The 72,089-nt window shown below is 45.2% G+C and overlaps 2 protein-coding genes across 2 annotated transcripts; both read left to right on the top strand.

Annotated features, from left to right (window-relative positions):
- Positions 1 to 1,091: 1,091 nt before the first annotated feature.
- On the top strand, positions 1,092 to 15,723 carry RPL24 (ribosomal protein L24). Its single transcript, XM_073586234.1, has 6 exons — positions 1,092 to 1,244; positions 1,390 to 1,465; positions 2,576 to 2,686; positions 5,884 to 6,020; positions 8,540 to 8,597; positions 15,595 to 15,723. The coding sequence occupies exons 1-6, from the start codon at positions 1,240 to 1,242 to the stop codon at positions 15,673 to 15,675; spliced, it is 468 nt and encodes a 155-aa protein (XP_073442335.1). The 5' UTR covers positions 1,092 to 1,239; the 3' UTR covers positions 15,676 to 15,723.
- An 11,686-nt stretch (positions 15,724 to 27,409) lies between these two features.
- Positions 27,410 to 54,415, top strand: NXPE3 (neurexophilin and PC-esterase domain family member 3). The gene is made up of 6 exons (XM_073586235.1): positions 27,410 to 27,634; positions 33,341 to 33,541; positions 37,699 to 38,450; positions 41,421 to 41,494; positions 48,685 to 48,882; positions 52,010 to 54,415. Exons 2-6 carry the CDS (start codon positions 33,449 to 33,451, stop codon positions 52,552 to 52,554), a joined length of 1,662 nt encoding a protein of 553 aa, XP_073442336.1. The 5' UTR covers positions 27,410 to 27,634; positions 33,341 to 33,448; the 3' UTR covers positions 52,555 to 54,415.
- The last annotated feature ends 17,674 nt before the right edge of the window (positions 54,416 to 72,089 follow it).

The following is a 72,089-nucleotide window of genomic DNA, read 5'->3' on the forward strand; positions in this document are numbered from 1 at the left end:
AGGGGCAGTAAGGGCAGCACTGGTACTGTTGGGGCACAATAGTGGGGTTATCACTACAAGGGGCAGTAAGGGCAGCACTGGTACTGTTGGGGCACAATGGTGGTCTTATCACTACAAGGGGCAATAAGGGCAGCACTGGTACTGTTGGGGCACAATGGTGGGCTTATCACTACAAGGGGCAGTAAGGGCGGCACTGGTACTGTTGGGGCACAATGGTGGGCTTATCACTACAAGGGGCAGTAAGGGCAGCACTGGTACTGTTGGGGCACAATGGTGGTCTTATCACTACAAGGGGCAATAAGGGCAGCACTGGTACTGTTGGGGCACAATGGTGGGCTTATCACTACAAGGGGCAGTAAGGGCGGCACTGGTACTGTTGGGGCACAATGGTGGGCTTATCACTACAAGGGGCAGTAAGGGCGGCACTGGTACTGTTGGGGCACAATGGTGGGCTTATCACTACAAGGGGCAGTAAGGGCGGCACTGGTACTGTTGGGGCACAATAGTGGGGTTATCACTACAAGGGGCAGTAAGGGCGGCACTGGTACTATTGGGGCACAATAGTGGGGTTATCACTACAAGGGGCAGTAAGGGCGGGACTGGTACTATTGGGGCACAATAGTGGGGTTATCACTACAAGGGGCAGGAAGGGCGGCACTGGTACTATTGGGGCACAATGGTGGGCTTATCACTACAAGGGGCAGGAAGGGCGGCACTGGTACTGTTGGGGCACAATGGTGGGGTTATGACTACAAGGGGCAGTAAGGGCGGCACTGGTACTGTTGGGGCACACTTTGGATCCCTCCTGGTTAGTGACAGTATCTCTGTGGGTATAGTGATGGCACACTGTGCAGCGCAGCCCGTCACCATGCCTCACTGCATCCCCACCACTGCCGAGCACAGATCGCTCTCTGCCCGTGTCCCGGACGCCCGTGCACCCGCCGGATGAGGCCGGTGTTCCCGCCGGATGTGGCCGGGTACACGCTGCGGTAAATGCTAGCTGTATGGGCTCCTTCCAGGTGTGATCTCAGTTCCGGGGGCGTGTCATACAGTCTAGGCTCAACCATACGCTGCTGCTCTTCTCTTCCTGCTTTCCAACTTCCTCCCTTCGCGTTCTCACAATGTTTGGTGACCTGAAGCGGCAGTGAACGTGTTACCGCAGAGCCCCGCCCCTCAGCATCACTTCATATAACCATTACCCAGAATTCTCTCTTTCTCTTCGCCATCTTAGCCGGCGCCATGAAGTAAGTCCGAACTCCATCCTGTGATATGTGCCGAGTGAATCTGCCGCCATCCTGCCCGCTGGTCCCGGCCGTGTTCTCTGCAGGGCGGGCAGGTGGCGGCGCCGGCTCCTCCGGTCTCTGACCGCTCGTCATTTTGTGTTTGCAGGGTTGAGCTGTGCAGCTTCAGCGGCTACAAGATCTACCCGGGGCACGGGCGGCGGTACGCCAGGACTGACGGCAAGGTACGGCTGCTGATAGTGGCAGGGCTGCCGGGCGCCTCCTCACACGTGTCTGTACGGAGGGAAGGTGTACAGAGCCGTGCAATGGCGTGGCGTGGGGTGCTCTGGGGGAGGAGGGCAGTGTTCCTGGACTGGCAGTAGCGTTGTGAGTGGTGGGGGTGCCCCTGGTCTGGCAGTGGCTCTGGGGGTGCCCCTGGTCTGGCAGTGGCTCTGGGGGTGCCCCTGGATTGGCAGTGGCTCTGGGGGTGCCCCCTGGATTGGCAGTGGCTCTGGGGGTGCCCCTGGATTGGCAGTGGCTCTGGGGGTGCCCCTGGATTGGCAGTGGCTCTGGGGGTGCCCCCTGGTCTGGCAGTGGCTCTGGGGGTGCCCCCTGGTCTGGCAGTGGCTCTGGGGGTGCCCCCTGGTCTGGCAGTGGCTCTGGGGGTGCCCCCTGGTCTGGCAGTGGCTCTGGGGGTGCCCCCTGGTCTGGCAGTGGCTCTGGGGGTGCCCCCTGGTCTGGCAGTGGCTCTGGGGGTGCCCCCTGGTCTGGCAGTGGCTCTGGGGGTGCCCCCTGGTCTGGCAGTGGCTCTGGGGGTGCCCCCTGGTCTGGCAGTGGCTCTGGGGGTGCCCCCTGGTCTGGCAGTGGCTCTGGGGGTGCCCCCTGGTCTGGCAGTGGCTCTGGGGGTGCCCCCTGGTCTGGCAGTGGCTCTGGGGGTGCCCCCTGGTCTGGCAGTGGCTCTGGAAGTGCCCCTGGTCTGGCTGTGGCTCTGGGGGCGCCCCTGGTCTGGCAGTGGCTCTGGGGGCGCCCCTGGTCTGGCAGTGGCTCTGGGGGTGCCCCTGGTCTGGCAGTGGCTCTGGGGGCGCCCCTGGTCTGGCAGTGGCTCTGGGGGCGCCCCTGGTCTGGCAGTGGCTCTGGGGGCGCCCCTGGTCTGGCAGTGGCTCTGGGGGCGCCCCTGGTCTGGCAGTGGCTCTGGGGGCGCCCCTGGTCTGGCAGTGGCTCTGGGGGCGTGTGTGTGGTGGGGGCGCCCCTGGTCTGGCAGTGGCTCTGGGGGTGCCCCTGGTCTGGCAGTGGCTCTGGGGGCGGCTACTGTTGGCTTTGCTACATCTGTGTAATGTGGCCTCTGTTCTCATCAGGTGTTCCAGTTCCTTAATGCAAAATGCGAGTCTGCGTTCCTGTCCAAGAGGAACCCGCGTCAGATCAACTGGACGGTCCTGTACCGGAGGAAGCACAAGAAGGGACAGTCGGTATGTACTGTGCAGCCCGTGTACCTGTGATATGTGGCTCCACTAATGGCCACAGCCTAGTATGCACTGAGGGGGACTGCTGCTCTCTGGCTCCATAACATTGTGTGTAGACCTCTCCATATACATTGGACCCTTCTCTCAATTCCCCATTACACAGGAGTGTTCAGCCCTATGCTCCTGAGATCTAAGCTGCTGGTCTGCGCTGATCACAAGGATCAGGTGGTTGAATTCCAACTGCCCGATCCTTCGGTCTCCCTACATAATCTGACAGGGACAGTCGGTAGGTCACTGTACACATTAGATGGTTGGCTGATCCTGCAGCGATCGGTGGCTTCAGCTGACTTATTTAATGTGTATAGATAGGTACTGTAATCGGTCTCTTAAGTGTGGAGTTGGATAACCCCTCAGATATTGGTATACATACTGACCATCTAGTTGTAGGGTTTGGTCAATGTACGACATAAAATGCCAAAGGACAAAGAATGCAGCATATCAGGCCTGAATGGTGGTTGGCCGTATCTCATCGGTCATACCTGGTGACAGATTCGCTATAACTGCTTTCTTACATTGCAGACTTGTCTATTTCCCTGGCTTGCAACTTGTTAAATATTTCCAGAGCATCTGGTCCTATAACTTTGTGTCATACCATTGGCCTTATTTGGAAAAGATATACAGTGCCTACAAGTAGTATTCAACCCCCTGCAGATTTAGCAGGTTTGATACGATGCAAATAAGTTAGAGCCTTCAAACTTCACACAAGAGCAGGATTTATTAACAGATGCATAAATCTTACAAACCAAAAAGTTATGTTGCTCAGTTAAATTTTAATAAATTTTAAACATACAAGTGTGGGTCAATTATTATTCAACCCCTAGGTTTAATATTTTGTGGAATAACCCTTGTTTGCAATTACAGCTAATAATCGTCTTTTAAAAGACCTGATCAGGCCGGCACAGGTCTCTGGAGTTATCTTAGCCCACTCCTCCATGCAGATCTTCTCCAAGTTATCTAGGTTCTTTGGGTGTCTCATGTGGACTTTAATCTTGAGCTCCTTCCACAAGTTTTCAATTGGGTTAAGGTCAGGAGACTGACTAGGCCACTCCAACACCTTGATTTTTTGCCTCTTGAACCAGGCCTTGGTTTTCTTGGCTGTGTGCTTTGGGTCGTTGTCTTGTTGGAAGATGAAATGACGAGCCATCTTAAGATCCTTGATGGAGGAGCGGAGGTTCTTGGCCAAAATCTCCAGGTAGGCCGTGCTATCCATCTTCCCATGGATGCGGACCAGATGGCCAGGCCCCTTGGCTGAGAAACAGCCCCACAGCATGATGCTGCCACCACCATGCTTGACTGTAGGGATGGTATTCTTGGGGTCATATGCAGTGCCATCCAGTCTCCAAACGTCACGTGTGTGGTTGGCACCAAAGATCTCGATCTTGGTCTCATCAGACCAGAGAACCTTGAACCAGTCTGTCTCAGAGTCCTCCAAGTGATCATGAGCAAACTGTAGATGAGCCTTGACATGACGCTTTGAAAGTAAAGGTACCTTACGGGCTCGTCTGGAACGGAGACCATTGCAGTGGAGTACGTTACTTATGGTATTGACTGAAACCAATGTCCCCACTGCCATGAGATCTTCCCGGAGCTCCTTCCTTGTTGTCCTTGGGTTAGCCTTGACTCTTCGGACAAGCCTGGCCTCGGCACGGGAGGAAACTTTCAAAGGCTGTCCAGGCCGTGGAAGGCTAACAGTAGTTCCATAAGCCTTCCACTTCCGGATGATGCTCCCAACAGTGGAGACAGGTAGGACCAACTCCTTGGAAAGGGTTTTGTACCCCTTGCCAGCCTTGTGACCCTCCACGATCTTGTCTCTGATGGCCTTGGAATGCTCCTTTGTCTTTCCCATGTTGACCATGTATGAGTGCTGTTCACAAGTTTGGGGAGGGTCTTAAATAGTCAGAAAAGGCTGGAAAAAGAGATAATTAATCCAAACATGTGAAGCTCATTGTTCTTTGTGCCTGAAATACTTCTTAATACTTTAGGGGAACCAAACAGAATTTTGGTGGTTTGAGGGGTTGAATAATAAATGACCCTCTGAATAAACTTTTCACAATTTAAAAAAAAATTAAACAAAGAAATAACATTCTTTTTTGCTGCAGTGCATTTCACACTTCCAGGCTGATCTACAGTCCAAATGTCACAATGCCAAGTTAATTCCGAATGTGTAAACCTGCTAAATCTGCAGGGGGTTGAATACTACTTGTAGGCACTGTATATTCCAGCATTAGTGTCTTCCATAAATATCCATATTTTGATGAAATTCAAGAAAATGCAACCCCACTCCCATCATAATTCATAAAAACATCTGCATGTCCTTAATCATTGCTTTACATTTTATCTTTCTATCCAAGTATAGTGCAGGGGATTGTGTTGTGTGTGTGTGTGTTTTATTGCATTAAAAAAAAAAAATACAGACTTTTATGAAAGACCCTGATGCTGGAATGTATCTGCTTTTCCATTTCTCTGGTGCGCCACAGCTTCTGTGCAGTGGATCTCCTTCTGGGTGTGTAGACTACAGAGGCTTCCTGCTCCTTTTTTTTTTTTTTTTACTGTTCTGATTTCTCCCAGAAATCTGTGAATAAATTAACTGTTGTGACGGTGTCCAGTGAGTGACTTGCCCCTCTGACATACTTTTCCAGGAAGAAAAACAGCTGAAACATTGTAGAATTCTAAGGCATAATGGTCCTTATTGGTGATGAGCGAGTATACTCGTTGCTCGGGTGTCCTCCGCGTATTTTGGTGTGATCGGAGATTTAGTTTTTGTTGATGCAGCTGCATGATTTGCGGCTGCTAGACAGCCTGAATACATATGGGGATTCCCTAACAAACAGGCATCCCACACGTGTACTCAGCCTGTCCAGCAGCCGCAAATCATACAGCTGAGACGACGAAAACTAAATCTCCGAGCACGCCAAAATACTCAGAGGACACCCGAGCAACGAGTATACTCTCTCATCAGTAGTCCTTTAGTTTTAACTTGTGGCATTCACTATAGTATACAAGTATTGCCTAGATCAATATCTGATTTGAGAAGTCCTATTATTTGAGGTGTTTCCTTTACAATTGTTTTTTTTTTTTAATTTGTTGGTAAGTTAATGCAGACACTGGGTTGACGTAACATTTACTGATTTGTTCCCCTTTAGGAAGAAATCCAGAAGAAACGTACACGTCGTGCTGTAAAGTTCCAGAGAGCTATTACTGGTGCCTCTCTGGCTGAAATTATGGCCAAGAGAAACCAAAAGCCTGAAGTGCGAAAGGCTCAGCGGGAACAAGCGATCAGGTAAAGCTGCTCATTAACATTATCCAAATCGAGAGTTCAGTCAGTGGCTCTCTCCTGACTCTATACATTGGAATGCTCAATTCAACCAGAATCCTCTGCCATCTGCTTGTCTCCTAACTGCACAATAGATGAGACCATTTAAAATCCAGCCGCCTGATGCTGATGTCCTCCGCTATAATACATCTGTACTGTCAGAGGCCACCAGGCACAATAGATGTTTGGCTTATCTAATGTGTATGGAGTCTTTATATATACCAGTAAGAACTAACTTTACATCCCCAATGAATACAAGAACTGGTGCAGCTTCTTGCTGTAACTTCTCCACCAAAATGAATTGTTGCATTAATCCTCACTCACCAGACTATTTGTGCTGAAGTCTATTGTAAAGATAGTCAGATTTTTTTGATGCCTGTTTCAGTAAATGCTTTGTTAAATGTTAAGATGAGCATGATCTCATAATCTGCTCTAAAATGATAAGAATGCAGTAACTTTGTGTGACTGCAGACTTTTGAATCCTGCATTCAGTGTACGCTGTAGGGATTCACCGCTGCGCTTCCACTTGTATGGAGCAAGGCCGTGCCCACTATACTGCTTCTGCCCAAGAGTGTGCATATCATGTACATTACCGCCGTCCTGGCTCAGAAACTGGCGAATATTCACAATGCATGTGCTGGGAAGGGGGGGTGGTTCAGATATGTGCACTTTTTATACTCATAGCTTTACCGCACACACTCAAAACAGCTGCATGCACACTTCCATGCATGTGACTGATTGCGTGGCTAGAAAGTCCTGCAGCATCAGTGATGTGCAGATCCTGGTAGGAGCAAACGAGAAAGCGATCAGATCAGTGTGGAGCAAGAAGACAAGAAAAATGCTGTTGGCGTTTTTCCCAAATTGTGAAAGGGCTTTTTAGGTTATGTGCACAGTTTTTGTAGCAGAATCTCTGCAACCCCTCCTCAAACTTCTAGTTTATGCTCTAAAAAGACTGCACACATAACCTTATTGTATTTAAAACACAGTAATTGATAGGGGATATTCTCATCTTGCACACATCATAGGTGCAGCTTTTGCTTACTTTTCATTGCATTTTTAAAAACCAATTCACACCTGTGTAATAAGTGCGCCGTGTCCTTGAAGCGTCTATTTAATCAAAAGAATATAGCGAAGGAATCAAGTAAAACTTGCTATAGTAAAGCAACATTGCTAGTATGGGTTCAATTTGCTTGTATTGAGAGCAGAAAAACCTGCATTCTGGGTGAAGGCAACATGAGTTGGTAGTTTTCAGTTTGTATTGAGGTATGTGCCCACGATTCAGAATGGCAGCATTTTGGCAGGGCTGTGGAGTCTTGTCCATTTCTGTATAAAAATGGGCAGACTCCTAAAATATAAAAATTATATTTGGGTACAGCAGTACAATGCAGGATGCGCTGGGAAAGTTATGAAGTGTCCTAGTCCTGATCTAAGGATCCTGTCTTATAGTTGAGATGAATCTGTGCTGCAATTTATGTACATGCTCCGTAGTGAGGTGGCGCTGGGGAGTCGGAGGTGAGATGAATCTGTGCTGCACTTTATGTACATGCTCCGTAGTGAGCCAGTGATGGGGAGTCTGGAGTCGGGGAAATAGTCGGAGGTTTGGCTTACCGATTCCACAGCCCTGCGTTTTGGACACAGCTCACTTGTGCTGCTTCCAAACCGGTGCATTCTACAATGAGAGCAGTGAATGGGATTTAGACATCCCATGCCGTCCATGCTTCTATTTGACGCTGCGTAACCACGCAGGCTGCGTGTGTTTGCAGGCTGCAGCATGTCAATTTTTGTTGCGGTGACACTAGTCACCGCAACAGAAAGTTCCACATTAAAATGTATTGGATGCAGTAAATTCGCATTGTTCACCGAATCATGCAGATTTACCTGCGTGATTGAACGCAGTTTTGGATGCAGCAAAAATAGCATTGCTTCAGACGCAGCATATTTCCTGATCGTGGACATGTAGCCTTAGAAATATAGGTCCTGAGCTATCAAAGTTTTTGCATCCAAATTCTGGTGTGAAAAGCTTTGAGAAGTCAGTTTTAGTGCAGTGCGAGGCTGCTAGAATTTTGTGACGTTTGCTAGTCTCATGCCACATTCACCCAGCTCTGACCTAAGCGTGACATGGCAACCCCTGCTCGGCAGCATTTCTTGCGCTTCATGGCACACACAAAGATGTGTACGTATGTGACGGACCCACCAGATTCATTGAAGCTTGTGTATCAATGAGTCCTGAACGTTTGACTCCTGTATGCTGTCTCAAAACCAGCATAAAAAAAAATGTGGCAAAGTCCATAAAGAATAAAGCTGAGATGTAGAATTCTGGTCGATCCACAAGGTGAGGACTTTGTTCACACGTTGCTATAATGCAGTGTCTTATGAGATTGGATTAATTTTTTAGAGACTGTAATCCTGCCTTCCACATGAAAGCTTTAATTGCTGCTAATCCTTTGAGTGTCAAACCAAAAATTCAGTTAATGTTTATTTTTCAGGGCTGCCAAAGAGGCAAAAAAGGCTAAGCAAGCGTCCAAAAAGCCTGTTCCTGTCAAGGTGAGTGTTTATGCTGAGGATATTTCGGTCATATGATAGTCTAGACTGATATCACAGGCAATGTCTATGAAATGCTTAGTGTTAGACTCCCTTTGAAAGCTAAAACGACTATCAGACAAAACTACTGTTCAAACCAAGCAAAGGCGCTGGCTTCACCTTTTTGGCAAGGGCAAGTTCAGGGCATCTTTCAATCTACATGTATCTTTGCCGCTGGCTCCTGTAAAGCCAGAGCTGTCAAATTACAGCCTTATTCGGACATCCCAACTTACTCGTGTGAATGCCATCTGTTTTCATAGATATCACCTATACCTATGATGGTCTATGGGGGTATTCACATTTCTGTGTTTTGTTTTGTTTTTTTTTTTTTTCCCTCCATGGACACAGCAGTCAGCAGAAAATCTTACACATGTCAAGTTTGATTCGAGAATCGCATCAAAATTGGCAATGCAAGTGTATTGATTCTTAACACCTTTACGATGTATAGGTACATTGTAGGTCGCCTCCCCTTCTATGTTGCAGGAATCTGCATCCACCCGCATCTGTTAACACGTTAAATGCCACTGTCAATCTGACAGCGGCATTTAACATGCCCACTCTGGAAGCGCATCACTAGCTTTGCCCATTGGTGCCCCATTACATGATTGCAGAGCTCTGATGGGTTAGCATGACAACCAGGGGCCTGCAGGAGACCTCTGTGGATGTCATTGCTAATCTATGAGGGCCGCCAAGATGAGCATTTCTGCTACATATAGCTGGGCTGAAGCCCTGCAATGTGTAGCACAAGTGATCAGAAGATCGCAACTTCAAGTTGTTGGGGAGGGCTGAATTAACCCCTTCATGGTTGACCAAGTGATTTCCAAATTAATCCACAGGGTGTTGCTAGCAACTGAGTGACCAGACGGAGATGAGTCTCTGTATGGGAGGATCAAGGCAGATCGCTAACCCCGTTTATTATGTCACCTCGTGTTATCAGTCATGGTTGTTGCGGCGCACCCATCCCCCCTGTATGCTGCAATTTACGAATAACAATTTTTGATGACGGTGGTGGAGATCATTTGAAGGTAGCCATGCGCTTGGCTTCAACATCTTCATCGGGTAACCTTTTGAGATCGGTGTAGAGAAGAGCAGGGGCGACAACGCCTTTGGTATCATCATTAGCTGTCATAGTGCAGAATTTCCTAATACATACAGAAATACACCAAAGAACATAGTATCACATATACAACAAGGATACAGGCAGCAATGTGTAACAAACTTTGTAAGATCCCAGCTATCCAGCCCCCAATTCCCTTAAACCAATTGTCTGGATTGAGAAAGGAGAAGGTGTCTGACCACCAACTGTCCTTATCACGATCATTGTCTTTATCCTATTGATCTGAGTCTTTGAATGTCTTTTAACTTTAACTTCTACCAATAATAATATGGAAAATGTGAAAAACCAAAACATTATGCCCCCTTAATTTGCTATTAGCTTATTTAACCAGCTTGCAGTGCGATGTGTGGATCCAAGTCGGTCTTCCTTCTAGTTTCACTGATATTGGGGTGATAAGGAGGACTTGATAGGGACTGTCTGCTTTCTGATTTGCCTTTTTCATGACTACCAAATCACCAGGCTTCAGGTTATAACAGGTGTTCGTTTCTGCTGAATCTGGAAAAGAAGAAACTAGAGCATAGGTGTTAGCAAAATTTTTACTAAGCTGAATAACATATTGAACAGCATGGTCAGTTTCTTCTGATAACTGCTGAGGCTGGAAATTTGCAACTGGGGGCCTAGCACCAAACTCATATGGGGACAGGCCATATTTTGCAATAGGTGTAGTACAAATATGGTATAATACAATGGGTAGGAGCTCTGGCCATGGAGCCGTAGTATCCTGCATCATTTTGGTCAATTGTCCCTTAAGTGTGTCGTTCAACCTCTTAACTTTACCACTGGATTGTGGATGGTACGGAGTATGGAGGGCTACAGTGGATCCAAGCATTGTCAGAACTTCTTGGTACACATGAGAAGAAAAGGCCGAACCTTGATCACTTTCAACAACTTCTGGAACCCTATATCTGCATATGACTTCCATCACCAGTTTCTTCGCTGTGGTTTTTGCAGTCATGTTGGTAACAGGAAATGCTTCCGGCCAACTGGAGAACATGTCAACAACAACCAAACAGTATTATACCTTCCAGACTTGGGTAACGTGATATGGTCCACCTGGAGCCTTTGGAAAGGGTAGTCGGGCTTAGCAAGGTGCTTCAGGGGTACACGTTAAAGTTGACCAGGATTGCAGGTCTGACAGATATTACAGGCACGGTTGAGCGCTGTCAAAACTGTGGAAATTCCCATGGCCCAGTAGAATTTTTTGCACCAGTGCGAGGGCCTGATTCTTTCCTCGATGTGTAGGTCCATGTGCCAATAGCAGGGTACATCCGCTTAGGGAGACACAAGAGTTGGTCCTTTTTCCAGAGACCAGTTTCCATACGTGCCTCATCAGTCTTCCACTGCTTCACCTCTTTCTTTGGAGACATTCTCTGTATTGTCATTAACCGGTCTTGCAGGGTCAGGCAGAAATTCTCAGTTTTTTGTAGATCATCAGGTTCTTGTAGAGTCAGCATCTCTTGCAACTGTTTACGCTGAGAGTGTGGTCACCATAGTTGGTATGGTTGGTTTAACGGGTAAAAGAGCAGCAGCTTTTGCTTGCATATCCGCAAATGCGTTGCCAACAGTCTGTGGACTGTTCCTAGGACATTGCGCCTTAACTTTGATAATAGCCACCTGAGTAGGTAATTTGATCGAATCCATGAGGGTTTTAACAGCTTCAGCATTTTTCACTGGGGTTCCGGCAGTAGTAGTAGTAAACCCTCGATTGGCCCATAGAGCCCCAAAATCGGGAGCAATACCAAATGCATACCGTGAGCCGTGTATATATTAGCCCGTCTATTCTTGGCCAAAATACATGCAGTAGACAGAGCCTGAAGTTCTGCTTCTTGTGCTGACTGAGGGCAGGAGCGCAGCTGCGTGCACTAAAGTGTCCTCTGTGGTAACAGCGTATCCGGTGTGGAATCTACCAAACTCATCAGCGTCTCTGGATCGGGTAATTGATTGCAAAGGGTGTCTATTTGGGATGGGGTAAAGGTGGTATACTTTGGCCTGTCAGGAGTAGTTTCCACATTATCCTCTTCAAATTCAGATATTACTGACTCGGGGGCGGGAGGAGGTGGCGGTAGTACGGGCACAAGAGGCATCTGCTGCAGAAGCGGGGCAGGAGGCTCTGTTACAGTTAAAGATTGTATTGCCTGATGGGCCGTTAGGCGGCTGTCGAGGACAAATCGGACCTCTTCCAATTTTATGGGGTTTTCCTGTATACACTGCTCTATTGCTGATACTATGACCATGGCGGCATCCTTCCTGGAATATTGAAAGATACCGGCAGAGATTAATGGTATGGCCACTGGTATGTTGAGGCATCATACTGGGGGGGGCATACAGGATTGCATTCTGGACAGCCTCAGTAAGCAATTGTTGGGACCTAGGAATGTTGGTAGGATTATATCATGGTCCCGCTGCATGTATTATCGACACGGCAGCTATCCTGCTCTGGTTGCTGCGACCTGTCCTTTTTCTATCTGGCCATACGTTTGTATATACGAATCAGATTCTTCCTGTATTATGGGTCCGCCTTTCTGTGAAATTTTCGCGGCCAGTCCTCCAGTATTGTGGAGTTGATTATTTGCGGTATTTACTATGGCCCCAACGTGCTGCTTCGTGAGATCCCCTGTCCCCATCCTAAAGAGCACATCATGACAGTGGGGTCCAGGAATAACATTGGAATACATTTCCTGGAAATATCTCCTCTGTGTATCCTGTCTCTGACTGGGTGACTAAATTAGGAGGGGGTGGATACTCATAACCACTAGCAATACTAGACCTAGCAGGGACTGGTGCTGGTGGTGGCTGATAATGGGTACCGTCAGCGTTTAGCAAGGGAAAGGTGGGGGCTGCGACTCCAGGTCTCCCTGCTCCACAATTGCAACAGACCTCTCTCCACTGAGGATTAGTAACTCCGCATACGTCACAAATCCACCCGGCAGGATGGGGGCGCACTGGGTTTTGGCAGCCCAGGATATATTGGTGCCCTGGGGCTAAGGGGCACAGAGCTTACAGTCGGGAGGAGAGGCTTGATTTCCTGGGGAGGGACCTTATATAGCAGGGAGACCCCTTGTTTCAGATCATCATTTTTAGTTATTTGTCTTTCTGGCACATTACCCTCAGCCACTTTCTTATTACTCAGTCACTTTCTTGCACCACAAAACATCCAGTCCTTGTCATAGTAATAGACAGTTTTCCTTCTTCAACATAGCAGTAACAGAAACAATCAGAATTCACTTCCTTTTCCACTTCTATATAACCTTCATCACACAATTCATGTGCCAAGCCATGGAATTCTTTTCCTTCCACGGAAACATGATTCTCTCCTTTAGAGCTAAATATCCTTCAGTTGTTCACAGTACTGGAGCGGCTGTACAGTCTGTTTCACCGGGTCTATCCCCGTCTGGGATGCCCAAAATTTCAACGCGCGGTACTCGGTGAAAGGAGGAGGGTGTCTCAGACTATCCCTCCGGACACCTCGGGTTATATATACCTGATCTACGTATTCTACCCAATCTTCCATTACCTCATCATGCCTGATTCTAACAGTGATTAGGATTTCAGGATATTTTGACTATAGAGAGTCACAATCACTGGTCAATCCGGGGTGTCCATCCCTTATGAGGTATGGTTCGAACACTGATCCCCCAACGGGACTGCACCTCTATATGATTCCACCCAAGAATCACCCCACCATCAAGGACAAACCTCAGATCCTCTTTGCAGTAACAAGCACCGGAAAAACCACACCAAATGGTCAGTCTGAACAGTATAATTGCCAACTTACTGTGGTTGTCGTGGGGGATGATCAGTCCCAATTTTCCAGTGCCTGTGTCCGGTCCGAGGGTCCTTTGTCTTGTTGTCCTCCGGGGGCAGAGGCGTCCCTATTCGGGGGCCCCACGTTGGGTGGCAAGCTGTTAGGGAGGACTGAATTAACCCTTCATGGTTGACCAAGTGATTTCCAAATTAATCCACAGGATGTTGCTAGCAACTGAGATTGACCAGACGGAGATGAGTCTCTGTATGGGAGGATCAAGGCAGATAGCTAACCCCATTTATTATGTCACCTCTTTTATAGTATTTTGCTTAATTATTCTAAGTACACAACTACCAATAACATCGTCGTAACACATTTACTTTATAAGCCAATAGTATTGCAAGAAAACCGGAAACTACATATGTCCGTAGCTACGTAGTTACAGAATTTATCTTGTAAACAACAAGATGGCGTCGCAAGCACAAAAATGGAGTCTTTGAGAACAAGATGTCCTGTACATCTGAATACTGTACTTCACAAAGTCTACTAAAGAGACAATAGAAGCAAGTGAAAATAAGTTTTTGTTTATTATATAGTAGTTCAAATTGCCACATTCAAAATAAAACAAAAAAGAAAATACACACTTTGTATCACTGCTTTGAGAATCGTCCGATCTATCGAAATATAAAAAAAATGGATCGGTAAACAGTGTAATGAGAAAAATAATCAAAACACCAGAATTATGGGGGGGGGGGGGTTCAATTTCACCACAATTGGAATTTTCTTCCTATTTTCCAGTACACTGTGTAGTAAAATCAGTGGTGTAATTCAAAAAGTACAACTCGTCCTGCAAAAATAGGCCCTCACACAACCATATCGATGGAAAAGTAAAACATGAGAAAATGTGAACTGAATGAGACCTTTGACAAAGTAAGTGGAAAGGTGCACTCAACTGTTTGGGAGCACACCAAGCGCTTGTGCTTAGTTTGTACAGTCATTTTGTGCTGACAGGCTCCCTTAGAACCCAGGGTATGTGGGCAGGCAGTGGATGTACATAATCCAGTTTTGTGCAAGACAAGCCAAAATTACTTCGTGTCCTTTATCAGCTAAACCAGTCGCCTCTTTAAAGTGAACCTGTCAGCAGGATTGTGCACAGTAACCAACAGACAGTGTTAGGTTGGCACAGTTATACTGATTAAAATGATACCTTGGTTGATAAAATCCATCTAGTGGTTGTTGTTTAATCTTTATTTTCAGTTTTGAGTTAATGATATGCTCATGTTCTTAGGCAGGGTTGGGGTATGTGGTGCTCATTAATTATGCAAACTAGGGTGCAGGTCAGTGACCTGTCAGTCTGCATTATAATCAATCTGTATATGCGTAAAAAAAAAAAACCTTCTGCAGGCACATGCCAGCCGTGGCACTTGCTCTGCAGTAAAATTGCATGCTTTATGTGCCAATACGTTCCTCCCCCCCCCCCCCCAAGTTATTCAGGTAGAGAAAAGGAGGGGGGGGGGAGAGGACAAAACTCTATTTGAAAATGGTGCCCTGCGCAGTAGCGATCTGTGTCTAGCTGTGATCCCATAGCTGCTACTGCGCATGCGCTAGCGGTGCCATCTTACTGGAGAAGGAAGAAAAAATTGCTCCTCCAAGATGGCGCAGAGTAGCAGCTCTCAGGTAGCCAATTGATGCTACTCCGCAGTCGCGGGGGCCATTTTCAAATTGAGGGTTTTTTTCTTCTTCTTCTAGCTGAATAACTTAAAATGTGTTATTGGCACATAAAACATGATTTTGCTGCAGAACAGGTGCCATGGCTGGTTTTTTTTTTTTTTTTTGTTTTTTTTTTTGTATATTATGCAAACTAGGGGGCAAGTCAGTGAGGGATCAGTGACCTGTCAGCAGTCTGCATTATGAATATCTAATCAAGGCATGTGAATCTCAACACAAAACTGAAAATTAAGATTTAAAGAACCATAAGATGGATTTCATCATCCAAGGTATCATTTTAATCAGCATAACGGTGCCGACCTGACACTGTAGGTTATTGTGGACAGGTTCCCTTTAAGGCACAGCATAACCCACTATTTTTTGTTTTTTAGGCACCAGCAAAGGCTGCATCCAAACAGAAGGTCGCCAAGAATGTGAAGATGCAGGCTCCCCGTGTTGGTGGAAAGCGCTAAACACTGTTACACTTGGACATGCTAATAAACTGGTTCTGAAAAATCTGAGACATGGTGTATCTGTGATGCCATGTTGCCACATTGTGAATTATGTAAATGTTCATGTAATATTCCTCTGTTACAATTTGTACAGTGAATTATTGGCTTATATTAATCTCCAACACTTTACCCTCTACTGATCCTCACAGGGTACACAACCTTAACTTTACAAGGGCACACATTTTTTCCACATTCCCATCGGCGCGCCCGTGATGTGATTGCAGTGTGTTGATGGGTTGTCATGACAGCTGGCGGGTCTGCTGATGGGTGTGGTGGGTGTCGTTACGGTAGTCCTGTGAATGTCTGCTTGTGGTGAGTGTTGGTAGGAGATTGTGATTTCTGCTGAAGCACTGCTAGTTATAGCACAAGTGATTGGACAGTCGCAGCTTCAAGTCCCCTAAGGCTGTGCACACGTTAAATCACATTTCTGCAGCTCTTGGCAGGAAAGATGCAGAATGGTGTTTTGTTTTTTTTTTGAGTGAATTTAATGGGCAGAAATGCACAGACATAACATGTAACAGATTATTTTGTGCACCAAATCTGCAAGTCAAAAATACTCAACATGTGCACAACACTTCAGGTTTCTCTATCTTTGATGGCATCAGAATTGCTTCAAGTTTATCTAGAAAATATGTAAGGAAAAACACCAAATCTGCAATGTGTATAATCTTTATTTTTATATAGTGCTAATATGTTCCACAGCACTTTAAAGTTTGCACTCATTATCCCAGATGGGGCTCACAATCTAAATTCCCTATCAGTACATTTTTGGAGTGTACACAGCTTAAAGGGGACTATTAAAGTAAAAAGTTTTTTTATATTTTTTAAATAAGTTCACGTCACCGTCCCCTTCCCTCTCTGTTTTGAAAATAAAACAAAAATGCACAATTTTTCCTTTCACCCATGACCGCACACCTGAGAGAAGAGGGATCCACCCACCAAGGACAGGAAATCTGAAAAAAAAAGGGTGGCCCCTTGCCACATCGGTTGACTGCCTGTCCTTGATGAGAATCTTGTGCTGAAATTGCACAGTGAAAATGGAAGAACAAGATCTTAGCGCTGTGGTACCGGCCTCCAGAGTCCAGGTAGCGCCATTTACTGGTACAGGCAGAACGCACAGGTAATGTGTGCACTGCTGATGTTATGGGCGCAAAGCACGTACTGAGCATCGTGTCCTGGTTGGATCTTGCAAGGGGAGGGCAGATTCTGGAAGGACCAGAGCAGGTGGACCTGGAAAAATGCTCTGTGGGTTCCACATGAAAGGGGTGGACAATCCACAAAGGCTCAAGCCTCACCTTACTGAGTGCCATGGAAGATAGGATGCAGAAGAAGCTGACTCACTGTCAACAGCATGGACACAGCAGAGGGGACAACCGTCCGTCAGAGGAGCAGAGTGTCTCGGGACTCCTTGGTGTTCAGAGAGGATGCTTTATGTATCCCATAACAGTCTGAATCTGGAACCCTTAACCCCTTCATGACCCAGCCTATTTTGCGCTTAATGACCTGGCCATTTTTTTTTGTAATTCTGACCAGTGTCCCTTGATGAGGTAATAACTCAGGAACACTTAAACGGATTCTAGCGATTCTGAGACTGTTGTTGACCAGCAATTTCTCATTTTTACAACAAAATTTACAGAACTATTTTTTTTAGGGACCACCTGACATTTGAAGTCAGTTTGAGGGGTCTATATGGCTGAAAATATCCAAAAGTGACACCATTCTAAAAACTGCACCCCTCAAGCTGATCAAAACTACATTCAAGTTTATTAACCCTTCAGGTGTTTCACAGCAGCAGAAGCAACATGGAAGGAAAAAAGACATTTAACGTTTTAGTCACAAGAATTATTTTAGCAACAATTTTTTTATTTTCCCAAGGGTAAAAGAAGAAAGTGGACCCCAAAAGTTGTCCAATTTGCCCTGAGTACGCTGAAACCCCATATGTGGGGGGGGAAACCACTGTTTGGGCGCATGGCAGGGCTCGGAAGGGAAGGAGCACAATTTGCCTTTTTGAATGGAAAATTAGCTCCAATCGTTGGCGGACACCGTGTCGCGTTTGGAGAGTCCCTGTGTGCCTAAACTTTGGATTCCCCCACAAGTGACCCCATTTTGGAAACTAGACCCACCCAATGAACTTATATAGATGCATAGTGAGCACTTTAAACCCCCAGGTGCTTCACAAGTTGATCTGTAAAAATGAAAAATACTTTTTGACAAAATTTTCTTTTAGCTTCAATTATTTTTCATTTTCACATGGGCAATAGGATAAAATGGATCCTAAAATTTGTTGGGCAATTTCTCCTGAGTACACTGATACCTAATATGTGGTCATAAACCACTTTGGGCGCACGGCAGGGATTGGAAGGAGCGCCATTTGACTTTTTAAATGGAAAATTCGCTCCAATCTTTAGCGGACACCATGTCGCATATGGAGAAGACCCTGTGTGCCTAAACATTGGAGCACCCCCACAAGTGACACCATTTTGGAAACTAGACCCCCCAAGGAACTTATCTAGATGTGTGGTGAGCACTTCGAACCCCCAAGTGCTTCACAGAAGTTTATAACGCAGAGCCGTGAAAATAAGAACTCCAATTTTTTCCTCAAAAAATGATTTTTTTAGCCCGCATTTTTTTTTCACAAGGGTAACAGGAGAAATTGGACCCCAAAAGTTGTTCAGTTTGTCCTGAGTTCGCTGGTACCCCATATGTGGGGGGGGAGCTACTATTTGGCCACACGTCGGGGCTCGGAAGGGAAATAGTGACATTTTGAAATGTAGATTTGATGGAATGGTCTGCAGGTGTCATGTTACGTTTGCAGAGCCCCTGATGTGCCTAAACAGTAGAAACCCCCCATAAGTGACCCCATTTTGTAAACTAGACCTCCCCCCAGGAACTTATCTAGATGTGTGGTTAGCACTTTGAACCCCCAAGTGCTTCACAGAAATTTGTAATGCCCCCAATTTTTTATTTTCCCAAGGGTAACAGGAAAAGTTAGACCCCCAAAAGTTATTGTACAATTTTTCCTGAGTATGCTGATGCCCCATATGTTGGGGTAAACCACTGTTTGGGCACATGGGGCTTGGAAGGGAGGGAGCACCATTTGACTTTTTGAACGCAAAATTGCCTGGAATCAATGGTGGCGCTATGTCGCGTTTTGAGAGCCCCTGATGTGCCTAAACACTGGAAACCCCTCAATTCTAACTCCAATCCTAACCCCAACACACCCCTAACCAGAACCCTAACCTCAACCATAACCCTAACCACAAGCCTAACCCTAATCCCAATCCTAATCCCAACACACCCCTAACCCTAATCAACCCAAATCCCAACTTTAACCCTAATTCCAACCCTAATGGAAAAATAAAAAAATACATTTTCTTAAATTATTTTTCTTTACCTATGGGGGTGATAAAGGGGGGGTTTATTTACTATTTTTTTTATTTTGATCACTGTGATAGGGTTTATCACCGTGATCAAAATGTACCTGGAACGAATGAATCTGCCAGGTGCAGGCCGCCAGATCTCAGCAGGCGCACTGCGCATGCGCCCACCATTTTAGAAGATGGCGGTGCCCATGGGGGAAGGCCCGAAGGCGGAGGGACACCGAGACTCAGGAGGCACCGGACGGCGGGAGGAGCAGAGGGCAGAAGGGAGGAGAGCAAATACTGATGGCGTCGGCAGATCGCAGTCGTCAGTCGGTAGCAGGGGCAGATCGCGGTCTCCAGCCATGGCCGATGATATTGCAGCATCAGCTATGGCTGGATTGTAATATTTCACCAAGTTTCATTGGTAAAATATTACAATTGCTCTGATCATTCACTTTCAACAGCCAATCAGCGATCGTAGCCGGGGGGGCGGGCTTCGGCCCCCCCCAGGCTACGATCACTCTGATTGGCTGTTGAAAGTGAATGACAAATATTACAATTGCTCTGATTGACAAATATTACAATTGCTCTGATCAATCAGAGCAATTGTAATATTTTACCAATGAAACTTGGTGAAATATTACAATCCAGCCATAGCTGATGCTGCAATATCATCGGCCATGGCTGGAAACCGCGATCTGCCACCGACTGACGACGGCGATCTGTCGCCACCATCAGTATTTGCTCTGCTCCACTCTTCTGCCCTTTCAGTGACCCCGGTCATTCGACCTGCAGGAACGCGATCTCGTCATGACGCCGCATAGGCGTCATAGGTCGAATTGGCACCGACTTTCATGACGCCTACGTGGCGTTACAGGTCAAGAAGGGGTTAAAGTGAAAATGGATGGTAAGTGATCTTTGTGAATGTCAACATTTTAATAGGCCCCCTTGTTTTTGTTTAATCACTAGGATAGGCCTAAAAAATATCTAGTGCTAAGAAGAACACTGGATGTGTGCTATGTAAAACTCCACTAGCAGTGGACTGGCAGAAAAATCTCTCTTCGGACCATTATTGAGGAGACCTCAGACTATTGAAATAGCACAGAAAGAGGACTTAAAAATCCTCCAATAATAGAAAACAGCAAAAGAGAAAAAAGGTTTACCCATCCAGGCCTCCAGACAAATGCATCAGGATGCAGTGGACCCATATAATTAAGATGGCAACACAGGTGCAAGAATACCGATGAAACAACCGCTCACAGCCTACCAATACATGGAGGGGGCGGTTGCCTGGTATGTTAATGCACAATAAAAAACTTGTATGCGGCGCTGTTTACACTATGGCCATGCACAGCATCCGGGCTAGCCTAGTAGTGACACCTTACTATTAGCTCAGGCAGGCTGCCCAGCGCTATCAAAATGCATGCCATGTTAACAGACACCGTAGTTTACAAGACCAAATGGGCCCAACTGCACCCTGAATAAAATGTGCAAAAAACACATTAAAAAAAATGTGGATAGTGCATTTGTCTGGAGGCCTGGATGGGTAAACCTTTTTGCTCTTTTGCTGAGACCCCAGACTATGCCTCAGGGCTGAGGTGGAGGGCTCCCAATTAAAAAAAAAATCCAGGGAATCTGACGTTTCTCCATTATCAGAAGGGGAATATCGCTGTGAATCCTCATCCTCCTTGAACAGTGATATGGGAGCAGACCATATTTTCTGGTGGGAGATGCAAATAGGTTAATTAAAGCAGTTAGGTCAATAATGGGCTTAAAAGAGAAGATGGTTAAATCCCTAGAAGACGTGATGTTCAGAAGGTTAGGGAGAAGAAAACGTACCTTTATTGTTACTCGTAAGATCCAGGCAATCTTTAACAAAGAGTGGAAAAAAACTGAGAAAACAGTGCCTTGCACTTGCCTTCAAAAAGGAGATATCCTTTTGAGAAGGACTCTGAGATATGGGACAAGGTCACTAGGATTGATGGGGCTGTATCAAAATCCTCAAAAGTTGGCCCTACCCTTTGAAGACTCTTGGGTACTTAGCAGCAGCATAGCTACCGGGGGGGGCAGAGGGGGCGGTCGCCCGGGCCCCAAGCTTTGAAGGGGCCCACCAAGCTACGCTACTGTGACTATATGCGTGCACAGCGCACCCAGTTACATTCTGCGGCAGAGCAGGGAGAATCGATCTCCCTACTCTGCCGCCCAGCCACTATGGGCCCCTGAGAAGGCGGTGGGGGGCCCTGTGCCAGCAGTGGGCCCCCCACCTCACAGTCAGCAAAGTCTTCCTGGGCTTTAATTTCTGTGGGCACAAGACCTGTGATGAGGTCACGGGAGGGGAGGAGTCAGGGGGTCACATGATCAGAGGCTTCAGCTGCTGCAGGGCTCTGCTGTGCTGGTTGTCATGGTGCTGGATGAGGTGAAGTAAGTTTCTGTATGGGGTCAGGATTGGTTTACAGGGTGGATGTAGCATAGCTGTGTGTGTTTGAGGTGTACAGAGCGGAGCCGTGTGTGTAGAAGGTGTACGGAGCAGAGAGATGCATGTATAAGTTGTACAGAAGAGCGGAGCCGTGTGTGTATGGGGTGAGCAGAGCTGTTTGTGTACGGAGCAGAGCCGTGTGTGTACGGGGTGTACAGAGCAGAGCCGTGTGTGTACGGGGTGTACAGAGCAGAGCCGTGTGTGTACGGGGTGTACAGAGTGGAGCCGTGTGTGCAAGGTGTACGGATTTGAACCGTATGTGTACGAGGTGTATGGTGCGGAGCCGCGTGTGTACAAGGTGTACGGAGCGGAGCCGTGTGTGTATAGGGGGTATCAGGTGCAGTAATAGGGACACATACGGCAGCAGCGGCTCAGCATTGGGGTATCAGGTGCAGTAATAGGGACACATATGGCAGCAGTGGCTCAGCATTGGGGTATCAGGTGCAGCAATAGGGACACATGCGGCAGCAGCGGCTCAGCATCGGGGTAAAAGGTGCAGTAATAGGGACACATACGGCAGCAGCGACTCAGCATTGGGGTATCAGGTGCAGTAATAGGGACACATACGGCAGCAGCAGTGGCTCAGTATTGGGGTATCAGGTGCAGTAATGGGGACACATACGGCAGCAGCGGCTCAGCATTGGGGTATCAGGTGCAGTAATAGGGACACATACGGCAGCAGCGGCTCAGCATTGGGGTATCAGGTGCAGTAATAGGGACACATATGGCAGCAGTGGCTCAGCATTGGGGTATCAGGTGCAGCAATAGGGACACATGCGGCAGCAGCGGCTCAGCATTGGGGTATCAGGTGCAGTAATAGGGACACATATGGCAGCAGTGGCTCAGCATTGGAGTATCAGGTGCAGCAATAGGGACACATGCGGCAGCAGCGGCTCAGCATCGGGGTATAAGGTGCAGTAATAGGGACACATATGGCAGCAGCGGCTCAGCATTGGGGTATAAGGTGCAGTAATAGGGACAAATACGGCAGCAGCGGCTCAGCATCGGGGTATAAGGTGCAGTAATAGGGACACATACGGCAGCAGCGGCTCAGCATTGGGGTATCAGGTGCAGTAATAGGGACACATACGGCAGCAGCTGCTCAGCATTGGGGTATCAGGTGCAGTAATAGGGACACATACGGCAGCAGCGGCTCAGCATTGGGGTATCAGGTGCAGTAATAGGGACACATACGGCAGCAGCAGTGGCTCAGTATTGGGGTATGAGGTGCAGTAATAGGGACACATACGGCAGCAGCGGCTCAGCATTGGGGTATCAGGTGCAGTAATAGGGACAAATACGGCAGCAGCGGCTCAGCATTGGGGTATCAGGTGCAGTAATAGGGACACATGCGGCAGCAGCGGCTCAGCATTGGGGTATCAGGTGCAGTAATAGGGACACATACGGCAGCAGCGGCTCAGCATTGAGGTATCAGGTGCAATAATAGGGACACATACGGCAGCAGAGGCTCAGTATTGGGGTATCAGGTGCAGTAATAGGGACACATACGGCAGCAGCAGTGGCTCAGCATTGGGGTATCAGGTGCAGTAATAGGGACACATACGGCAGCAGCAGTGGCTCAGCATTGGGGTATCAGGTGCAGTAATAGGAACACATACGGCAGCAGCGGCTCAGTATTGGGGTATCAGGTGTAGTATTAGGGACACATACGGCAGCAGCGGCTCAGCATTGGGGTATCAGGTGCAGTAATAGGGACACATACATCAGCAGTGGCTCAGCATTGGGGTATCAGGTGCAGTAATAGGAACACATACGGCAGCAGCGGCTCAGCATTGGGGTATCAGGTGCAGTAATAGGGACACATACGGCAGCAGCGGCTCAGCATTGGGGTATCAGGTGCAGTAATAGGGACACATACGGCAGCAGCGGCTCAGTATTGGGGTATCAGCGGCTCAGTATTGGGGTATCAGCAGGATGAGGAGTTTGTGCAGGTTGGGGATACATGGTGATGGGGCTGGAATATGAGAAGTGAAACGTGTCGTTGTTGTATTCTCTGTAGCCGAGTCCTGGCTGGAGGAGTTGTCATGTCGGTCTGGGCCAGATGGAAAAGACGTGAAAAGTGACCCATTCCATCAGAAAGAACGTCAGCGGTAAGACACCAACTATACCTGTGCAGTAATCACATATGTTTTGTAGGACTGGTATTTACCACTGACCATATTGCGGTAATATCAATGTTGGTCTTTATATAGGGATTATTTTCAGTAACAGTGCAGTTATCTCTTACATCCACTATTAGGGTGCGTCACCGAGTTGTAATCAAAGTTACCTAGTTAGGGGCCCACTCAGAAGTTTCGCCCCCCCTGAACCGAAACCCTAGCTACACCTCTGGACTACTTAGGGATCCATTAGATAAAAAAAAGCGGATTGTTTTCTGAAACACGTGGAAAGTAGCAGCAGGGGGTCTGAAGTCAGTGATTCCTAGAACCTGTGCTACTCATTCCCTTAGGATTTAGCTCAGAAATAAAACCCCACAGGATAAGATTTTGAACAACCTGATTTTATTACAAGGAGTCGCAGAGTTCCTGGCAGACACGTCTGCAGACTCAGTAAAGCTAGGGGTTAAGTCTGCTTGTTTGTCAAATGCAGGATGGTGAGCTTTGTGGCTCAAAGACTGTCCAGGAGACCTTTAGTCTAAAAACAAACTATGCGACCCACATTGTCCTCCATGTAGTATAATGGGTCCCACGTTGTCCTCCATACAGTACAATGGGCCCGCATAGTCCTCCATGTAATAGGCCCCACATAGTCTTCCATATAGTATAATACACACATTGTCCTTCATGTAATATAATGCACCTCACTTTGTCATCCTTGTAGTATAATGCAACCCACATTGTTCCCCATGCAGTATGATACACTCCACATTGTCCTCCATGTAGTATAATGCGCTGCACAATGTTCTTATTGATTAAAAATAAATATACTCACCTCTCCTTATTTCCTGCTACTCCGATCTCTTCAGAGCGTGGTCTGAAGCACCCGCCCATCTCAACGCAGCGCGCGCCATGTAGTGATATAATCGCGCCTGTGGCCCACTGCACTGGGACATCAGATCTCAGACGCGGAGGGAGAATGATGGAGGAGGGAGTGTCAGCTGACTGCGTCCCTCTTTCATCATTGATTTCAACTGTACCAGCATCCAGGAAGCCGATACAGTTGAATGCGTGATAACAGGGGACCCAACTGACCCTTAAAGGGAATCTGTCACCCCTTTTTTGAATTATCATATAATGATATCATTCAATTGTGTGTCACATAAGGATTCTCTTCGTACTTTTGCTTCCCCCTGACCCCGCACCTTTCATGCATAAATACCTTTTTTATATCGGTTCAGATGTATGTAAACTGCCGCGGTCCGGTCCAATGGGCGGGGCTTATTCACCTGCTCCCCCCTCCCTGTCTTGCTCTACACAAGAAGAAATGCGAAGAGCAAGACAGGGAGGGGGGGAGCAGTTGAATAAGCCCCGCCCAGCAGACAGGACCGCGGCAGTTTACATACATCTGAACCGATATAAAAAAGGTATTGATGCATGAAAGGTGCGGGGTCAGGGGGAAGCAAAAGTACTAAGAGAATCCTTATGTGACACACAATTGAATGATATCATTATATGATATCTCAAAAAAGGGGTGACAGATTCCCTTTAACGGCCGCATGATCTGTCACCATTAACGGTACAACACTGGGCAGTCGCATGGTCTGCCGCCATTGGCAGTACAACACTGGGCAGTCACATGGTCTGCCGCCATTAGCGGTACAACACTGGGCAGTCGCATGGTCTGCCGCCATTAGCGGTACAACAATGGGCAGTCGCATGGTCTGCCGCCATTGGCGGTACAACACTGGGCAGTCACATGGTCTGCCGCCATTAGCGGTACAACACTGGGCAGTCGCATGGTCTGCCGCCATTGGCGGTACAACACTGGGCAGTCGCATGGTCTGCCGCCATTAGCGGTACAGCACTGGGCAGTCGCATGGTCTGCCGCCATTAGCGGTACAACACTGGGCAGTCGCATGGTCTGCCGCCATTAGCGGTACAACACTGGGCAGTCGCATGGTCTGCCGCCATTGGCGGTACAACACTGGGCAGTCGCATGGTCTGCCGCCATTGGCGGTACAACACTGGGCAGTCGCATGGTCTGCCGCCATTAGCGGTACAACACTGGGCAGTCGCATGATCTGCCGCCATTAGCTGTACAACACTGGGCAGTCGCATGGTCTGCCGCCATTGGCGGTACAACACTGGGCAGTCGCATGGTCTGCCGCCATTGGCGGTACAACACTGGGCAGTCGCATGGTCTGCCGCCATTAGCGGTACAACACTGGGCAGTCGCATGGTCTGCCGCCATTGGCGGTACAACACTGGGCAGTCGCATGGTCTGCCGCCATTAGCGGTACAACACTGGGCAGTCGCATGGTCTGCCGCCATTAGCTGTACAACACTGGGCAGTCGCATGGTCTGCCGCCATTGGCGGTACAACACTGGGCAGTCGCATGGTCTGCCGCCATTAGCGGTACAACACTGGGCAGTCGCATGGTCTGCCGCCATTAGCGGTACAACACTGGGCAGTCGCATGGTCTGCCGCCATTAGCGGTACAACACTGGGCAGTCGCATGGTCTGCCGCCATTGGCGGTACAACACTGGGCAGTCGCATGGTCTGCCGCCATTGGCGGTACAACACTGGGCAGTCGCATGGTCTGCCGCCATTGGCGGTACAACACTGGGCAGTCGCATGGTCTGCCGCCATTGGCGGTACAACACTGGGCAGTCGCATGGTCTGCCGCCATTGGCGGTACAACACTGGGCAGTCGCATGGTCTGTACAACACTGGGCAGTCGCATGGTCTGCCGCCATTGGCGGTACAACACTGGGCAGTCGCATGGTCTGCCGCCATTGGCGGTACAACACTGGGCAGTCGCATGGTCTGCCGCCATTAGCGGTACAACACTGGGCAGTCGCATGGTCTGCCGCCATTAGCGGTACACTGGGCAGTCGCATGGTCTGCCGCCATTGGCAGTACAACACTGGGCAGTCGCATGGTCTGCCGCCATTAGCGGTACAACACTGGGCAGTCGCATGGTCTGCCGCCATTGGCGGTACAACACTGGGCAGTCGCATGGTCTGCCGCCATTAGTGGTACAACACTGGGCAGTCGCATGGTCTGCCGCCATTGGCGGTACAACACTGGGCAGTCGCATGGTCTGCCGCCATTAGCGGTACAGCACTGGGCAGTCGCATGGTCTGCCGCCATTAGCGGTACAACACTGGGCAGTCGCATGGTCTGCCGCCATTAGCGGTACAACACTGGGCAGTCGCATGGTCTGCCGCCATTGGCGGTACAACACTGGGCAGTCGCATGGTCTGCCGCCATTGGCGGTACAACACTGGGCAGTCGCATGGTCTGCCGCCATTGGCGGTACAACACTGGGCAGTCGCATGGTCTGCCGCCATTAGTGGTGCAACACTGGGTCCAGTCTCTTTGGCCCATGTTCTAATACCAATACTATGACTGACTGACACTCGCTAGTCATGGGCCCTGACAGACATTTTGCATTGGGGGCCACACGCTTCACGTTACAGCCTCACAAGTCCTGGGCCTGAACTGTAGTAACCCTTCCAAAGTAAACGCCAGTCTGCGGTACAGTCCTCACTGCCAGTCTCCATGGTGTGACTGGAGGCAGCACTCGGTGCATTTACACTAGTAATGCCTGACCGTACCCAATAACCATGGCAGTATTTCCTGGGCCCCTGCCACATTTGCTGCCCGCATTAAACTACAACCAGGCATGAGTAGAAGAGCGACAAGCGACAGGTGCATCATCCTGTACAGCATCCTCCGGCTCCTCCTCCGCAGCAGCAGCAGAGAGGAGGAGTCAGCTCCACAGCCGGGTGCTAGCCGTGCTACTAGTCAGCCATTGTATGCCAGCGCTGAGCGGAGACTATCTGTACGGAATTGCCTCCCTCCTCGGCGGCTGAGGGCTACATGCTGCAGCAGCGGGGAGCATCGGGCGCCGGCGCTAGGGGGCGCCCATCGCGCGGGCATCTGCCGGATATGGAGGTACTGGCATAGACTATAGCACAGGCACTGGCATCACCTCACAGTACCAGTGCTCTTACTTCTATAGTACAGACTGCCTCCGACCATCACAGAAGTGGAGGGAGCTGCCATCTATGGGCAGAGCTTGGCTGGGCAGGACTATCATTCCCAATGCCATGTGTGGATGCCGCCATTATATGGCATGGCGACAGGCGCAGTGGGCTAATGGCCCTCTGTGTGACATATGCACGGCGATCTACTGCGGGGTGCCATATAATGTGTGCGCCCCAAGCCTCATCTACTGCGGGGTGCCATATAATGTGTGCGCCCCAAGCCTCATCTACTGCGGGGTGCCATATAATGTGCGCACACCAAGCCTCATCTACTGCGTGGTGCCATATAATGTGCGCGCCCCAAGCCTCATCTACTGCGGGGTGCCATATAATGTGTGCGCCCCAAGCCTCATCTACTGCGGGGTGCCATATAATGTGTGCGCCCCAAGCCTCATCTACTGCGGGGTACCATATAATGTGCGCACCCCAAGCCTCATCTACTGCGGGGTGCCATATAATGTGCGCGCCCCAAGCCTCATCTACTGCGGGGTGCCATATAATGTGCGCGCCCCAAGCCTCATCTACTGTGGGGTGCCATATAATGTGTGCGCCCCAAGCCTCATCTACTGCGGGGTGCCATATAATGTGTGCGCCCCAAGCCTCATCTACTGCGGGGTGCCATATAATGTGTGCGCCCCAAGCCTCATCTACTGTGGGGTGCCATATAATGTGCGCACCCCAAGCCTCATCTACTGCGGGGTGCCATATAATGTGCGCGCCCCAAGCCTCATCTACTGCGGGGTGCCATATAATGTGCGCACCCCAAGCCTCATCTACTGCGGGGTGCCATATAATGTGTGCGCCCCAAGCCTCATCTACTGCGGGGTGCCATATAATGTGTGCGCCCCAAGCCTCCTCTACTGCGGGGTGCCATATAATGTGCGCTCCCCAAGCCTCATCTACTGCGGGGTGCCATATAATGTGTGCACCCCAAGCCTCATGTATTGCGGGGTGCCATATAATGTGTGCGTCCCATGCCTCATCTGCAGGGTGCCATATAATGTGTGCGCCCCAAGCCTCATCTACTGCGGGGTGCCATATAATGTGAGCGTCCCAAGCCTCATATACTGCGGGGTGCCATATAATGTGCGCGCCCCAAGCCTCATCTACTGCGGGGTGCCATATAATGTGCGCGCCCCAAGCCTCATCTACTGTGGGGTGCCATATAATGTGCGCGCCCCAAGCTTCATCTACTGCGGGGTGCCATATAATGTGCGCGCCCCAAGCTTCATCTACTGCGGGGTGCCATATAATGTGCACGCCCCAAGCTTCATCTACTGCGGTGTGCCATATAATGTGCGCGCCCCAAGCTTCTACTGCGGGGTGCCATATAATGTGCGCGCCCCAAGCTTCATCTACTGCGGGGTGCCATATAATGTGCGCGCCCCAAGCCTCATCTACTGCGGGATGCCATATAATGTGTGCGCCCCAAGCCTCATCTACTGCGGGATGCCATATAATGTGTGCGCCCCAAGCCTCATCTACTGCGGGGTGCCATATAATGTGTGCTCCCCAAGCCTCATCTACTGCGGGGTGCCATATAATGTGTGCGCCCCAAGCCTCATCTACTGCGGGGTGCCATATAATGTGTGCACCCCAAGCCTCATGTATTGCGGGGTGCCATATAATGTGTGCCTCCCATGCCTCATCTGCAGGGTGCCATATAATGTGTGCGCCCCAAGCCTCATCTACTGCGGGGTGCCATATAATGTGAGCGTCCCAAGCCTCATCTACTGCGGGGTGCCATATAATGTGCGCGCCCCAAGCCTCATCTACTGCGGGGTGCCATATAATGTGCGCGCCCCAAGCCTCATCTACTGCGGGGTGCCATATAATGTGCGCCCCCCAAGCTTCATCTACTGCGGGGTGCCATATAATGTGCGCGCCCCAAGCTTCATCTACTGCGGGGTGCCATATAATGTGCGCGCCCCAAGCTTCATCTACTGCGGTGTGCCATATAATGTGCGCGCCCCAAGCTTCTTCTACTGCGGGGTGACATATAATGTGTGCGCCCCAAGCTTCATCTACTGCGGGGTGCCATATAATGTGCGCGCCCCAAGCCTCATCTACTGTGGGGTGCCATATAATGTGAGCGTCCCAAGCCTCATCTACTGCGGGGTGCCATATAATGTGCGCGCCCCAAGCTTCATCTACTGCGCGCCCCAAGCTTCATCTACTGCGGGGTGCCATATAATGTGCGCGCCCCAAGCTTCTTCTACTGCGGGGTGCCATATAATGTGTGCGCCCCCAGCCTCATCCAGTCACAAGTGTTTTCTGTGCTTCATCGACAAATAATGAGAAAGAAAACCATAAATACTGTTCAGAGCTGTATGGGACACTCCCTTTAAGGCTGTTAAAGGATTATTCTGACTGGGCATGTTCCCATGAAATCCCCAGCAGTCGGCTGTTATCGGCATGGGAAGGTGGCCGTACGTTACTAGTGGAGCCGGGAATATGTACCATCAGCCATGCAGATGATATATTACCATTGTAAAAGAGGATTTCCCCTCAGCGCAGCCGCCCATACACCATGTAATAGGCCATGAGCTGTCACAGTGGGAAAACCTCTTTATTGCTGGGGACTTTCCACCGTGGATTTAGCTGCCAATTCATAGCTAAGTCCGTGTGACCCTTGCGGTCAGTGCCGTGGATTTTACTGTGGATTTGCAATGGATTATACCCTGTGTAAGGGTAAAAGGCTGAAATCTGCAACAGAAGAGAAAGTCTGCAGCATACTCTCAATTCTGGGCTGGCATGTTCTATTCTGGGTGACGTACAACTGTACTCACATTTGGAATACTGCACTACTAGTAACATCTGATGTCAAAGTGCAATTTCATAGCATCATCATGCGTCTAAAAATCACCAATTAAAGGGAACCCGTCAGCAAACTTTTGCTATCTCATCTGAGAGCAGTATGATGTAGACAAAGAGACCCTGAATCCAATGATGTATAACTTAACTGGGTGAAGCTGTTCTCACACAATCAGAGTTTTTAGATTTAGTAATGCAGCAGAGCTGAGCAAGCTAACCCCACCCATACCAGTCTGTATTTACAGTGTCCATAGACAGTGAGCTGCCCATCACAGGAGGGGGCATGTCAGACTATCAGCCTTGTACTGCTCTGTCCCAGCAATGATGAGCTACTGGTGCTAAAACAATCATTGCTTATAAACAACAGCACAGAGCTTGATAAGAGAGGCATCGCTGACATCTGTGTTCTATCCTCTACGGCATGTCCAGATTGCATAGGAAAAATCTACTGATTCCCTTAAAGGGGTACTCCAGTTAGAACAACTTATCCACAGATGAGGTGACAACTTGCTGACTGCTGCGGTTCTCACTGATCTGAAAAACCTACGGTACTTCAGCTAAATATAGCATTCATTGTCTACGGGATTGCCAGAGATATAAGGCCTGTGCTGAGCCAATGAATAGGAGAGTGGTGGTCTCTCTTCACCACCACTCAATTTGAACAAAGCTTTGCAGAGCCCCATTCTCAGTAAAGGGATTGTTTTATCAGAAATGACCAATTGTTTGAATCAGATTTTTGTGTTATGTATTTTTAATAACAATTTGCTAATTCATATTTTTCATGTTACAATCTTTTTTTTAATAATTAGTTATCCTGTAATTTTCACACTGGCCACTAGGGCTATTTTACATTCATGCTTCCTGTCCTTCCTGAAACAGCAATCCTTTTTATCATCAGAGGCAAGATTACAATTACAGGTAACACCGCTATACAGAGCTGATAACAGGGTCCACCAATCTCAATGCAAGATGTCACACATGACGCCTGCTCTTCCTCCCTTTAAAGTGACCTTTCCACACGCTCATTAGATACTTAAATATTAAAGACGGTTGAATGCAATCATTGTGGCTATGTACATGTGTTATGTCCTTAAACAAAAGGAAGCTAAAGGGTAAATGCGCTTTCAAGTAACTATTCAGATTAAAGTATCTTGTGTGAGGACATGAGGAATAACACCATGTCTGCCAGTGTGTGACTTCTTTCCTGCATCCTCACCAGTTTTCCCCTCTCCATGCTCTATGTGTAATTTGCAATCCACTGTTTGCTGGTGGAGGAGACGAAAAGCAGTAATCTCTCCCAAACGCAGCACAGAGAGGGGAACGTCTGCTCCTCATTCACTTTATAGCTCACAGGGATAAGCTGCAGCCACATAGAGGCCATTACACAGCAGAGCTGAGATCTCTTACTTGAATCCCAGCTCTGATGTGATGGAAAACACTTGTTACAGAGCTCTGCACAATGCTGCTCAGTCTGCCTCAGTTCCTTCCCTGCTGCTCACTCCTCCTCTCCTGTCCCCATAGAGGACAATGGGCTGTAGTCTTTCTCTGAGCAAGACAGATTGGAGCTGATTTTTCACAGGATTACAAAGATTCTTATAATCACCCATACTATTGCGTTATGCAAAGTTTGGTGAAAGCACAATTTTAAAGTCTAAAAAGCTCTAGTGACCAATGTGAAAATTGCAAATACGGTATTCAATGCCTATTTTTAATACAGATTATGACATGAAAAATTTAAAAAAGCCCCCTCCCCCCAAAAAAAAAAAACTTAACATAAAAACCTGACCTGACGTGTTATCAGAATATGACCTAAAGCCTGGCATGCTGAACGCTAGTCTTAGTGAACCGGCACCTACGTTTTCTCCAAAGTGCTGAAGGCTTTTAGCGACGTTTTGAAATCTGGGTGAAGCTTCCGGCACTGCTTGATTGACACTTGATTTCACATCCTTGTTTGCTTATCTGGTATTTCCTGTGACTTTGAACAAGTTCCACGATTCAGAAGTCTTCCATCACATGCCTACAGACCGTGATCTCATTCTTGAATAGCTTCTTTAAGAGCCGAGTCAGACGGCCGTATAACTCGTGGGAGAATCGGATCGCACTGCACGGGACTGGCCCGACACCTCTCCTTACCTGAGCGTGACAGCGTGATGGATTTCTATCAAGCTGTCAAGCTCAGGTCAGGAGCGCCGACAGTCAGTACGAGGTTTACCATGCGATTCTCTGTCTCTCCCCTAAGGCTTGCAAACACCAGTCTGGCTATGGAAACCCATGTCCTTTTGCCCCAGCACATAGTTTTGGTGCAGATGCTAATTCCAGAGAAGGTTTGGAAATCAGCGACCCCGTTGTGTAACTTTACGTGGTCTGCTACTTCATGGCTGAGTTGTGCTGGTTTCTAAACGCCTCCATTTTTTCACAATACCACTCCATTGATCGTGGAATATTTAGGGGGGAATACATTTCACAAACTGCCTTGTGACAATGTTACAATGGTGGCGTCCTATTACAGCACCATGTTCATACTCCGCGAGCTCTTTATAACAACACATTCTTTTACAAATGTTAGTAATGACTGGATGGCTAGGGGCTGGATTTTATACACCTCTGGCAATGGGACAACAAATGGCTTGAATTCATTGATTGCGACGTGGGTGTCAATACTTCTGTTCATATAGTGTATCTTAGGCAGTCAGATGCAAAATGAATGGGTGCTGCACTTGCGCTGTCATCATTTCATGTAATCGGGGGAGCTTCAGAGTCCTGTTCACACTGAAGTCATGTTTCTTTTTTTTTCCCCTAGAGAATAATGGCAGTAGAGGAACATGCACAGGTGATCTAAACTATCCCAAATAAGCCGGGCCAGGCTCACCCCAGAATATAATATGGATGTTGGAATATCTGCAAAAAAATGTGGTGCACATTGTACAGGTTCCAGATATGTTTTGTGCTCATCTTCTTGTTGGTGGTGCTGGTGCTGGTTAGTAACATCCATCTGGTAGAGGTAAGAGAGCTCATGGAGGATTTGTCTCTGTGCGTTAGCTTTACAATTAAAGTTTTTTTTCTGTTACAAAACTTATTTGTTATTAATGTATTGGGGAATTATGGGCAATGTTAAATGGAGGTCCTCAGTTAGGACCCTCATATATTAGTCAGAAAGGAAATAGAAATTTTCTGTGGAGTTTCCTTTGTTGTGGCTTTGCAAAGGAATGAAAGGAACCTGTCAAATTATTCATGCTACCCGAACTACAGACAGCATGAATCAAAGATCTGCATCGCCATCCTATAGATCATCGCTTTTCATCTGGGTCATTTGGATGTTTCGGGTTGTCATTATGATTTAAAAACAGAAAACACAGTAGTTTGACAATAAATGGCTTCACCCAACCACTAACCATCAGTGGAGAAAAAGGTTTGGTGTTATCTTTCATTTTCTGAAAAAAAAGCCAAGAAAGCAAAAATTCTGCCGGGATATACTGTATGTAAACTTTTGAGCACAACTATACATATATATACAGCTCTGGCAAAAAATAAGAGACCACTGCACAGTTTTATAAAGATCAGATTCTATACTTGTCTGACAGCCATTCCATTCCAGTGTCAGTTGAATTCCAACCAGAATACACCTCATTCTACTTAATGTGCTTCTGATTAGGTGATCACCTGAGCCAAATTTTATTTAACGAAGGAAAGTATAAAAAACCCTGCTGTGGTGTTCACAATCCTCTTGCAATAGGACAAGCTGGATGGTAAAACAAGTGCTAGTAATATCCCAAAAGTCATAATAATGAAAAAATAACTTTTAACCAAGCCAAAGGAGTTGAAAAGAAAAGTCATGAGTGAGGAAAAGAAGGGCTCAATTCTGGCTTTACTAGCAGAGGGATACAGTGAGTGTCATGTTGCCTCCATCCTTAAACTATCTAAGACAGCAGTCCATTACAACAAGGTCAAGCAGCAGACATTGGGGCAACAAAGCTACAGACCGGCAGAGGGCGAAAACGACTCTCCACTGACCATGATGACCGTCATCTTATTTGAATGTCACTCAGCAACCGCAGGATGACATCAAGTGACCTACAGAAGGAATGGCAAATGGCAGCTGTGGTGAAGTGCACGGCAAGAACAGTTCGTAACAGGCTCCTTGAGGCAGGGCTCAAGTCATGTAAAGCTAGAAAAAAAGACTTTCATCAATGAGAAGCAAAGGAGTGCCAGGATGAAGTTTGCCAAAGACCATAAGGATTGGACCATAGACGACTGGAGTAAGGTAATCTTCTCTGATGAGTCTAATTTTTAGCTTTGCTCAACACCTGGTCGTCTAATGGTTAGATGGAGACCTGGAGAGGCATACAAGCCACAGTGTCTTGCACCCACTGTTAAATTTGGTGGAGGATCGCTGATGATCTGGTTATCCTGGAAAACAGTTGATTCCTTCTGCTCAGGCAACGTTCCCCAACTCTGAGAACTGGTTTTTCCAGCAGGACAATGCGCCATGCCACCCAGCTAGGTCAATCAACATGTGGATGAAGGATCACCACATCAAATACCTGTCATGGGCAGCCCAATCTCCAGACCTGAATCCCATTGAAAACCTCTGGAATTCAATCAAGAAAAAGATGGATAGTCACAAGCCATCAAACAAAGAAGAACTGCTTAATTTTTTGTACCAGGAGTGGCATAAGGTCACCCAAAAGCAGTGTGAAAGACTGATAGCAAGCATGCCAAGACACATGAAAGCTGTGACTAAAAATCATGGTTATTCCACAAAATATTGATTTCTGAACTCTTCCTGAGTTAAAACATTAGTATTATTGTTTCTAAATGATTATTAACTTGTTTTCTTTGCATTATTTATGGTCTGCAAGCACTGCATTTTTTTGTTATTTTGACCATTTCTCATTTTCTGAAAATAATTACAAAATTTAGTGCTTGGAAATTCGAAGACATGTTGTCAGTACTTTATAGAATAAAAGAGCAATTCACATTTTGCTCAAAAATATACCTATAAAGAGAAAAAAAAAATCAGACAAAATGAAAATTTTGCAGTGGTCTCTTAATTTTTTCCAGAGCTGTGTATGTATGTGTGTGTATATATATATATATATATATATATATATATATATATATATATATATATATATATATATATATATATATAATGTGTGTGTGTGTGTATATATATATATATATATATATATATATATTGTGAGTAAAAAAACTAAAGGAAATGTGCCATCTTTAACTTTAAGCCTTTTAGAGATCATTTCATCATTAACTTGGTTAGCTGTTCATAATAACAGTATTTTTGAACAGGGGTGCCCATACTAACTTTTGCATGCCACTGAATACTTGCTGACAAATGTATCTCTCGTAAATAATATGCTCTTGTTTTTACACCAATGTTTCAGCCGAGTATTCGGCCGGATAATTGGTTTAAAGACTCAAACTGACACCATCATAGGTACATATGCTGCTCAGAGTCATTGTCAGTTAAAATTAAAGGGAGTCTGTCAGCCCAAACACTCCTACTCCAGCATAAACTAAACACACAGCCTTTTAGTTGATAATGAATCTATACAGATCACACCTTTATTGCTCTAATCATTGTTTAAGTTTTGTAGAAACTGAAGTTTAGTGAAATAGGCTAAATAGGGTGCTTGGTGTACCCTTGGTGTGGCCAAGAGACTCAGAGCACCATTTTTCCAATTGGTTTTTGCATACCCTGCCTCCTTTACTGGTAATGTACAGCTCTGCAAATAAAACTCAAGAAGCCAACAGTGTCAGTCACAAGTGGAGGAGGCAGGCCATGTGAAATCAGTGGGTGGAATAGTGCACTGAGCCTCTCAGTCACACCAAGGGAGCACCAAACTCCATAATTAGCACATTTAATTAAACTTCAATTTCTACAGGACAGAGGTAGTGATTAGAACAGTAAAAGCGGCATTTTTATATTGTCTATATTCTTTACAGGCAATGTACTTACCGTAGTTTATATTGTCAGTTTGAGTTGACAGACTCGCTTTAAAATGAGTGATTATAATGTGTATTGTTGTTAATCCCTTCACGACATATAACGTAAACTTACGTCATATGTTATTTCTCTGCCTTTGATGCGGGCTCCCACGCCCAGCCTGCATCTTTCTCCGCTCATTATGGCTGATTTAATCAGCCATCATGTGCCTCTAGCAGCTGCGGGTGTAGCTGAGCTCTGCCTTGGCTGTGAACCTGTTAAATCCTGCTGTCAATCTCCAACAGCGGCACTTAACACACGCCGACAGGTGGCGTGTCATTCCATTCTCCCATCGGTGCTTCTATAATGTGATGAAGCTGAGGGCTGCAGCCCCCAGCTGTAAGTTTCGTCTGGTTGGTTCACAAACAGAGGAGGACCCCACGTCGGGTTTTCATTCATTCTGCTCTCCTGCTCACTGTTGCTGGCAGAGCAGGAGAGCAGAATGACAGCGGCGTTCAGCACCAGCCGCCGGGAACAGCGCTTACTGTAGCACTTCTTCGCGGCGGCCGTCTGTGTGGTCCTGATGCTGCACACGGTTGCCACAAGTGTGCCACACGGAGGTACCACGTATCCACACGGACACGGATAGGTCTGGTACCGTGTTTACCGGTACTGGAATTATCTGGACGTGTGAAACTAGCCTAAAATGAATCTGGAATGTCAGCCCTCTTAGTATGCTCTCTGAGAGTGACATATTGTACTGACAGGTGCTGATTTCAGTGGTTTGTCACCTATTCATGAAGAGTTGCACAGATCAATAGTTGCAGGGTGCTGCTTTGGCTATGGACATGGAGGCTGATGTATTCATGAAAGAGGTGGGATGGCGAGTTGCCCACCTGGCAGACTGCACCCTATTTCCCCACATAGGTTAAAGAGGTTTTCTACTACTAATATCAGAATCAAGGATATATGGCCCACAGAGAGCTGAGCTTACAGGAGCAGGACAGGTAAGAAAAGTGGTAAATAGGACAAATGAAGGGGAGTTTTGGAAAACCTCTACAAAGGCTGCCAACCATGGTTGGGTGGGCACAAGGAGTCTGCTTCTCATGAATGCATTATATGTATAGGAAGCAATGTAACAAAATAATCAGGTTCTGTGAACACATAGGGCTTTCATCACATTGCCTTATTGATTTGTAAATTTTCTTTGCCAGCATCTGAATCATAGGATGGGTCTGGAGCCAGAGTGGACAGGCGCACACCGTGATGCAGCTCATTCTCTATCGACTGCAAAGAGAAGACATTGCGATTATCAACTTCAAATTCTGTCCAGATCTGAACATGAAGAGCAGAAAATGTTACTGAAAATTCTGGAATGGCCCAGTCCTCCACATGTCAAGACTGAATTTATGAAAAGTACAGATGCTGCTCATAGTCACTTTGTGATCTTACGGTCTCAGTCACCATTTAAGGTGGGGGATATATTGGAAGTGCTAGTGAGAACATATGACTTTGAAGGAAATCCAAAGCACTATGGAGGAGACTATTTGCAAGCAAAAATTCATTCTCCTTTCTTTAAAGCTGGCGCAGTGGGAAAGGTCCTGGACCATCAGAATGGGTTCTATAGTGTGTACTTTGCATTACTTTGGCCTGGTAGGGTGACTGTTTCAGTAATTCTGGTTCATCCAAGTGAAGGGGTTCAAGTTCTTCAACGATTACGTGAAGACAAACCAGACAGAGTTTACTTTAAAAGCCTGTTCCGTTCAGGAGACTATTCTGAAACCACAATGTGCAATGTTTGTCTGCCTGAGAAGCAACCAATATGCAATTTCTCAGACATTAAGACTGGAGAACCATGGTTCTGCTACAAGCCCGACAAGTTATCCTGCTCAAATCGAGTAAATCATGCTAAAGGAGGCTACATGAAAAATCTTTTGAGTTTCCACGATGACATGTTTTTTCAAAGGTATTTTCCATAAAGGGTTTATTTAGTTGTTTTACTTTCATAATCCATTTATAATGCTTGGATGGCCAAATAGTCAAGAGCAATGTCTGTAGTCTATATTCTGGATAGACAAATGTTCATGAGGGGCTTTAAAGTGACTTTCTACAAATCTAGTGAGCCATCTTTCCGCTCTACAAATTGAATTAGTGTTGATCATCTAGATGACGAGTGCTTTAACCCCTTTCCTGCATTAGACGTACTATTCCGTCCATGTGACCTGGGACCTAAGTCCCAAGGACAGAATAGTACGTCATAGCGATCAGCGGCGCCCCCGTGGGGAGCGCCGCTGATCGCGGCCGGGTGTCAGCTTCTTATCACAGCTGACACCCGGCACTATGTGTCAGGGGCGGTCATGGACTGCCCCGGCACATTAACCCCTGGCACACTGCAATCAAACACGATCGCAGTGTACCGGGGGTTTAGGGAAGCATCGGCAGGGAGGGGGCTCCCTCCGTGCTTCCCTGAGACCCCCGTAGCAGGGCGATGTGCAGCACTACTGCGGGGGCCTCCTTCACTGCAGGTCCCCGGATCCAATATGGCGGCGGGGGCCTGCAGGGAGCCGGCTTCCTCACTGCCTGCAGAGCGCAGGCATGAGGAAGCCTGTGCAGTGCCTGTGTCAGATCGCTGATCTGTGATGTGACAGATCAGCGATCTGTCACATGACAGTGATGTCCCCCTGGTGTAATAAAGTTAAAAAAAATTTTTTTAAAAAGTGTAAAAATAATTTGTAAAAAATCGCTAAATAAATTAAAAAAAAATATATTCCCTAATAAATTCATTTTTTTGAAAATTAAAAAAAACAATAAAAGTACACATATTTGGTATCGTCGCGTCCGTATTGACCCACCCTATAAAACTGTCCCATTAGTTAACCCCTTTAGTGAACCCCTTTAAAAATAAAAAACGAAGCAATAAATAATGCTTTATCATCATACCGCCGAACAAAAAGTGCAACAACGCGTGATCAAAAAGACGGATATAAATATCCATGGTACCGCTGAAAACGTCATCTTGTCCCGCAAAAAACGAGCCCCCATACAGCATCATCAGCGAAAAAATTAAAAAGTTATAGCTCGCAGAATAAAGCGATGCAAAAATAACTTTTTTTTATATAAAATTGTTTTCATTGCATAAAACCGCCAAAACATAAAAAACGACATAAATGAGGTATCGCTGTAACCGTACGGACCCGAAGAATAAAACCGCCTTATCAATTTTACCGCACGCGGAACGGTGTAAACGCACCCCCCAAAAGAAATTCATGATATACTGGTTTTTGTTCAGTCTGCATCCCGAAAATCGGAATAAAAAGCGATCAAAAAATGTCACGTGACCGAAAATGGTACCAATAAAAACGTCAACTCACCCCGCAAAAAATATGACCTCACATGACTCGGGTCAAAATATGGAAAAATTATAGCTCTCCAAATGTGGTAATACAAAAACTATTTTTACAATAAAAAGCGACTTTTAGTGTGCGACAGCTGCCAAACATAAAAACCCACCATAAATGGTAAATCAAACCCCCCTTTATCACCCCCTTAGTTAGGGAAAAATAATAAAATAAAAAAAAATGTATTTATTTCCATTTTCCCATTAGGGTCAGGGATGAGATTAGGGGTGTGTTGGGGTTAGGGTTGGAGTTAGAATTGGAGAGTTTTCACTGTTTTGGCACATCAGGGGCTTTCCAAACGCGACATGGCGTCCGATCTCAATTCCAGCCAAAAAAGTCAAACGGCGCTGCTTCCCTTCCGAGCTCTGCCATGCGCCTAAATAGTGGTTTACCCCCACATGTGGGTTATCGGCGTACTCAGGACAAATTGCACAATAACTTTTGGGGTCCTGTTACCCTTGGGAAAATAAAAATTGGGGGTGAAAAGATCATTTTTGTGGAAAAAATATGATTTTTTAATTGTACGGCTGTACGTTATAAACTTCTGTGAAGCCCTTGGGGGTTCAAAGTGCTCACCACATATCTAGATAAGTTCCTTGGGGGGTGTAGTTTCCAAAATGGGGTCACTTGTGGGGGGTTTCCACTGTTTAGGCACATCAAGAGCTCTCCAAACGTGACATGGCGTCCGATCTAAATTCCAGCCAGTTTTGCAGTGAAAAAGTCAAACGGCGCTCCTTCCCTTCCAAGCTCTGCCATGAGGCGAAACAGTGGTTCCCCCCACATATCAGGTATCAGAGTACTCAGGACAAATTGCACAATAACTTTTCCAGTCCAATTTCTCCTGTTACCCTTGGTAAAATAAAAAAATTGAACCTGAAGTAATTTTTTTTGTGAAAAAAAGTTAAAAGTTCATTTTTTTTTTTAAACATTCAAAAAATTCCTGTGAAGCACCTGAAGGGTTAATAAACTTCTTGAATGTGGTTTTGAGCACCTTGATGGGTGCACGGTTTTTAGAATGGTGTCACTTTTGGGTATTTTCTATCATACCGACCCCTCAAAGTGGCTTCAAATGTGATGTGGTCCGTAAAAATAAAATGGTGTTGTAAAAATGAGAAATCGACGGTCAACTTTTAACCCTTATAACTTCCTAACAAAAAAAAAATTTTGGTTCCCAAATTGTGCTGATGTAAAGTAAACATGTGGGAAATGTTACTGTTTAAGTTTTTTGTGTGCCGTATCACTGTGATTTAAGAGCATAAAAATTCAAAGTTGGAAAATTTTCAAACTTTTCGCCAAATTTCCGTTTTTTTCACAATTTCATTTCACAGTTATATGAATGAAATTTTACCACTAACATGAAGTACAATTTGTCCCGAGAAAACAATGTCAGAATCACTGGGATCCATGGAAGCGTTTCGGAGTTATTGCCTCATAAAGGGACAGTGGTCAGAATTGTATAAAATTGGCCCGGTCATGAACGTGCAAACCACCCTTGGGAGTAAAGGGGTTAAATTTGTGTTTTTTTTCATTCCCTTTAGTGGTGTGAACATTAAAGTACCTATCCTAGCAAGTGGTCCAGACACAGTGACTGTACATCCTTGGAAAGTAAAAGGTATTTCTTTTCATTTCTTCATAATAAACTGGATTGTATTGGACTGTTTTAGGGTATGTTGACACAGCATTTTTTAAGAAGTCTTTTGGCGTGGGCCACTCTGAAAAATCGCTAAAAAAACCCTCTAACTTTTCATTTCTGTTGAAATTGAACTTGGTGTTCATAAGTTCAGGCTTTTGATCATTTTCACTAGCTTCAGTTTTCCAAAAATGGTTTAAAAGAAGTGACCTTCACCATTTTCCAGGTGTTTTCTGCTGTGCAGCTGCGCCATACTCTTACATTAGAAGTCAATTGGAAGGCTACAAAGACCTACCAGCGTTTTGCAAGCATTTATTCAGGTTCTTACAACTCATACATTGGCAGCGTTTTATTAGTTGTTTAATGGATTAAAAAAATGAAATGCTTAAAAAAATTAAATTAATAAATTTTGAAGAAGCTAAAAAAAAAAACTTATGAAAACGGTTCAGGAAACCTTATCAAAACGCCAACGAAAACTCTTTTGAATAGAAAAATACCTGTCAAATGACACATAGAAGAGGCCTTTCTTGAAGCAATTTTTGCTTGAAAAGTTATAAATTTTGGCCACATGTAAAAAAAAAAAAAAAAAACTGTGTGCAAGTTCCATTAAAGCAGGGTTCCCCAACTCCAGTCCTCAAGGCCCACCAACAGGTCATGTTTTCAGGATTTCCCTTGTATTGGACAGGTGAAGCAATTATCATCTGGGCAATACTAAGGAAATCCTGAAAACATGACCTGTTGGTGGGGTTTGAGGACTGGAGTTGGGGAACCCTGCATTAAAGGCATTGTCCAGGCTTGGGGAAGTCTGCAGTCACTCTATGTGAAATCCTAACAGAGAGGGCACACTGCCTGCCGTCAGGATTCTCTTGTGCCGATGTCGGGTGCGATTTGCATACATACGGTCACGTGCAAACTAGACCTGCGCGGGACTCTCTCAATACAGGTGAATTGAGGGAGGTTGGGAAAGTCTAGTCGGAATGTGTCCAGAAGTCTGTAAATCTCATGCTTTTGGTCACATGATCCGACACTGAAGAATCTTGATAGCAAGCAGTGTGCGCACATAGAGTGCTGATTAGTACCACAAGGTGCGACAACCCCTTTAATCTGTCTTACTGTTCTTCTACAGACCCGGAAATCTTCACTACATGCTCCTTCTCCATCTGTAATGTCATGATGTCTTGGTCTCACCAGTTGATACAACCAATGCCAAAACTAAAAATTCTAATCTTTTCCTCTTCCTGAACCCAGTATAAGGGCTCGCTCATATGCATACATAACTATCTGATTATTGTTATGCAGTCAGGGTGTGCAGATCTGCGGTTTTTTTCTCAGTGTGAGAATAAAATTGCAACATGCTGCAGTTTCACTCTGAAATCAGATGGTTGGGTGCTAGGAAAAAATTGCATGCCATGCGGACTCAGAGTGGCGACTGATTTCTATTGGTACATTGCAGTTCTGCAGCATGGGAAACTGTAAATGATCCGGTAAAAGATTAATAACTACCGAGTAAAGCTGGGATGGCATACGGACAGCATACTGATGACGTGACACAAATCGTCCCATTTTTCTGGATGAAAATCCAACTGATTTGTTTTACATGCTCGTGTGACTCCGACCTAAGAGGGAAAGAAGCACCTTATTAGTTAGTTATGTTCTTATTCCAGAAATGGCAGCAGTCAAAGAAAGACCCCTGAAGGATATAATCCCTTCTATCGAAACCGGCCCCCCTGGCCTCGCATCATAATGTGAAGCTTTGCCCTAGAGAACTACTCTGCACATTACTTTTGACTTGACCTGGACCAAGCTCAGAATGTTCCATGGTCTGTGCTGACACAGGAAGAGGAGACATCACCATTCCATCAGCCGCAGGACCGCTGCTACCTGTGATTGTCTGCAGCAGTTATGTAATTTGAACAGCGCATAATTGGATGTTTTTCTCATGCAGCAGTATTCTAAGTCATCTGACTGCTGCAGCTAATCACAGGTTGCCGAGCTTGCTCCTGAAGTTGGTGGAATGGTGAGGGCTTCTATTGCTGTGCCAATGAAGATCTCAGAGCGGCCTGTGCTGAACTCAGGTGGATGCTAGTAGGTGAGTATTATTAGGTTTGATTTTCACAGATCCAAGATGTTGGGTATTTTTTTTTTTTGCCTGAACCCCTTTTAAATTGTATGTATACATAAGCGACTACTTATTACTAAATGTATCAATGTGCCACTTCACTCTTCATCCCCAGAAGATTGGACCAGTCAGTACCAAACTGTAAGGATAGACACTATTAGGCTGTGTGCACACGATGCAGATTTGCAGCGGATTTTACCGCGCAGAAACGTTGCATATCCGCATTGTGATGTACAGTAGCCTTAAAAGCAATGAAAAAAAAAAAAAACGCTGTGCAGACGCTGCAGATTTTTCTGCGGTACAAAATCCGCAGCATGTTACTTGTTTTGTGCGGTTTTCCATCTCCCCTGTCACCAAATGATTTTTTTTTATTTTTTTTTTGGAAAATACATTTTTCTCGTTGCTATATTCTGAGGTCCATAATCCATTAATGTAGCTGTGTGGAATCTTGTTTTTTGTGGGGTAAATTTTTATTCATTTTATTGATACTATTTTGGGGCTGCATTAGTTTTTTTATTGCCTTTTATTTCATTTTTAGAGAGGCAAAGTGCTAAAAAAATCAATTTGGAATTTTCATTTTTGCAGCAATCCAAATTTTTTTTTTTTCAACAGTTTTTTTTTTTTTAAGTTCCCCTAAGAAACTTGAACCTGAGACCATTCGATTACTGGTACAATACACAGCAATACTTTGTTGCTCTGTCGCCAGAAATTTACGCCAGCTTACATTTATGGTGTAAGTTATGTCTCTTTAACTTAGGGCTCATACTCACTGGCGATTAAAAAAACGGTCCGAATTCTGGACTGTAAAAAAGGGTGGAGTGCTATGCGAGTGTCATGCGATTTCTATGCGATTTTTAATCTTTCCATCCGTTTTCTATCCGTTTTGCATCTGTTTTACATCTGTTTGCAATCCTTTTTTTTTTTTTTGCAGCAACTATTTTTCTACAGTCATTTACAGGACCATTTACAGTGTTCTATGCCACAGAATGGTGATGTATCCGGTTAAAACGGATGGTCTGTTTTTGGTCCTTTTTTTTAATCGCACCCATTGACTTGCATTGGCGCAAATCGCAGCATGCTGCGATTTTTTTTCTCAGTCCGATTTTGGATGGGAAAAAAATCGCAAGTGAGATGTCACCCATTGACTAACATTGGTCAGAGTGCAATCCGATTTTAAATCGGATTGCAAACGTCCGATTTTATCGTCAGTGAGTATGAGCCCTTATGATGAATTTGACCGGAGAATGTGACCACACCCAAATCACAATGAGATTGGTGTGCCTGGCAAAGACTGTCATGTAAATGCCAAAAGCTACAATATTTTTGCGCAACTGCCGAGTTGTGTAAAAATATTGCAACTAATTAAGATGTTTATGCCCAATTTCTGGCTTAAAGGGAACCTGGCAGCAGGATTGTGCACAATAACCTACAGACAGTGTCAGGTCAGCACCGTTATACTGAAAAAAAATGTTACCTTGGTTAATGAAATCCGTCTTGTGTTTGTTCTTTAATCTTTATTTTCAGTTAAGTTGAGTTAATGATATGCTTGTGCCTCGGGCGGGGCTGTGGGGGTTTTCATGTGGTGCTCTGCTTAGGTATTCACCAGTATGGCTTCTGACAGGTCACTGATCCCCCACTGACCAGCCTCTAGTTTACATACTGCATATACTATTGTGGAGTTACCATATATACTCGAGTATAAGCCGACCCAAGGTTAACTTATTGACTGGAGTATAAGCCGGGTATGCATTGTCCCCCCATCCCTACCCTGGTACATGGCCTCCTCATCCCCATTCTTGTATGTATGGCTCCTCATCCCTATTCTGATCTGCATGGTTCCTCATCCCCATTCTTGTATGCATGGCTCTGCATCCCTATCCTTGTATGTATGGCTCGTAATCCCTATCCTGGTATGCATGGCCTCCTCATCCCTATCCTGGTATGCATGGTCTCCACATCTCTATCCTGTTATGCATGGTCTCTTCATCCCTATCCTGTTATGCTTGGCCCCCATCAGAAAAACATAAAAAAAAAATAAGCCATCCTACTTACCATCCCTGCACGTCCTCGCAGCATCTTCTTCCTGTCCCAGCAGCTGCAGCGGCGGGGCAATCACGTCCATAAGTAGCGAGCCCACGTGACCGCCCCGCTGCTGCAGAAAGCCAGTGGCTGCGACTACTGTACCTGCTATTAAAGAGAAATGAATATTCACTGCCATCTATTCATCTATCTTTAGCAGCGGGAACAGGCTTTAGCCGCAGCAGACGGCTCCTGCCTCCTGTAACCCTCTGCTCCGCCGCTGCCCCTCCATCTTCTGGACCCTCACTCAAGTATAAACCGAAGAAATGTGCTGAAAAACTTGGCATGTACTTGAGTATATAGGATACAAAAAAAAATTAACATTCATAAAAGTGGCGGCGGCGCCTGCGCTGTAGCATTATACATGCCTAATATACATATATGCATTTATGCTTTAGTCCTATACTATTGTGGGGAAAACTTAATTAAACTAGGGGGCAGGTCAGTGAGGGATCAGTGACCTGTGAGCAGTCTGCATTATGAATACCTAATCAGAGCACCACATGACGACCCCCCACAGGCCGCCCCGGAGCACGGGCATATCATTAACTCAAAACCGAAAATGAATATTAAACAAGAACCCCAAGACGGTTTTCATCACCAAAAGGTATCATTTTAATCAGTATAAGGTCGCCGACCTGACACTGTCGGTAGGTTACTGTGCACAATCCTGCTGACGGGTTCCCTTTAAGCACCTTAATAAATCGCCCCTCTAAGGCTCTATAGATACTAAAAATTATGCCCACGTGAACTTAAAGTAATATTTAAAGTGAGTCCATCAGCTCTTCTGTTTTCCAAGCTCTGATAGAGGGGTATATGCTTGGGGATATACACTGGTAATTTTTATTTTATTATACAGTATATTCAGTGGTGTATTAACCCCTTAACGACTTATGACATACCCTGTCTGTCATATCTGATTTTTTTCTCATCCGAAATTGGACTGAGAAAAAAATTACAGCATGCTGCATATCTTGGACGAGACTCACCAATGTAATTCAGTGGGTGCGAGAAAAAAAATCGCACTGCACTCACACCATGCGAGTGCTGTCCGATTTTTACGCACCAGTGTCCTTTGAAAAGCCAATTCATGTCCGGCGTACAGTAAAATCACATTGACATGTTAAGAATAGAAAAGATAGAATGTAGAATATATATAAACACATACAGTTAGGTCCATATATATTTGGACAGAGACAGCATTTTTCTAATTTTGGTTCTAGACATTACCACAATGAATTTTAAACAAAACAATTCAGATGCAGTTGAAGTTCAGACTTTCAGCTTTCTTTTGAGGGTATCCACATTAAAATTGGATGAAGGGTTTAGGAGTTTCAGCTCCTTAACATGTGCCACCCTGTTTTTAAAGGGACCAAAAGTAATTGGACAGTTGACTCCAAGGCTATTTCTTGGACAGGTGTGGGCAATCCCTTCGTTATGTCATTCTCAATTAAGCAGATAAAAGGCTTGGAGTTGATTTGAGGTGTGGTGCTTGCATTTGGAAGGTTTTGCTGTGAAGGAAACAAGCGGTCAAAGGAGCTCTCCATGCAGGTGAAACAAGCCATCCTTAAGCTGCAAAAACAGAAAAAACCCATCCGAGAAATTGCTACAACATTAGGAGTGGCAAAATCTTCAGTTTGGTACATCCTGAGAAAGAAAGAAAGCACTGGTGAACTCATCAATGCAAAAAGACCTGGGCACCCATGGAAGACAACAGTGGTGGATGATCGCAGAATAAAATAGTTTTTTTTGGTCCCGAAATCGGACCGTTTTTTTCTCACACATGGGTATGAGCCCTAAGAAACCTAACTGCATGTTAATCCTTTACTGACAGTGGTCAGTCGTAACAAAGGTGGTCCGTACCAGCACAGACCCACCATATCGGACAGTTGTAAGTAATTAACAACCACAATGATCTAAAGTCAAAAAGAAATAGATCACAAGCTGACAGTGGTCAGTCCTAACACAGTCCACATAACACCAGACCCACTCCAAACATAGGTACACTGAGTCACAGACTCAACTGTGTAATAACCATGACAATGAGGAGTACAAAAACCGGACGATCTCACCCATAGAGATGTTACTGCTAGGATCTCCAGCCATGTCTCTCAGGTTCCTCATCATCATTTTTGGCAGTCAGTTGCTATCCTACAGAAAACTCTAAACGATGACATGACCCTTGTGTGTCCTAGTTACTCCCACCCCAACAAGAGTAGTCCACACCTCTCCCTAGATGAAAAAATAGCCCTAGACTGTCCCTCCGTCCTTATGCCGACACGTTTCTCCCAAGCATGGTTCATCAAGAGTTCAGCACGTGTCCATTTAACCATAGACTGGGCAATTCAAACTACACCACCCCAGATATGAATGCATATAGCTGCAATGATGCCAGGTTCCTCTCGGAAGGTGATGACACAATAAAAAAAAAAAAAAAATTCTTACAAATTTCTGAATTTTTTTTCACCACTTAGATAAAACAAAAACAATACATGTTTAGTATCTGCAGAATCATATTGCTGTGTCACTTTTACTGTAAAATCAACGCTATTAATAAAAACCCCAAAAAACAATCTCAGAATTGCACTTTAGTTTGCTATTTCGCCACACTTTGAATTTTTCTCCCGCTTTACAGTACATCACATGATAAAATGAATGGTGTCATTCAAAAGTACAACTCGTCCCGCAAAAGACAAGCCCTCATACGGCTATATTGACGTAAAAATTAAAACGTCATGGCTCTTGCAATAATGAGACAAAGAAAAAAAAAACGGAAAATCGCCTGGTCCTTAAGGGGTCAATGCAGGGGCAGACACTCACATTTCTCCTTTTTGGTGTAATTATGACTGTGACTTTTTTGGGGTTTTAGAACGCCGAGTAATATATTTTTTACGTAATTTCGGGTTTAAAATTTATCGATGTTTGACAGTATGGTAATGTATCAAATATATGATTTTCTATTCTTGTTTTTTAGAGAAATATTTTTTTGGCAGCTCCAAGTTTCTCCCGTCGGGTTATTACTATCGAGACCGATGGATGTCTGGAAGGTCCATACTCTGGCAGTTCGACCAGTCTTCTGACATCACCGATTGTATACAAGGGAAGGTGGTGCATTTATATGGAGACTCGACAATAAGGCAGTGGTTTGAATATCTCACAGATGTGGTGCCAGGTCAGCCTCATTTTGTTTCTCATACATCACATTCTAAAAAGTAATTTGCTTTGTAATATCTTCTGGAATAATATTACCATTGAGCACACATTGTAGCAGAAAAGCTAAAAGGTGATAAATGCTCCTCATCACCTAAGCACGGTGCATAGACCAAGAGTAGAGTGCATTGCCACTTCTTTTCATGTGTTTGGGATGTCCGCACCATTATGGAAATCACAACATTGATAAACAATGCTAATGATGTTTAGATGATGGAAAAATGGAAACCACATTTTCAAAGCATCTCAATTTATTCAGTATTGAGCTTGAGCCCCATGCAATGAAACACATGCACTTACACACTCCAGCATTCTATCAATCAAGTTATGAATGGCAGCTCACTTTGCAATTGCTGCTCAATAGGAAACAAGTCTGAAGAAGCTGTAGGCCACAGTAGCATGTTCAAGCCATGAAGGCGCACAAGCAACATGTGGCCTGGTGTTGTTGTGTTGAAAAATGGCTCCTGGGACACTTTAGAGGAATTGATTTGTCACTGGTTCCACGACTAAATCAATGGAATGAAGATTCAAAGTGTCTCCCTACTATATGTTATGCCACACCATCATTCTGGAAGTAGGACTGATGAAGACCTCTTTTTTGACCTAACAAAATGTGTATCATGATGCAGAGCAAAACGGCAAAAAAAGACTAGAATGGAGGTCTAATTCCGTTCAGTGATCAGGCCTGCTTTTGTCTTGAATGCAGTAGTAGTCATAAATTGGTCTGGAAAGCATGTGAGCAACATGATCAAGGATGAACAGGCTCTCACAAGAGAATGTAACGCTGATCCTACTCCCAGGATTATGGTGAGCGGTGGCATATTTTATGGTCGCAGGACCCATCTAGCTTTCATTCAGGTACTCTAACAGTTCGGCATTACATTGATTTTGTCATGGAGCCTGTGGTGCGGCCATTTCTCCAAAGTGTCACAAGATGACAACACCAGGCTGCATGTTCCTCGTGCTATTGTGCATGGCCTAAACATGCTACCATGGCCTACAGCAGAGGTCTCAAACACGCGGCCCCTGAGGCAGTCATCTGTGGCCCGCGGTGCACCACACGTCTCACCCCCTGAGGCAGGTAGAAGGGGGAAGGCACGCAGCCATCCAGGAGCGAGCGATGGCTGTGTGTTCTGTGTGCACAGGACCTGTGATGAGGTCACAGGAGGGGGAGGAGTCTGGGGGTCACATGATCAGGGGCCTCAGTGTATGCAGAACACTGCTGTCTTTGTCTGTGCTGGTTAAGTTTCTGTGTGTGGTCAGGAGGGGTTTACAGGGTGGATGTAGCAGAGCCGCGCGTGTACGAGGTGTGCTGAGCGGAGCCGCGCGTGTACGAGGTGTGCTGAGGGGAGCCGCGCGTGTACGAGGTGTGCTGAGGGGAGCCGCGCGTGTACGAGGTGTGCTGAGGGGAGCCGCGCGTGTACGAGGTGTGCTGAGGGGAGCCGCGCGTGTACGAGGTGTGCGGAGCTGAGCCGCGCGTGTATTTTGGCATGGGGTGGGCCCCATTTGAAAGTTCGCACCAGGGCCCATAACTTTGTAGTTACGCCACTGCTCATGCTAGAAGAGAGGAGTGCGCCACTCCGTAGGAGCTGTGGCCCTGCGTGATGACGTCCCTCTGGCGCTGTGTAATGACATCACGCCAGCGCGTAGAGAGCGGAGCCGTGACTTTCCCCCCATTGCTGGATTTTGCAGGTGACTGTGGCGGTGCGTGTACAGCGAGATGATAGCGCCGGCTCACATGCAGAGCCAACACTATCATCCGCTGAGGTAAGCTGTACATCGCAACTGACAACCTATTTGAACGGCCACGATTGGTATTAGCACCGATCGCGGCCGTTTAACCCCTTAGATACAGCTACCAATTGTGACTGTATTAAGTTTGAAAGTAATGCGGCCCGCCAGCTTAAATTTTTTTTTTTTATGTGCGGCCCATTTACTCTGCAGAGTTTGAGACCCCTGGCCTACAGCGTCTTCGAACTTGTCTCACATCGAGTTCAGCTGGGATGTCATGTGTTCGGTACTTATACAGGGACCTGCCAGCAGTGGATCTTGATCTTATGTGCCAAAATGGATTCAGCATGGCAAACCATTCCTCAGACAACCATTTATAACCTTATTGATAACATGTTAAGCCGTGTAAGTGACTGTGGCGATCATACACAAAACTGAAAAAAATTGAGACGTTTTGAAAGTGTTGTTTCTCTTTTTTCATCATTTGCATATGTCTAGTGATCCCATAATTTAATAATTCCATTAATTTCTTTTTGTTGCAAATTCAATGTAAAATATTGTATATACAGTATGTATATGCAGGATCGGACTTATTCACTGGGGAATAGGTGATCTCCCCGGTGGGTCTTTGTGCAGGAATAAGACACTAACACTCCACCCCTCAATAAGGGCAGTAGTATGCCAGATACATCTGTTTCACTATATACAGACTAAGGCTAGTTTCACATTAGCGTTTGCGGCCGCAGCGTCGGGCTGCGCGCGGCTGCCGCTAAGCCCCGCCCCCTGCCGCGCCTACGCCGGTAGCTCCACCTACGGACGCATGACGCTGCATGTGTTCTGCGTCCCCTATCTTTAGCACTGGGGACGCAGGCCGTGCGCAGTATGCGTTTGGCAGAGCATGCGTCCTTTTGACGCTGCGCCGACCAGCGCCAAACGCAACAGGTTGCAATTTGGTGCGCTCGGCGCAGCGTCAAAAGGACCCATGCACCGCCAAACGCATACTGCTCACGGCCTGCGTCCCCAGTGCTAAAGATAGGGGACGCATGCAGCGTCATGCGTCCGTAGGCGGAGCTACCGGCGGAGGCGCAGCAGGGGGCGGGGCTTAGCGGCGGCCGTGCGCAGCCCGACGCTGCGGCTGTAAACGCTAATGTGAAACTAACCTAAAGCATCTCCTCATTCAGTAAACAACCTGCCTAGTTTATTAATATATAGAAGCATAAATACATTTGTGACAGATGGTAATGTAGTATTTGCATGTTGTTGAAAAGTGTGCCCCGAGAGTCAATGTTACTTAATGTTACTTTGCATAATATATTATGCAATCTGGATTGATTTTACAAATTATTCTTCTATTTTAGATCTGAAGCCCTTTGACCTGGGAAGCCCTAAGAATGTTGGCCCATTCTTGTCTGTTGATGTTGACCATAACATAATGCTGACGTTCCGCTGTCATGGGCCACCTATTCGCTTCTCAACTGTGTCAAGCAATGAGCTGCGTTATATTGCCAATGAATTGGATGGTATAGTGGGAGGAAAGAACACTGTGGTCGCCATAACAGTGTGGTCTCACTTCAGTACGTTTCCAGTAGAGGTGTACATAAGACGCCTTAGGAACATACGAGCCGCTGTTCTTCGCTTACTGGAGCGCAGTCCGAATACAGCCATTATCATTCGCTCTGCCAATGTCCAGGAGCTTGGACCGGAAGTGAGCCTCTTCAACAGTGACTGGTATTCACTGCAGCTAGACACTGTAATGAGGGCTATGTTCTCCGGACTTCGCATTAAAATTGTTGATGCGTGGGAGATGTCACTGGCTCACTATCTGCCACATGCACTACACCCTGACCGCATCATTGTAAAGAATCAGATAGACGAGTTCTTGTCATTTGTCTGTCCCAACTGAATTCTTGTTTCTTTTAGGTATTAATTTATGTTTTGTTTTTTTTTTTAAATAAAATAACTTGAAATGGGCAACCCTCAGTCATTGTTCACATATTACGATCCTGATGCATTTTTTGGTGGTATTTCCACCTGGTTCTTTAATAAATTCACCACCCCTAACAAAAAACAACAATATCATGTGAACATGGCCTCATAGTAACCTAAATTAATTATGGTATAGCTTTTTCTATAGCTGCTATTTATTCACTCATTTGCACTAGTTTGTTTTTTCGGAGCAGTCCCAATTTCTTGCTCCTGATTGCAGATAATATTTTACTTTAAGGTGTTGTCAGGTAATTTAATATTGATAGCCCATTTTAAAAATAGATCATCAATACCAGATGAGTGATAGTGCGACACCTACCAGCCCTGTCGATTTGTCCTTTCCGGTGCAGGAGACGGTTGGATATGATGAGTGGCGAAGCTACATAGCACAGTTCCATCGCCTGCATAGTCGCAGCAGCCAAATTTTGCACATTCACCCCTTTTCTAATGAATAGGGGCAGATCTACAGAACCTCACTTGCACCACTCTGCTAGTGATGGAGCTATGCTGTTTGGATGCCCAACTAAGCCTATCCTGCCGGCACCGGTACAACTAATTGCCGTTTGTCACCCCACCACTGATCTGGTATTGATGACCTATCCTAAGCATACTCCATAAATATAAAAGTACAGGACAACCCCTTTACTATGTTTGAGAGTGCCCTTGCTTGTGGAACCAGTGGCAAAAGGTGACACCCTTACACTAGATCTGAAGAAGTCACACTGTGTATTCTCATTTTTACCTTAGTTTAGTAGTTGGCAGAAGGTTCCATTTTCAGATATGCCATCAATCTTCATCAGTCTTCAGAAGTTTCTGCATGATCCTGGAAAAAGTCTTAGGCCGGGGTCACACTTGCGTGTGTAATGCGAGAAACTCGTGCGAGTCTCTCGCATCAATACCCGACACTACTGCCGGCACTTGGGACCAGAGTGTGCGTCTGCATGCATTTCTATGCAGCCGCACAGTCCGGTCCCGAGTGCTGGCGGCAGTGCCGGGTATTGATGCGAGAGACTCACGCAAGTTTCTCGCATTACACACGCAAGTGTGACCCCGGCCTTAGACATTCTATTTTTTTTTTCTCCTGATCCCATTCATGTTCTCTGGTAGTTGGTTTCCCGTGAAAGTGTAAGGGATAGAAATCAGACTGGGCAGGATCAAAGGATCAGTGGGCATGGCTGGAAATGATAAGGGCATGTGTGTCATGTATGAAGAGTAGGAAACATTTTTCACGTTAATTAAACGTCACCAATCAATAGCAACAGTGAGCAGTCGTATATTGTAGAAATGTGCTTCGAAAGGGTAACATGTAAAGAACTGTTCACACATACCAACCTTATTAGCTGAGGGTTTATTTCCAGTCTGCCCTTTATTGCAGTGATCTAAGTCCTGTGACATAATTATTTTAACAGGTTTTTTGAAGACGTATTTTACCTTCTCCAAATCCATGTCCGTCCATGTGCCACGTTTATGAATTTGGTATATAACCAATAAAATCTTCTTAATTTTCATAGAAAAGTGAGAGTAAATAATAGGTAGCAATTGTTACGTCTAGTGATTAGGAATATACCTTGTCTGCACCAAGACTCATTAAAATAAAAATATTGTATTATTAAACAAGCCATTAAAAAAAAATAGATATATTTTTCTTGATGTTGGAAAAAATTACTTTTCTATGTTTGGTTTATTTATTAGTACATTTTGTGCAAATTTTTAGTACAAGTTTCTAGAATTGTCTCAAACTGATAAAATTTAATAAAGTGTTTTGTATTTTTTCTTAATATTTTTTGTCTCTTTTTGTTACTATTTCTTGTAAGCGACATTCGTTTCCAGGTCGCTGTTCACATAAAATATAGGATGAATCTTAGGCTGGAGTCACACTTGCGAGTGTAATGCTAGAAACTAGCGCGAGTCTCTCGCCTCAATAGCCGGCACTGCCGCCGACACTCTGGACCAGAATGTGCGGCTGCATGTCTTTCTATGCAGCTTAACGCTCTTGTCCGAACCGCCGGGTATTGAGAGGAGAGACTCGCGTGAGTTTCTAGCATTACACTCACAAGTGTGACCCCGGCCTTTATCTATAACTCCTTCAGCCCCCAAAACTTGTTTTCACCATAATGAACAGGCTAAATTTTTGAAATCTGAGTCACTTAATGAGGTAATAACTCTGGAACGCTTCAATGGATCCCACTGATTCTGAAATTGTTTTTCTTGTGACATGTTCTACTTCACGTTAATGTTAAATTTAGGTAAATATTTTTTGCATCACAGTGACTCGCCGGCGCCTGCGCAAAAGATCCCTGAATGCAGTGACCATAGAAGGAAGGAAGCAGTATGGATTTTTGAGGAAGTGCTGGGCGCAGGCGCGGGATTCCGGTGCCATAACTGACGTGCATGGGAAGGGGGTAGTATTGCAATGAAACAGGAGGCAGGGATTTCTTCTGGGCAGCTTTAATTTTATTTTTTAAATGACAGTACATAGTGGGAAACTGTGAGGACATAATACAAAAACGCTGAATTTCAGGAAAGCAAAGTTTGATCAGCTTAGAGAGGACCTTCGCCGAATTGATTGGGACAATGTCCTCAAAAATAGGAGCACAGAAAATAAATGGGAAATATTTAAATCAGTTTTACACACCCACTGCGAGCTAGCCATACCGTACAGAAATAAAAGGGATAGGAACAGGAGAACACCAATGTGGCTAAATAAGGATGTAAAAAGGGGCAATAAATAACAAGAACAAGGCATTTAAGAAGCTAAAACAAGAAGGCAATGAAGAAGCATTAAAAAGTTATAGAGAAAAAAATAAAATGTGTAAAAAAACAAATACATTTAGCAAAAGTGGAAACTGAGAGACTCATTGCTAAGGAAAGTAAAACAAACCCCAAACTATTCTTTAATTATATAAACAGCAAAATGATTAAAATTTTGGTGTCGGCCCTTTAAAGAACAATGAGGGTGAAATCATAGAGAGCGATGTGGGAAAAGCAAATGTTTTAAATACTTTTTTCTCAACAGTGTTCACACAGGAAAAGGATTTGCCAGGGGAAATGCAGAGTGATAATGTAAACTCCCCATTAAGTATTACCTGCCTAACCCAGGAAGAAGTGCAGAACCGCCTTAGTAAGATTAAAATTGACAAATCACCAGACCCTGATGGCATTCACCCTCGGGTATTAAGGGAGTTAAGTAATGTGATAGACGGGCCTCTATTCCTTATATTTAAAGACTCTATTGGACCAGGGTCTGTTCCTTTTGATTGGCAGCAAGAAAATGTGGTACCAATATTCAAAAAAGGGTGTAAAAGGGAACCTGGAAACTATAGGCCGGTAAGCTTAACATCTGTTGTGGGTAAAATTTTTTAAGGGTTTCTAAGGGATACCATTATGGAATATCTCAATGTCAATAAATGTTTAACTCCATATCAACATGGATTTATGAAGGATCGCTCCTGTCAAACTAACCTGATCAGCTTCTATGAGGATGTAAGCTCTCAAATGGACCAAGGAGAATCATTGGATGTCATTTATCTCGATTTCTCTAAAGCATTTGACACTGTCCCACATAAAAGATTGGTAAGTAAGATGAGAAAGCTTGGGCTAGGGGAAAATGTGTGTAGATGGGTAGGTAGCTGGCTTAGTGATAGAAAACAAAGAGTGGTTATTAATGGTGCATACTCAGATTGGGCCAGGGTTACTAGTGGGGTACCACAGGGTTCTGTATTGGGCCCTCTACTATTTAATATATTTATTAATGATCTAGTGGATAGCTTACACAGTAAAATATCAGTATTTGCAGATGATACAAAACTATGTAAGGTAGTTAACACAAAGGAGGACAGTTTGCAACTACAGACAGATTTGAGTAAATTGGAGAATTGGGCTGAAAAATGGCAAATGAGGTTTAACACAGATAAGTGTAAGGTTATGCACATGGGAAGGAGAAACAGATGCTATAATTACTTACTAAATAGGAAACTGCTGGGGAAATCAGACATGGAAAAAGACTTAGGCATCTTAGTCAATAACAACCTAAATTGGAGTGCCCAGTGTCAGGCAGCTGCCACCAAAGCAAATAGGGTCATGGGATGCATTAGAAGAGGTCTGGGGACACGAGATGAAAACATAATTCTCCCTCTGTACAAATCACTCGTCAGACCACACTTGGAGTATTGTGTGCAATTTTGGACGCCGGTGTTCAAGAAAGACATTACTGTACTTGAAAGGGTTCAAAGGCGGGCTACTAAAATGATAAATGGAGTTGGTTCACTACAATACCCAGAAAGGTTATCAAAATTAGGTCTATTTACTCTAGAAAAGAGAAGACTTAGGGGAGACCTAATATATATGTACAAGTATATCAGAGGGCAATACAGAGATCTCTCCAATGAACTGTTTGTACCAAGGACTGTGACAAGAACAAGGGGGCATTCTCTTTGTTTGGAGGAAAGACAATTTCTGCACCAGCATAGAAGAGGGTTCTTCACGGTAAGAGCAGTGAGGCTCTGGAATTCTCTTCCTGAGTGTGATGGCCAACTCACTGAATGAATTTAAGAAAGGAATGGATGCTTTTCTTTGAGTAACAGTATAGAAGGTTACCAATAACATAATATTATAGGTAGATGATTGACCCAGCTTAGGGGAAGGAATTTTTTTCCCTATGGAGAAAATGGCTTCTACTCTGTGGGTTTTTTTGCCTTCCCCAGGATCAACAATGCAGAACAGCTGCACTAAAAATAGGCTGAACTAGAGGGACATAAGGTCTTCCTTCATCCTCCAAAACTATGCTATGTTACTATGTAAGGGGGTTGTGTGGGAACATACTGTGCAAGGGGGCTGTCTGGGGACATTATACTGTGTAGGGACATCATACTGTGAAAGGGAGCATTGTATTAGTTGCTTTATGGTGACATACTGTGTGAGGAGACATCATATACTGTGTAGGGTGCAGTATGAGCATGTCATACTGTGCAGGGGGCTGTGTGGGAACTGTGAGGGCATCATATTGTCTAGGAAGCTGTTGATCAAGGTAACAGGGCTGGAAAACAGAAGCAGTATGATTTATACATTTTATAAAAGCCAGTAAATTACTGTATATGCTTTTGATTCACTGATACAGGTAAGTATACGTGTTACCGTAAGCCCTATTGTAACACATATCAGCAGTAACAGCGAGGCAACAGACTTAATTCTGCTCAATATTATGGTATGTAATAAAAAATAATATTAAACAATAATAATATGCAGCATTAAGTTTGACCGGGTGGTTGGGCATCCTCTTATATGGGAAAATTGATTGCCCACCCCTGATACTAAATCTGATCTGTCCCTAAATTACAGTAGTTTGGTAGGGGAAGATTGTGGCAAGAGATTCACAGGTTGGAGATGATGGGAAATAAGGAAGTTCTATGTGTTTGTCGATAATGTAAATGAGTTTTGACTACATAATGCCTGGGTTAACCCTTGATACCTTTCCAAATATTTACTTTGGAAGTGTCTACGTTCAGTAATGTAAGCATCTTTCAATGTATAACTTACTATAGCAATGATGGTAAGAATATGACATGAATCACATTATTTTATCTGGATCAAAACCGATAGCACAGCATTTTATACTAATGCATTAAGTATACAGAAAGAGGACTTTTTCTTTTAATGCTAATTTTACAATCGGCCACTTAAACAACAGGCTGCATAATTAATAGGTTTGTAATGAAATAATCAAGGAAATTGTATTCCAAGGTCTTTTATGTGTCCAGTGCAGATTAACTGCAGTATTACAAAATGTGGTTCACCATAAAGCCCTAGTGTAGGCACAGTTTTGCATCTCTATCACATCCGCAAGACTGTAGGGTAGGGGTGGGAAACCTTTACTCTGCTGGAGGTCATTTGGATATTTATACCATCATTTGGGAGCCATAGAAAATTATCAACTTGATGCTTCTTATGCTACATAAAAAGTTAATTAACTCATCCTTAATGGAACTGCTTCTCTTTGGTGCGGCTGTGATGGTAGGTGGTAATGATGTTGCTACTCTCAACTGATTTTTGCTCTGGCGTGCAGTCGACTCTTTGCAATGAATTTTGAAAAGATGCTGAGGGCATATACATCACAGGAGGTGTTGGGGACATGTACATCATAGGAGAGGCTGGAGGCATATGTTACAGAAGAGGCTGGTGACACACATCACAGGAGACACTGGGAGCACAAACCGCCACAGGTGGAACTGGGGGCATATATATGACAGGAGTGGCAGCGGGCATACGGGTTATAGGAGGGGCTGGGAGCATACACGTCACAAGAGGGGCTGGGGTATACACATCACAGGAAGGGCTGGGAGCATATGTAGGGGGGTGGTGCTGTTATGGACAGTAAGAAACACGCTGCCACTTTAAGAGACAGCACCCCCTTGTTTGCTGTGATGGAATGTTCTGCTCTCCCATTGCAAAATACTGTGCTAATGAGCTGCCTCAGACTGTTGAGAGGAGAAGTTAAGCCTGCGTGAGGTAAAAAAAAAGCTGGAAGATTCTGGAAAGAATGGCTGTGCATATAGCTGTCCAAAAGGGCACACAGCCTGGGACGTAGTGGACTTGTGAAATTGAACAGACTCTTCGGGTGTAGCAAAGGTGGCTGTCCTGTGCTATTTTGAGAAGCCACGAAGAGACTGAGAAAGGAATCTACAGTTTCCAGGAGCACCTCTCAGACCCTGAAGCAAGGAGAAGACCACACTTCAAGGATCTGCCTGACAGCCGTGTGCACCACCGTACAGGACTATTGGGGGCCCCCGGAATGGACCTAAGTCCCCAACACTACTGTGAGTTTGTTCCCGTTTGGCACATGACAGGGCTTAGTGTAGGCTTCAATAGACAGAACACGGCAGCCGTGTGGCCTGTTTAGCAGAGACCAGGGAGGTTAAACATAGAGTAGCATCATTATTTGTTTATTGTTTGGATTTACCTGTGTGAAATTTATTGATCCTGTAATAGTTGGAGCACCGTGCTATTTGACGGCCCAGCTAAAGAATACAAACTCTTGTAAACTATCTTTTGCCACTGCATACCCCTGTTTGCACCTTCCCTATCCACTGCATTCCTTGCCTTCCAATAAATTTACCCTTTGTTGTTTGCACCTCATCTTGTGTACTGTAATCTCCCTGCACCGTGGTGGTTCCCCTGCCATCGCTTCACATACACGTCACAGGAGGGGCTGGGAGCATACACGTCACAGGAAGGGCTGCAGCATACATGTCACAGTAGGGGTAGCTGGGAGCATACACATCACAGGAGGGGCTGCGGCATACGCGTCACAAGAGGGGCTGGGGCATACACGTCACAGGAGGGTCTGGGAGCATATACGTCACAGGGGGCTGCGGCATACACGTCACAGGAGCGGCTGCAGCATACAAGTCACAGGAGGGGCTGGGGCATACATGTCACAGGAGGGGTAGCTGAGAGCATACACGTCACAGGAGGGGCTGGGAGCATATACGTCACAGGGGGGCTGCGGCATACACGTCACAGGAGCAGCTGCAGCATACAAGTCACAGGAGGAGCTGGGGCATACATGTCACAGGAGGGGTAGCTGAGAGCATACACGTCACAGGAGGGGCTGGGAGCATACATGTCACAGGAGGGGCTGGGGCATACATGTCACAGGAGGTGCTGGGGCTTACATGTCACAGGAGGGGCTGGGAGCATACATGTCACAGGAGGGGCTGGGGCATACATGTCACAGGAGGGGCTGGGGCATCATGTCACAGGAGGGATAGCTGGGAGCATACACGTCACAGGAGGGGCTGGGATATACAATCACAGGAGGGGCTGAGAGCATACACGTCACAGGAGGGGCCGGGTCATACACGTCACGGCAGAGGCTGGTTCTGGGCCATATACATTGCAGGAAACACTGGGCTGTCACTGCAATCTTCGCTGGTGGGACAAGAAAGCAGAGTACAATGACTGGCCAGTGTGAGGATGTAATCCTTTATTGCACGTGCTGCCGCCTTCAGTAGTGAACGCTGTGTGGGTGTGCTTGTGGCCAGAATCTTGTCGGCTGCCGGCCTGAGCACTCCAGTCCCCAGGAAAAGACGTTTACAGCCTGCGGGCCAGACGTTCCCAACCCCAACTGTAGGGTGAAAAACAATTGTGTTCATATGAATATGTAAGCAACGTGACACCTTTTCAGTCTTTTCTCCTCTCTAGGTTTATCTTTCATTATTGCTTGGGACAAATTACCCAAGAGCAAACCACATGTTGTATGAGCTCATAAAATTTCCTGTCTTACCAGAAGTGATTATAAATTATAAGCTTCCTGTCTGAGAAAAATATATTTAATTAAAAAAGTAATAAAAAGTATGAACTGTTAAGGCATCATAATGCTGCCACATACAGTGCATAGCTTAAATGAGTACACCCCCCTTTGCAAAGTAAGACAAATCAATATTTCACATATACACTAACCCATAACATAAAAGTAAGGATAATACAACTTTCATTACAAAATCTTCACGTTCACTAAAATTAGATGCCAAACTGAGTGCACCCCACAAAAGAACAACTGCTCTTTTAGAGCCTGGATGCTGAATGGAGAGAGATACTCAACTTTCTTCAAAATTCCCCATAGATAGGTGTTCACTTGGGTTCATATCAGGACTCAGGAGACATACTCAGCCACTGAATCACTTTCATTGTGTCCTTCTACAGAACTAAAACAGATGTGTGTTTTTGATCATTGTTGTAAAAGCCCACGTCTATCAAGGGCATGGAGTGATTGTAGCATCTTCTCTTACAATATACAGTCATATGTTAAAGTTTGGGCACCCCTATTAATGTTAACCTTTTTTCTTTATAGCAACTTTGTTTTTTGCAACAGCTATTTCAGTTTCATATATCTAATAACTGATGGACTCAGTTATATTTCTGGATTCAAATGAGGTTTATTGTACTAACAGAAAATGTGCAATCTGCATTTAAACTAAATTTGACCGGTGCAAAAGTATGGGCACCTCAACATAAAAGTGACATTAATATTTCGTAGATCCTCCTTTTGCAAAAATAACAGCCTCTAGTCGCTTCCTGTAGCTATTAATGAGTTCCTGGATCCTGGATGAAGGTATTTGTGACCATTCCTGTTTACAAAACAATTCCAGTTCAGTTAAGTTTGATGGTCGCCGAGCATGGACAGCCCGCTTCAAATCATCCCACAGATGTTCAATGATATTCAGGTCAGGGGACTGGGCTGGCCATTCCAAAACATTGTAATTGTTCCTCTGCATGAATGCCTGAGTAGATTTGGAGCTGTGTTTTGGATCATTGTCTTGCTGAAATATCCATCCCCTGCGTAACTTCAACTTCGTCACTGATTCTTGCACATTATTGTCAAGAATCTGCTGATACTGAGTTGAATCCATGCGACCCTCAACTTTAAGAAGATTCCCGGTGCCGGCATTGGCCACACAGCCCCAAAGCATGATGGAACCTCCGCCAAATTTTACTGTGGGTAGCAAGTGTTTTTCTTGGAATGCTGTGTTTTTTAGCCTCCATGCTTAACGCTTTTTTGCATGACCAAACAACTCAATCTTTGTTTCATCAGTCCACAGGACCTTCTTCCAAAATGTAACTGGCTTGTCCAAATGTGCTTTTGCATACCTCAGGCGACTCTGTTTGTGGCGTGCTTGCAGAAACGGCTTCTTTCGCATCACTCTCCCATACAGCTTCTCCTTGTGCAAAGTGCGCTGTATTGTTGACCGATGCACAGTGACACCATCTGCAGCAAGATGATGCTGCAGGTCTTTGGAGGTGGTCTGTGGATTGTCCTTGACTGTTCTCACCATTCTTCTTCTCTGCCTTTTTGATATTTTTCTTGGCCTGCCACTTCTGGGCTTAACAAGAACTGTACCTGTGTTCTTCCATTTCCTTACTATGTTCCTCACAGTGGAAACTGACAGGTTAAATCTCTGAGACAACTTTTTGTATCCTTCCCCTGAAAAGCTATATTGAATAATCTTTGTTTTCAGATCATTTGAGAGTTGTTTTGAGGAGCCCATGATGCCACTCTTCATAGGAGAATCAAATAGGAGAACTACTTGCAAGTGGCCACCTTAAATACCTTTTCACATGATTTGATACACCTGGCTATGAAGTTCAAAGCTCAATGAGGTTACAAAACCAATTTAGTGCTTCAGGAAATCAGTAAAAAGTAGTTAGGAGTGTTCAAACCAAGAAAATGATAAAGGTGCCCATACTTTTGCACCGGTCAAATTTTCTTTAAATGCAGATTGCACATTTTCTGTTAGTACAATAAACCTCATTTGAATCCAGAAATATAACTGAGTCCATCAGTTATTAGATATATGAAACTGAAATAGCTGTTGCAAAAACCAAAATTGTTATAAAGAAAAAAGGTTAACATTAATAGGGGTGCCCAAACTTTAACATATACTGTACAGCAGTACTTCGTTGAATTAATGATATAATGAATGAACTGTAGCTCTCTGACACCAGCAGCACTTATGCAGCCCCACATAAGGACACTGCCACCACCATGCTTCACTTTTCACGATGTAAAAATAAAATCCAAAGAATAATGGCCGAATTGCGTTTTTTTCTCATCATTTCACCACACTTGGATTTTTTTTTTGCTATTTTCCCTCATTCTATATGGAAAAATGAATGGTGTCATTCAAAACTACAACTGCTCCTGTCAAAAAACAAGTCCTCATACATCTATGTCGGTGTAACAATGCTTATGACTATTTAACAAAGTAGAGGAAAAAATGAAAACGCAAAAACAAAAATTGTCTGCACCCTTAGGAGTTTAATACTGCAATAGATAGGAGAATGTTTGCAAATATTTTTTGGATGGGGGGGAAGGAGAAGACATAAGGGAAAATAACTGTCCAAAAATAAAAATCTCATCTAGCAAACTGATAAAAATCAGTGTTTTTCCTTCACGTACAGGAACAAAATGATTGAACGAGACCTGGTAAGTGTGCAGTGGACTGGAAAATTTGTATCATGTCCCACATATATATTTTTGCTCCCTCTGCATTATAATATAAATTACAATGGGCTTTGAAATCTGCACCTCAAATCCACTGCAGCTTCAGCACATCAACTCAAAATCTGGCCACTTTCATACCAAGGTTGCTAACTGTCCAGAAATTCCTGGAAAGTATATTATAATAGGGCACTTTTCTTTCTCCCATCTGTAAGGCCCCCTTCACATGTCCTGGTGATTCCTGTACTGGAAAAAAACAGTGCTGTTGAGATCCGTGGTTCGTGTGCCATCAGTGGGGAAAAGATTATAGTGATGAGCGAGTATACTCGTTCGGGTTTTCCCAAGCATGCTCGGGTGATCTCCAAGTATTTGGCGTGCTCGGAGATTTAGTGTTTGTCAACGCAGCTGCATGATTTGCAGCTGCTAGACAGGCTGAATACATGTGAGGATTGCCTGTTAGGTATTCCACACATATATTCAGGCTTTCTAGCAGCCGCAAATCATGCAGCAGTGTCGTCAAATACTGAATCTCCGAGCACGCCAAAATACTTGGAGATCACCCGAGCATTCTCGGGAGAACCCGAGCAACAAGTATACTCGCTCATCACTAGAAAATAAGTATTTAGTCAGTCACCAATTGTCCAAGTTCTACAACTTAAAAAGATGAGAGAGGCCTGTAATTGTGGAATCCGTGTGCCCATGTAACATGTACCAGCACCTGGGAAAAGCAGTACTGTACAGTTAGCTGTTCCCAGACACTGGGTGTTGAAGGCAGCTCTCATCATTGTCACTTGGTCTCCCTGAGATCAGCGCGACCAAGCAACAATGATGGGAGTTGTATTCAGCACGCACTGTGTACATTGTGTATAAAACAAATAATTTAAAAAGAAAAATGGCATGGGCTACCACATACTTTTTTAACCAGCTGAGGGAAAGCTGATGGGGGTTGTTAATATTCTAGGAAAAGGGCCAATAGCCATAAATGTTCCCAGGCTATTAATATCAGCTCAAAGATGTTTGTTTAGCCTTTCTGGTTATTATAGGGGAGACCCCCCCAAAAAAATTGACGTGGGGAAACAGCTGCAAACTGATGTTAGTAGCCTGGAAAGGGGTCATGGCTATTGGCTCTCCTCCCAGAGTAAAAACATCCGCTCTCAGATGCCCCAGAAATGGTACATCCATACGATGGCGATCAACAATGCCTTTTTCAACATGATGGAGCACCTTGCCATAAAGCAAAGGTGATAACTAAATGGCTCAGGGAACAAAACATAGAGATTTTGGGACCATGGCCTGGAAACTCCCCAGATCTTAATCCCATTGAGAACTTGTGGTCAATCATCAAGAGACGGGTGGACAAACAAAAACCTTCAAATTCAGACAAAATAAAAGCATTGATTTTGCAAGAATGGACTGCTATCAGTCAGGATTTGATCCAGAAGTTGATTGAGAGCATGCCAGGGAGAATTGCTGAGGTCCTGAAGAAGAAGGGTCAACACTGCAAATATTGACTTGCTGCATTAACTCATTCTAACTGTCAATATAACCTTTTGTTACTCATAATATGATTGCAATTATATTTCTGTATGTGATAAAAACATCTGACAAACATACATAAAAACCAGAGGGCAGCAGATCATGTGAAAATATAATATTTGTGTCATTCTCAAAACTTTTGGCCATGACTGTACAGTTAGCTGTTCCCAGACACTGGGTGTTGAAGGCAGCTCTCATCATTGTCACTTGGTCTCCCTGAGATCAGCGCGACCAGGCAACAATGATGAGAGTTGTTTTCAGCACGCACTATGTACATTGTGTATAAAACAAATAATTTAAAAAGAAAAATGGCATGGGCTACCGCATACTTTTTTAACCAGCTGAGGGAAAGCTGATGGGGGTTGTTAATATTCTAGGAAAAGGGCCAATAGCCATAAATGTTCCCAGGCTATTAATATCAGCTCAAAGATGTTTGTTTAGCCTTTCTGGTTATTATAGGGGAGACCCCCCCAAAAAAATTGACATGGGGAAACAGCTGCAAACTGATGTTAGTAGCCTGGAAAGGGGTCATGGCTATTGGCTCTCCTCCCAGAGTAAAAACATCCACTCTCAGATGCCCCAGAAATGGTACATCCATACGATGTGCCAATTCTGGCACTTAGGCTCGCTCTTTCTACTTGCTCTGTGGTGGTTGTGTGGCATCCCAGAGTCTGGTTGCCATAGTGACATTGCCTCCCTCTAAGGGGTGATGTCATGCCTGGAGGCAGGAGGGGGGTCTCCATGCCAGGTAACACAGGTTACATGACAATTCCTGCTACGGGTCAGAAAGGGGAGCTTCCTTATAAATTCTGGCCAGCAGGTGGGGTTAGTGAGTCAGTAAGAAGTCAGCTGAGAGAGTAAACAAGGGACTTGTCATGGAAACGGGAGCAGCTGGAGCTCATGACTAGACAGTTAGAGACAGTTGGAGTTGGTCTGTGGAGAGGGAAGGGACAGGAGGAGAGACAAGGGCTATGGGGAGCTAAAATTGTGTATAGCTGACCCCAGAGCAAAGCGCTGATATAAAAAGGGACACCAGAGTCCTTGGCTGGGCAGGAGCTGTACGCCCTGACAGCCGAATCTGGAGCACAGGGGACTGCAGGTTCCTTGGACACACTGAATACCTGAAGGCACGGCAGCAGACCAAGAATCTGGGGCTGACAGTGAAACGGACAGTACCCGTTATATAGGCTCACGCTGTCAGTCATACAGGTTAGAGATCATCACGCAGGAGAGGGCCGCAGCTTAGCTACAAGCAGCAGGAACCCAAAAACAGCGCAGAAGGAAGGTCCCCAACCCCACCTGGCATAGTGGATCCCCTGAATGCCTCCAGGCGAGCCAGACTCAATCCATCATCTGTATGTGGTACCCCAGATTGCAACTACTTTCAAGTAAAAGGTAAAGAAAACTGCACCTCTCTGTGTCCTTCACTTATTCTCTGCACCCCAATGTTCACCACCATCTGAACAATCAAATATATTAGCCCTGGGGCCCCGCTCTACCCGTGGGGAGCTGAACAATCTTTGCTGCGTCACCATCATCCCCAGAGGACCAAAACCGCAGCGTTGGCCACTCATTGCCGAACACCACGGGTGGCTTCACAATTAAACACCACATAACTATCCTCTATTTAATTACCGGACACCCAGGGCCACGGACCGGGTCACTGCCACTGGGACATCCCCTTTTGAGAGCCTGACTGGCCCAGTACCGAGTAACCTAAGGCCCTGCAGGGTGCTCCAATTGCAAGTGGGGTAATAGGGTTGGGATTGATTTCAGCTGACATCAAGGCCAGGGGTTAGTAATGGAGAGGTGTCTATAAGATGCCCCCATTACTAACCCCATAGTAAGCTTTGAAATAAACATACAGCAAGAATAAAATCCTGTATTTGAAATAAACACACCCATCCCTCTTTTTCCTATTTATTACAGTATAAATTAAAGGACTTTACTCTTGCTGTGTCTTTTTTACAATATGACTAAGGGGATAGTAATGGGGGCTTCTTATAGACGTCTCTCCATTACTAACCCCTGGGCTTGATGTCATCTGACAATACAAAGCTGATATGAAACCCAGTCCTATTATCCCACTTGCCACTGCACCAGGGTAAATGGGAAGAGCAAGGCTAAGCCAAAGATATGGCGCATCGTATGGATGCACCATTTCTGAGGCAGATGAGGGTGGATGTTGGTAGCCTAGGAGATAGGGACAATATCCCTAGCCTCTTCCCAAGCCATTAATATGAATCCACACCTGTCTGTTTAGCCTTTGCTGGTTACAATTTATAGGGGGACCCTAAGTCATTTTTTTCTGGGATCCCCATAAACTAACCAGTAAAGGCTAAGCAAACAGATGTGAGCTGCTATTAATAGCCTGGGAGTCTTTTGGGATATTGTCTCCTTTCTCAGATTAGTAACATCAGCCCCCAGCCGTGAGTTTTACATCTGCTGGTTATCAAAATTACACGGGAACCCCCACACTAATTTTTTTAATTCTTTATTTTACACACGATGTACACAAACTTTCCATTTGTTACATTATATTTCATTGTCACCTGGTCTCGCTGATCTCAGGGAGACCAGACAACAATGATCAGAGCTGTCTTCAGCACCCAGCGCCTGGGAATGTGCCATCTGTTTGCACGTGTGCCGCACGCATTTTGTCAGTGCTACACAAATAATAATAATAATAATAATAAATTTTATTTTTATAGCGCCGACATATTCCGCAGCACTTTACATTTCAGAAAAAAAGGATGTGGATTTTTCACATGGACACAAGGTCCGTGTGAAAAACCTGACATGTGCATACCACCATTAAATACAATGGGTGTGCGTGCGTCTGTATTTGTGGTCCTTAAAAAACGGCCCGCATATGGACACAAAAAGGGAATGTGCGAAGGGGGCCTAAAGAATATCTGTAGCATCTGTGATTATTTTGAAGCTGGAGAACCTCATACAGATTACCATGATTGTAATTATCATCCTTTTACAGTCAATAATGAATGCAGATAATGTCTTCATATCAGAATTACGAGCTGTAGATGTAAGTCACTTACAATCTTAATGACTTATTATGTTTTTCTAATGTGTCATTAAAAAAAGTTGGCTGTCCGTGATTTTTTGTGACCCTGTCCAGAAGAAATTAAATAAAGTTGGCAGCCCTGTTTCACACATTCAACATTCATGGTAACCTGAACTGAACGCAATAGACTTATAGCCATTTATGAGGATGTTGAGTTCAGGCCAGATGTTCGGCCACCCTGGACATCATGGTCCATACCTGGACCATAAATGTCGGAAGTGTGAAACCGCCATAATGCAACCTATACTTGCTTTTTCATACAGCTATAGCTTTAGATTAGACAGGATCAGTGCATCTCATTTGAGTTAATATTTCTCCCTGATACCTGTGCCTGGGACTTACATAGGATTGCTAATCTTCTTTTTATTACTTTACATTACATTACCTCAGTAAATTTACTGTATGTTAAGCATTAGCAGCACTTACTATGACCAATCATAATAACTCACAAAATTACCTCAGCTATTTTTTATTAAGGATACTGGCCAAAAATGCCTAATTTCACAAAAATGAAAAAAGTTTAAAAAGCTTTCAAAAGTTGCAAACTTTTTGTGCAACTCTTGAATGGCACAAAAATGTTGCGACTTTTGGCATTTTCAAAGTGGGCGGACCTGGGTCAGGAAGGGGTGCAGGGCCCTCCACTCGTCAAATCATGAGGAGCGGTGGTGTACATTAGGACAAAAGTCTTAGGGTACCATCACATTTAGCGATGCACCAGCGATCCCGACAACGATAAGACCCGGTCAGGATCGCTGGTGCATTGCTAAATGGTCGCTAGTGAGCTGCCAAACAGGCAGATCTCACCAGCGATGCAGCAGCGGTCGGCGGTCGTTACTTACCTGTCAGACGCGGCGATGAAGACGCTCTCCCACCCGCGTCCACGCGTCGCTCGTCGGCACCAGCAGGAAGCCCAGCAGGAAGCGGCCGATGAGAAACGGCCCAGGAAGTTCTTGCGCGATCAGCAATAGCTAGCAGGGGAGCCGGTCGGAGGTAAGTATCACACATAGCGATATCGCTAGTCAATATCGCTGCTGCGTCACAAAATCGGTGACGCTTAAGCGATATCGCTAGCGATCTCGCTTAGTGTGACGGGCCTTTACTCTAATCCCTGAGTAAGGTATTTGGCGATGCACATGGAAGTACATACCACTTCACACCCTGTTTGATTAAATCAGGCACCTCGCACGTAACCCCGCTCGCTCATCACAACCGGTCTTGATGAATTGAGGCCAAAGAGTATCAATGCGATCATCTACTTTTTTGTGCAGGCGATGATGATGCAGAATCTATAAACACTTGAGTGGTAACTGGTATGACAAAACTGCCTTTAAAGGGGCTCTTGGAATAGAAAAAATGTAAGTTAAGGAAATGTAAGTAATTCCTAAATACACTTAATTAGCAAATCCCAATTGTTTTGTCTCACTATAGAATTATAAAGGTCATCGTTTTGTTACACTGACAGAAACCTGTCCTAGAATGTTAGGACAGAGGCTTGTAAGCATGTGTAGTAGGAAACTTCACCTCCTCCCTTTATGTAGAGGAAGATGTGCCCTAATACTACTGAAGATACTAGAGGCCGAGCCAATAAAGGTGTACCTTGTTTTTCTGAATGAATATAGGTTACAGCAGAGGAACTTCTACTGCACATGCTCACATGCCTCCGTCCCAACATTCTAGAACAGGTTTCTGTCAGTGTAACCAGACAGCAGCCATTAGAATTCTATAGTGATTACCCTCTAGATAAAATGATTGTGATTTGCAAATTAAATTGTAACACTGGTGTCTCTGCATCCTCTTCTTGGGGAATACTTGGCTGAGGAACACAATGGCCGGGGAATACTTATTATTTAAGGCACCTCCACTCTGTTGGAGGTGCCTGTGCAACATTGTAAGTTTGTTCCTAACACTCTTATTAGTTCTCAGGTCCTACTGCTTGCATTCCTGTATACCTGCCTGTCTATCAGCCCTACACACCTGCCTTTCCATCAACCAGTCCTGCCTGCATTTGCCAGTGCCCATCTTTGCATCAGCCAGTCCACACTGCACATGCCAGTGACTATCTTTCCATCAACTGGTCCAGCCTGCACCTGCCATTGCCCATCTTTACATCAGCCGGTCCCATCTGCACCCGTGGTTCCACCCTACACATTACATAAATGTATTTAGGAAATTATTTATCACTACATTTCCTTCAGGTTTTTTTCCTATTCCCGGAGAACGTGCAGAGCATATAAAGATTTTTAAGGGCTTCTTAAGGAATATTTATAAATAGGAAATTCCAATATAACTATAGTTTCCATTGAAAATTATCTCTCTAAAACTGTGAAGATTAGATTCAGCACATTTGGTCTAAAATCAAAAGTAACATATAAAAGGGATCATGGACCATAAATGCAGTCCATGTGGTTTCCATGGTCCGATGAGTAGTGATAGTCCAGGTCAGGGTGGTCGCATTGCTTGTGTTGTGTTGCCTGCATATGCCTTTCACTATAATTACAGCAACATCAGAAGTCAAATAATGGATGGAAATTAGCGGTGGTTTATCAAACTCAATCTAAGGGTTTAGGAATACAAACTTATTACAGTCTTTAATTCCCTCCATAAACGACTAAATATGTCGACTTACTACAGAATCTGACGAATCAGCAGCAGAGACAGTGAGGACACAAGGCCTCTGATCTAACTTGGAAATTGGAACTATAAGGCTGTGTGCCCACGTTGCATTTTTTAAGCATTTTTGCCGCTTTTTTTCCTCAGCGGAAGCGCTTAAAAAACGCTAACGAAACGCATCCCATGCAATCCTATGGGATTCCGTAGTTGCTGTGCCAATGCTGCGGATTTTTCCGCTGCAGAATCGCATAGCGGAAAAATCCGCAGCATATCCATTAATTTCGCGGAATTGCGGCGACTTCGCAGCCATAGGATTGCATTGAAACGCTCACTTTATGCATATGGCTATGCCACCATGCGTAAAGTGAGCACTTCATGTGCAGATGGTACCCAGGGTCTGGAGGAGAGGAAACTCTTCTCCATGCCCTGGGTACCATATCCCTGTAAAAAATAGAATTAAAATAAAAAATCGGGATATACTCACCCTCTGATGGCCCCCCGGAATCCTTCCCACTGCTCAGCCACGCTGCCAGCATCTTCCGGTCCCTGGGATGCATTGCACGAATCACCTGAGATGACGTCGCGGTCTCGCGAGGGTGACGTCACAAAGGTCCTTCGTGCAAAGCAATCCTGGGAACGGAACGTACTGGGAGCGCCGCTGAGGAGATCGGGGGCCGTCAGAAGGTGAGAATAATCAGATTTTTTTATTATTATTATTTTTAACATCCTATCTTTTACTATTGATGCCGTTATACCATGCCTGAGGAAGACACCTATAAGAAGTCTCGAAAGCTTGCTTTGCAACATCATTTATTTTCTTTTTTGTTGGCCATTAAAAGGTGTCATAGCTACAATATTATCTTGCTTTTCCCACTGAGAGCAAATCTCAATCCAGGAATAGAAGGATTTAAATTGAATATGTTACCGGATTCCACAATGTTGTATACATTATTACTGAATAGATCTTTTAGAACTGAAGTTGGTATGCTTACTATGAAAATCCATGTCAGAATGCTATATATCCTGTTATTAAAATGAGAATTTTGTGAGTCCAGAAAGAGAGTATGAGACCTCATGCATCCAATCTCCACCCACCCAGTCTGACTGGCAGCTGCAGCTTGTACTGAGCAATGTGAAATTTCAAATTTCAGAAGCAGGAGAGAGTGTTAGGTGCTGGGATTCTTCCTCTGCAGAGGATGGATCCCAAGCTGTGTCTTCTCATGCGGTC

Source organism: Dendrobates tinctorius, unplaced genomic scaffold (genome assembly GCF_039654945.1).
Source record: "Dendrobates tinctorius isolate UK_male_01 unplaced genomic scaffold, ASM3965494v1 ptg000091l, whole genome shotgun sequence".
Lineage (NCBI taxonomy): Eukaryota > Metazoa > Chordata > Amphibia > Anura > Dendrobatidae > Dendrobates > Dendrobates tinctorius.

Coding starts and splice junctions, on each gene's coding strand:
- NXPE3 (XM_073586235.1), top strand. CDS start 33,449: ATGTGGTGCACATTGTACAGGTTCCAGATATGTTTTGTGCTCATCTTC. Junction 33,542..37,698: donor GTAACATCCATCTGGTAGAG/GTAAGAGAGCTC, acceptor TTTCTTTGCCAG/CATCTGAATCATAGGATGGG. Junction 38,451..41,420: donor GATGACATGTTTTTTCAAAG/GTATTTTCCATA, acceptor CATTCCCTTTAG/TGGTGTGAACATTAAAGTAC.
- RPL24 (XM_073586234.1), top strand. Junction 6,021..8,539: donor CAGCGGGAACAAGCGATCAG/GTAAAGCTGCTC, acceptor TTTATTTTTCAG/GGCTGCCAAAGAGGCAAAAA. Junction 8,598..15,594: donor AAAAGCCTGTTCCTGTCAAG/GTGAGTGTTTAT, acceptor TTTGTTTTTTAG/GCACCAGCAAAGGCTGCATC.